Source organism: Ascaphus truei, chromosome 3 (genome assembly GCF_040206685.1).
Source record: "Ascaphus truei isolate aAscTru1 chromosome 3, aAscTru1.hap1, whole genome shotgun sequence".
Lineage (NCBI taxonomy): Eukaryota > Metazoa > Chordata > Amphibia > Anura > Ascaphidae > Ascaphus > Ascaphus truei.
In genome coordinates this window covers 264,458,772-264,530,860 of record NC_134485.1, presented here as the reverse complement: position 1 = coordinate 264,530,860, position 72,089 = coordinate 264,458,772, and positions in this window count along the sequence as shown.

The following is a 72,089-nucleotide window of genomic DNA, read 5'->3' as shown; positions in this document are numbered from 1 at the left end:
TGGCCCATGGTGACCACCTGGTGGGCCATGGCGCCTGGTAGGACCCACCAACAGGCCTCCAGAACCTGTATGAAACAAGTTGCTGGTAACCTGTAGGTCTGTGAGGTGACCTGTCAGGCCCACCGGGGACTCACGTGGTCCTGGGGTATGAACCCTGTATGTAAAAGAATAAATCATATTTATTCCCCCCTATTTATGGGGGAGCACAGGGGGTGGGTTATGTATTTAATAAATAGAAAGATGTTTATTGTGGGGCAGTGTATTGTTTTTATTGTGGGTACTGGGGGTTGGGGGAGGGGGTATTGGCCCCAAGGGTATGTGGGTAGGCCTCCCGGCAGAGTAGTAGGTGAGGGTGGTTAGTGGGGGAGGGCATGTAGGCCTCCCGAGTAGTGGGTGAGGGTGGGTTAACCCCTTAATGCCTGTAGCGGTTAATTATCGCTATATTGATTAAGGAGTTAGGGGACATTACATTGGATGTTTTTATTCTTGTGTATGTCTTTTAGCATCAGAGGGGGCATGGGCAGGATGAAGATGAGGATGAAGACGGCCTTCATCGTGGGTGCCTGTAAAAGGTAAGTGTAATATGTTTTTACGGTATTTATTGAAAGTTATATGTATTTAAAATGGGCAAATGCATTATTATCCATATGTGGATAATAGTAATTTTGACCATTATTGTATTGTATGTATTATGGGAGTGTGATTAGTTATAAATATTTTTTATTATTTTTGGAGGCGCAACATTGGTACTGCACGCCCGCGGGTACCCCGGGACTCCTACGGGGACCCCGGGATGGCTGTGGGGACCCCCGGACTCCCTCTGGGACTCCCCTGGGGACCCCCGCTTGGTGAGCTGGGGACCCCCACCCCCGGACCCTCACGGGGTCAGATGGGGACACCCGCACGACCCCCGGGCTCCCTTGGGGACCCCCGCGGGGTCAGCCGTGGACACCCGCCAGCCTGTTGCATGGGTTTTGCACATGCAAAAAGGTAAAGCAATACATTTTTCTAGGTCCAGCTTTTTTTGCGTCTACTCTGACCTGACGTATTCTGATCAACGCAACTTTCACGTACGCTAAGGTTGCGTTGCTTAGTGCATCCCGCTTAAGGGCAGAATTTAACGCAAACAGGGTCACGAACGAGCAAAGTTGGACTTAGAAAAAATTCCGGAAAAAAGTCAGTTTTAGAGCGCAAAGTGCCTGTTTGCGTTGCTTAGTGCATCGGGTTGAGAGCAAAATTACTTTCTAAGAGCACTTTGCACTCTAAAAGTGACTTATCGGAGCTTAGTGCATGACCCCTTAAGTTTGACAGCCGTGACTTTACACCATTACTTATCCTCGTAGACCACCTTATCCATGGATCCGTTTATTGGAGCCATGGTAACCCCAATATTACCATGATGCAAGGAGAAGGAATGATATGGAAGTGGAGTATTTCAAGATGGGAGATGCTCACAGAGATTTGTGTGGGTAACGTCTCTCAGGAGATGGTCCCAAGCCCAGAGGTCTCCCGTCAATGACCTCTGCTACCAGCAGATTCCTCCTCAGTCAAAACAAAATGGTGCAGGACTGTAATAATATACACAAAAGACTGTAATAAGGCATTGTCCCTGAAATTGCCAGCTGCTCCTGAGTCACTGAATGCTTGCGTACAAACGGCCCCTGGAAGGAATTACAATACAGAAGAGAAGACTGAAGAAAAGAAGAAATACCTTACCTGAAGCTAAGGATCATTGCGTCTTTGGTCGATAGCTTCCTTGGACCCCGGGAATCAGAGGGTGAAGACATCTAAAGGTAAGAAAAACATTGAATGTATGTAAATGGTATTTTCCAGGTTTTTTTTAATTGTATTTTTTAATTTTTATATTTTTGATTGCTGTTTGATTGCCAATGTATTTATCTATGCCCCTCTAGGTCTATAGATAAATACAATGACAAGTAATGTTTTTTTTTTTTTGCAAATACTTTTGTGTTTATTTTTTTTAATGTATTTTTGTTTATTACTTTGTATCAATCTTATGTTTATTTGTTGATTGTTTTTGTATGTATTGTTTATTTTTGGTGATTTCATTTTTAATTCTTGTATTTTTTTGGTGTTTTCATTTTGAATTATGGGATTTTTTTTGTTTTCTATTTTTTATTTCTTTTTTTTGGTGTTTGCTTTTTAATTGTGGTTTATTTTTGGTGTGTTTCTTTTGGTGATTGTTTTGTTTTTAGTTTGACCATTGACTGTTATAGTGGTAAATCCTGCCATATTATATGTTCATAATGTACCACTGTGCCAATTAAAGGGTAGCGGGGGTGGAGGGTGGTTGCTCCGGGGAAGGTGGTTAGGCCTCCTGGGTGGGTAGCGAGGGAGGGTGGATTAACCCCTTAATTACTATAGCGGTTACTAACCGCTAAAGTGATTAATGGGCTAGGGGCTATTAGATTGTATTTCTGATTGTTATGTGTCTGCAAATTGAGTACAAGGATGGGTGATGAGGATGATGACAGCCTTCATCCTGGCAGGGGTAAGTGCTAGTTTTATTTACTTTATGCTGGCTAGTTTATGTTTTTTTTTAAAGGGGCAAATGCACTATTATCCAAATCTGAATAATAGTAATTTTGCCCATTATAGTTCTGTATGTATTGGGGTTGGGGGGGTTGTAATTATTTTAATTTATTGCACTGCAATTTCTTTTTTTTTAGCAGGATTCATACCGGACGCCGGCGTTGACCCCGGACACCCCCAGTGATCACCTGGAGCCCCCGGACACCCATGGGGACAACGCAGAGGCCCACAGAAACCTCTGGACACCCACAGGGACCCCTGGAGAACCCTTCAGCCTCTGATATCAATCCTGTGCAGCAAAAAAATGATACTCTGCATCTTGCAATATTTTTTGCATCAGCATCTAGCTTGCACCAAAATATTGATAACACCCGTAGGCCCATAGACACCTGCGGGGATAACCTAGAGGCCACCAGAAACCCACAGGGATCACCCAGAGACCCCCAGACAATCACAGAGACCACCCGGAGGCCCCCAGACACCCGCAAGGACATCCCAGAGATCCCCAGACACCCACAGGCACCACCTAGAGGCTCCTGGACACCTGCGGGGAGCACCCAGAGGCCAACAGCTACCTCTGGACACCCGTAGGGACCCCCGCTGGCCTCTGGTGTCAATCTTGGGCAGAAAAAAATGCTTTTCTGCATCTTGCAATATTTTATGCATCAACTTTTTGATGGCGCCAACATTTTGAGAGATGTTAAAGTACTATATGCTTATAACTGCTTTGTGAATAGCTATTGCTGCCAAAAAAAAAATGTGGTCTTTTTTTTACCTGCTGGATTACTTTTTTGGCTCTGGCTGTTAATGGTCATTAAAAAAGCCATTATTGTGCGATACTGCAGTGTTATCACTGCTTTGTGAATCGCAAAGCAGGCAGCATCATGCAAGAAGGCATTTATCGACCATTACACCACTTATCACAGATTTATGAATCGGCCCCTCTGAATCAGTAAACAGTACTAGAGATGTAATCAAAAAGGATTTTACTTACAGTAGCTTCGGTTATGTTCTCAGTTACAGCTTGCATAGCTAAACAGCATACGACAGGAAACGCTCCATTTGGGTGGTGGGTATGTAACTAGACTTGGTTTAACATAATAATCCCTTCTCTGGAATGGAAATTAACTTTTACCAATGGGTAACATAGTAAAACGGCAAAGGGTTGTATATTGGAGACAAGATCCCAACAAGGACTTCCACAATCCACAAGCTCAAGATACTCAGGAATTATCAGAAAGTGATTCCTCAACAGGTGAGCCACATGTTTTAGAGCAAAGACTGCCCCAGAGTCACGCGGAGGACACGCAGGGTGGGGAGGAACACCGCTGCGCAAGGACCATCCCAAAGAGGGATGCAGACTCGATTGCAGGTTAATTGGTGATCAACATCTCTGATAAAACATTGACCACCGGCCAGGTAGAGGTACTGAATAAAGGGTTATCCTTTGTGCCCACCAATATTACAGATCCACTTGATTTAGATGTGGATATGGCACAGTTTTATAGAAACCTTAGGTTAAAGGGCGTCTTCCTTTAACATCCTGCGTCTCCTCAGTCATCGTTCCCCGAACTAGTCATTTATTAGTCTTGTTCAGAAGGGCATAAACTATCTTAAGAAATGTACCCCATCTAATAGACACATTAATTTTTCTATGAAAGAAAAATAATTAAATAGGGAACTTGAGGCATATCCTGACATTATTATTAAACTTGCCGATAAAGGCGGTGCGATTAGTAGTAGTGAACAAATTGGATTATAGGACTGAAATCCTAAAACTTCCTCATTAACAAGGACCCGATAATGCCAGTTCTGTATACGCAGCCAAAAATGAATACTTTATCTCCTTATGCCTCAGGCATCAAAAACATCGAGTGTAAGCTTCACGGGGCAAGGACCTGTGCCTGCAAAATGTCTCTGTAAAGCGCTACGTAAACTAGCAGCGCTACACAAGAACAAACTACTACTACAGTATTTAACATAAGCCCCACAGTTGGACTCATTCATAGGTGGCCTGTGTGCCTTTATGTCCAGCTGTTTTGTGAGCCCAATTGGCCAAATTAAATAGGACTGTGTCTAGCATCCGGGTCTTTGCCCCTTTGGCTAGTGCATCAGCATCCCTCGGGAAAATGGGTATCGATAATGTTCTACAGTATATGGATTGTTCATGTATTTCCTGCTGTCAAGAGTTCTTTCCAAATATTTGGACTGCCCCGAACTGGCATGCTGTGTGTCCTCCAACCTCTCTCCTTCCAACTTGCCAGCCATGTTGTAAGTCCTTCGTAACAGACCCAAATGTCGGTATAGAGAAACAGAGCCTCTGTGGTTTCTTGAATAACTATTAGTATTACTTGTAAGCCAGCAAATTGGCTGAAAACACTTGTCACTTGATCTTGGAGGACAACATTATGTTTGGGGTTATATGAAGTTGCTGCCCAACGCCGGTCTTTATATGTTATCTTGACCTATCCATCTGTGAACCATGCAATCTCCCATGCTCCATGTTTAAATCTTCATATGGTGACCTAATAACCCCTGATTGTAACAATGCATGCACTGTGTTCCCTATTGCTTTGTGTCCCCCTGGCAAATGATATTGTTTCAAACATACAGGCTGTCCTGGAGCAGGTATTCATATGGGGTCCATTTGGCATTTCCTCTTATCATTTCCTTGATCGCCCGTAAATGATCGCCTTATAATGGAACCCAAATGGAGAACACCCCCACTCTGTTTGTATGCTTTGGCCCAGTAACACATATATGCCCAGCATGTTTTCTGGGATTTCGGTTACCACTACACTGGTGGTGAATGAGGGACCTATATTGATTGCCAAGCGCACTGCAACCCAAATTGCCCTGGTGATGGCCCCGCATAGACACTCTATATGCACTACTTCTCCTTTTTACCAATCAGGGCTCCCATGTTCATTGTCACCTTGGCCCCTGTATCCAAAAGAGCCATAAACGATTGTCTCAGTAGTGGTTCATTAGTCATAGCCCCCATTGTAACTGCTTCCTTCCCTGAGAGCCTGACACTTTCCCCACCCATCACAAAGGCACATCACACACTTACCTCTCAGCACCTGCTGACCTCTTAGTACTCGCTGACCTCTCAGCATCTATTGACCTCTCATATACTCTTTAACTATAGACAATTGGTCCTGGACTGCCTGCAGTTCCAGGTCCCATGTCTCCCTTACCTGGGCTTCCTTCTGGAGCACCTGCAACATTATTCATCCCATTTCTGCTGCGACAATGTGCTCCCCTTTTGTATAGCCCGATAAATTTAACCTGGCGTCACGATGACACCAACTTTTATTAACACATTTATATTTCTGGGTACTTGTTTAAACAGAATAAGTTGCAAAATAAATTGTGATTTATTTCCTTAATAGACAAACACACAACATCTGCAGAATACACTTGAAAACAACACTTACTGGAATAAGGGAATGAAAGAAATTGTCCTTTGAAACAAAATAAATTGTCCTCTGCTTGCAAGCGCAAGAAATTGTAAGAAATCCACACCTCAGTTTACTGTTTGCCTTGCCTTACAGTTTGTGCAGCCCTGGAACACTGCTCCTGATATTTACTGCAGCTCCACCCTGGGTTCACTCATTAAAGCAATGCTGTCACACGCCCCTTCTGCTATTGGTTCACTGACCTTTAAAGACAGCTTTCCCACAATGCTACCTGCCGAGCATAGTCCTTCCTGGATGTCACCAAGTGTTCTGCCACAAGCCCCTGGCTTGTTATCTCGTTACTAACTTTGTATTGTCCTAGTTCTTGTTCCTGTGCTGAAGCATTGAATCCCCAGCGTAACTTCAGCTTCCTGTTTTCCTGAGGCCAGCTACTACTCTCTCGTAGAGGCCTGCTTTCCTGAGGCCTGCTGCTAGTTTCACGCAGAGGCCTGTTCTGTCTCCTGTGCTGAAGCGGAGGGCCCTCCCGTGTTTTCTTCAGCTCTCTTGTTCCTGGGGCCTGCTACTCATTCTCCATTGCAGAGGCCGTGTCCTGGTTCCTGTGCTGAAGCGGAGGATTCTCCAGCCCGCTCAGGACTCTTGCGCTGAAACACTGGTTTACCAGTGCTGCCAGGCGGTGTGCCCACTCCGGTCTGCCTATCCTTTCCTGAGACCAGTACCATGGGCCATGCTCGCCGCACGCGCAGAGGCCACTCCCGCGCTCACGCTCCTAAGCTGAAGCGGGGAACTCCTGACTACCTGTTGCCGAACTCCTGCTTGAACAATGTTTACCCTGATGTCTCCGATCCTGAACCTGGCTTGTCCACTGATGATGCTGCCTTCTCCAGTCCCGACCCTGCTATGTACGACTACGAACTGCGCAATCCGGATCAGCCTACGCGGTCTAAGGTCGGTGCTTTTACAACCCCACCTCAGCCACGCGGTCTGACCCTGGTTTGTGGCGAGCACAACAGTGACAGAAATGCAGTCTTGGTTTTAAAAGTCCTGTGGTTATGTGGTTATTAACCCCTTCACTCCTGGACTGGTTGCTGCTGTACTGTAACAAAGTCTTGCATCTTTACATCATGGATTAAAATTCAGGAATCACACTGGGGATACCTGGGGGGGCACAGTTATAGACTGCCCAAAGCTATCTTTAACATGTGGATCCAATCTCCTCGTGGGAACAAAAAAAAACCACGAATAGCCAAGTTACCCACAGTTCATAAGACCGGTCAAAAGGGCTGTCCGGTGGGCAGGGCGCATGGGTCAGGTTGACGCCCATGCCACTTAGCATACCTGGGCTACACCCATAACTTGGTGCCACTGTGTCTGGTTTCTGACTCAAAGGTGTCACTAGCCTGACATCTGCTGTGCATCAGTATGCCAGTATTGTATACATTATGGGTCTCTGGGTCTTCTCATAATTGACACTCTTTTAGACAGGGGGACTCTAAATCTGTGAGAGCCTTTTGAGGCTCCGTCATAAAAATAACTACAGCCTTTTGAGGCTTGGTCATAAAAATAGCCCCAGCTCATTCACCCATATCACAGCTGGATGTCCAAGTAATTCCTGCTTGGACTTACAAAAAAATACCTCCTGCCTTACATTTAAGATCTGCCATCATGTGTCGGTTAGAGGGTATGGCAAGCAATGCATCTTGTCTTTTACCCTCGCAGACAGGGAAAGACCTGCAAATGGGGAATAAAAATGTCGGGGACAGGGCAACACAGTAATGCATAGCAAATCAGGTATTAACCCTTTCCACCCTGTCACACCTCCCCCACTCAAGACGCAGGGACTGCCCTGACCACCCCGTCCGGTGGCTGGGCTGACCTGCTAGCTCTTGAAGTTAGTAAGTCCTGAGGGCTGTCCTGGCGGAAAGGCCATCAGCATTACCATACTCACTTCCCTTCTAGTGCTTGATGGTGAAGTTCCACTCCTGTAAGGCAAGACTCCAGCGCAAAAGTTTAGCATTTTCCACCGACACCCTCTGTAACCAACTCAAAGGATTGTGGTCAGTTATTACCGTGAAATGTCTGCCATACAAATTAGGCTGTAACTTCTTTAGAGCCCACACTATGGCCAGACACTCCTTCTCAATGGTCATATGCCACCTCTCTGGGCAGCAGTTTGCGGCTTAGATATACTACCGGGTGCTCATCGCCCTCCTCCCCCACTTGGCTGAGTACAGCCCCAATGCCAAAGTCTGAGGCATCAGTCTGCACCAGGAACCTTTTTGCATAGTCTGGAGCAGCAAGTATAGGAGCGCTGGCTAGTGCAGTCTTTAATTGCTGAAACGAGACCTCACAGGCAGGAGACCAGACTACCAGCACAGACTGTCGCTTCTGGGTCAAGTAAGTCAGGGGTTTGGCAATGGCGCTATACTGAGGGACAGACTTTCTGTAGTAGCCTGCGGTGCCTAGGAAAGCCATGACTTGCTTCTTGGTTTTGGGAATGGGCCACTGCACTATAGCTTCCACCTTAGCTGGTTCTGGCTTTAGATGCCGCCACCCACTCTGTGCCCTAGGTACAATACCTCTGCCGTCCCTACTAAGCACTTAGTGGGTTTCAACGTGAGTCCCGCTTCCCTAATCCTGGCTAGCACCGCAGCTACATGCACTAAGTGGGAGTCCCACGAATTACTAAAGACAGCAATGTCATCCAGGTATGCCCTTGCAAACCCTTGCATACCCTCCAGCAAGCGATTGACCAGGCGTTGAAAGGTAGCCGGTGCATTTTTCATCCCGAATGGCATCACTAGAAATTCATAGAGGCCACTTGGGGTAATAAATGCAGACTTCTCTCTAGCCTCCTGGGTCAAAGGGATCTGCCAGTACCCTTTACTGAGATCCATAGTTGTCAGATACCTTGCCCCCGCAAGTTCATCTAACAACTCATCCATGCAGGGCATGGGGTAGGCATCTGACACCATGCCCGCATTGAGTTGCCGGTAGTCCACACAGAACCGGGTGGTTCCGTCCTTCTTAGGCACCAGGACTTTGAAAGGTAGGCACCTGGATTTCTTAGGCACCAGGACTTTGAAACCAGGCGTTGAAAGGTAGCCGGTGCATTTTTCATCCCGAATGGCATCACTAGAAATTCATAGCGGCCACTTGGGGTAATAAATGCAGACTTCTCTCTAGCCTCCTGGGTCAAAGGGATCTGCCAGTACCCTTTACTGAGATCCATAGTTGTCAGATACCTTGCCCCCGCAAGTTCATCTAACAACTCATCCATGCAGGGCATGGGGTAGGCATCTGACACCATGCCCGCATTGAGTTGCCGGTAGTCCACACAGAACCGGGTGGTTCCGTCCTTCTTAGGCACCAGGACTTTGAAAGGTAGGCACCTGGATTTCTTAGGCACCAGGACTTTGAAACCAGGCGTTGAAAGGTAGCCGGTGCATTTTTCATCCCGAATGGCATCACTAGAAATTTATAGAGGCCACTTGTGGTAATAAATGCAGACTTCTCTCTAGCCTCCTGGGTCAAAGGGATTTGCCAGTACCCTTTACGGAGATCCATAGTCGTCAGATACATTGCCCCCATGAGTTCATCTAACAACTCATCCATGCAGGGCATGGGGTAGCCATCTGACACCATGCCCGCATTGAGCTGCCGGAAGTCCACACAGAACCGGGTGGTTCCGACCTTCTTAGACACCAGGACTACCGTTGAAAGGTAGCCGGTGCATTTTTCATCCCGAATGGCATCACTAGAAATTCATAGAGGCCACTTGGGGTAATAAATGCAGACTTCTCTCTAGCCTCCTGGGTCAAAGGGATCTGCCAGTACCCTTTACTGAGATCCATAGTCGTCAGATACCTTGCCCCCGCGGACTACCGGCAGCTCAATGCGGGCACGGTGTCCGATGCCTACCCCATGCCCTGCATGGATGAGTTGTTAGATGAACCCAAGGGCTCTGGGATGGTACAATTACCCCTAGGGCCAGCATCTCTTCTACCTCCCTCTCTATACTGCCCTTCACCTCTGCTGACACTCTATAAGCATGCTTATGCAGAGGTCTCAGATCCCCTGTCAGCACTGGGTGTTCTGCAATGTGTGTCTTCCCTGGCTTGTCTGAAAACAGAGCCCTATACTTCTCTAGCATAGCCCTGGCTTCTGCTCTCTGCCTGACACTCAGCTGAGCCCCTATCTCGACCTGCTCTATGGTACCTCCCTGCCTAGCCTCCCCCAGGAGATCAGGCCAAGCATTGCTCGCCGGATCCCCCATCGGTGGGCTGCAAATGGCCAGCACCGACACCACACTCGGTGCTATTTACTCCTTCAGCATGTTGATGTGATAAGTCTTATTTCTCCCTGTCTCAGCATCTACCTGTACAACATAGTTGCACTCGTTCATCTTTCGCAGTACCGGATACGGTCCCGACCAGGCAGCCATTAATTTGTTCTCCCGAATGGGCTTGAGAACAAGTACCTGCTGTCCTGGGATGAACTCTCTGCTACGAGCATTCTGATCATACCAAGTCTTCTGCTTGGTCTGAGCAGCCCTAAGGTTGTCCTGTGCAAACCCCATGAGCATCTCAAACCGGTCTTTGAGATCTATCACATACTGAAGCACAGAAGCATCAGTAGTGGTAGTCTCCCCTTCCCATCCCTCACGGAATAGCTCCAGAGGTCCCCGTACCCTGCGACCATATAGCAGCTCAAAGGGAGAGAAGCCTGTAGATTCTTGCGGCACCTCTCAGTACGCAAACAGCAAATGCTGCAGGTGAATCTCCCATTCTTTTCCCTCTGCCTCTATAAATGTTTGCAGCATCTGCTTCAGGGTACCATTGAACCTCTCACATAGTCCGTTGGCTTGGGGGTGGTAAGGGGTCGTGCGCTGGTGCTTCACCCCGCATGCATCCCAGAGACACTGGAGCAATTCACTCATGAACTGCGACCCCTGATCGAATAGGATCTCACTAGGGAAACCTACCCTAGAAAAAATGGCTAACAGAGATTTAGCTACTGCCCTAGCATCAATACTGGCAAGCGCTACCGCCTCAGGGTACCGGGTGGAAAAATCCACCACTGTGAGAATATAGCGCTTTCCTGACCAGCTGGGAACCATGAGGGGTCCCACGAGGTCCATAGCTACCCGCTGAAAGGGTTCCCCTATTACCGGTAACGGGTTCATGGGTGCCTTCACATGGTCACCCGCCTTACCTACTCGCTGTCAGGCATCACAGGATCGGCAGAACTCTGCTGCCTCACTGGATGCCCCCGGCAAGTAGTAATGCTGCAACAGCCGGGCTCGCGTCCTAGCGACCCCCTGATGCCCCGCTAGTGGAATGGAGTGGGCTACACGCAACAACTGCTGCCTATATTCCCACTAGCTGTCTCTTCCCCGTACATACATCATCTAACCCAGTGGTCCCTTGCTCTCTGTATAGGAGCCCGCGGTGCCACCAGAAATAATCAGACCCCTTGCTTGGCTTAGACTCGGACGCCCACAGTCTCATGCCCTCCAAGCTGGGATCAGATCGCATTGCATCCTAAACTGGGCACCTAACTCTGGCCACCCCCCGGTCACATCTGAGTCAGGGGGACAGGGAACAGGTACAGGGAATAGTAAGTCAGTGTCAGAAAGCGACTGAGTCTGGCTTACCTGTCTGGTCTCTGCAGAGACTACTGGAACTGTAGGTCCCAAATGCAGGGGGACAGGGGCTGGTTCTGTTGCGATCCTTGCTGACTGACTCCTGGTGATCGCTGCAACACATGCCAGCTCAGTAGTAAAAACACAGGTAACGTGTCCTAGGTCGTTACCCAGCAAGACCTCAGCATCTAACCCAGGCAAAACCCCCACCTCCCTCATGCCACATCCGGCACCCCAGTCCAAAAAGACCCGGGCAATCTGGAGTGACCGCGGTCCTCCGTCTGGCATGGTCACTTGCATCCCGGTGCCTAGGAGCAAATCCTCTGGCCGCACCATATCAGGGCGAACCAGAGTAACGGTGGCACGGAGTCTAGCAAGCCGTCGGCCTGCCGGTCTCCGATGTTCACCTTCCGCAGCTGGTGAGCGTTGCCCCTGATTGGGTCCCTTGGACCGGTCCCGGACAAGACAGTCTGGCCTTAGATGCCTGACCTTGTTGCAAGTGTAACACCGCCTCTCATGCTTGAACTCTGCAGCCTTGGGTGCGCTGTTTGCTGCCGCAGGCTGGTGTTTCCAAGGAGGGGTAGTCTTAGCGCCCTGAGCCACATGGCCCGCTCCTTTGGCTGCTACAGGGTCCTTCATTGCAACTCAGCTGGCCACATACTCATCTGCCATTCTCGCTGCATCCTCATAGGTCTGAGGTTTATGGTCATAGACCCATCCCCTCACATCTGTGGGAAGCTGCTGCAGCAGTTGCTCTTGGAAGAATAAGTCCAGCAGGGTATGGAATGTTGTAACCCCATTCCCCTCCACCCACTGAGTCCCGTGCAAAGCCATCCTACAGGCATATGTGCTATATGACTCTCCGGGGAGTACTACCCCCATCCAGAACTTGCCCCTGTAAGATTCTGGAGTCAGGGCATACTGGGTTAGCAGCTTGCTTTTCACATGACCGTAGTCATCTGCATCCACGCATGGAATAATCATCACAGTCCGTTTGGCTTTGCCAGATAACAGTGGTCGAAGTCTAACCACCCAGTCCCTTCTTGGAATTCGGAACCAGGATCACTGCATCTCGAAGTCATTCAGGAACGCATCGAGGTCATCTGTGCCATCCACGAACTTGCTGAAGCTGTGATGATCCGCCCGGGAAAGACCTTGTTTCCCTGGCGCCAAGCCACTCACGACCGGGGGGTCACTAGCACTCTCCTCATGTCCTTAGAGCCCCAGAGCTGGAGGGACCTCCTGCACTCCGGGCTGAATAGCGTCAGCCAACACAGCAGCTACGGGGACTTGCCCCTCTGGGTACTTGATTGAACAGAACAAGTTACAAAATAAATTGTGATTTATTTCCTTAATAGACAAACACACGACATCTGCAGAATACACTTGAAAACAACACTTACTGGAATAAGGGAATGAAAGAAATTGTCCTTTGAAACAAAAGAAATTGTCCTCTGCTTGCAAGCGCAAGAAATGCAGCCTTGGTTTTAAAAGTCCTGTGGTTATGTGGTTATTAACCCCTTCACTCCTGGACTGGTTGCTGCTGTACTGTAACAAAGTCTTGCATCTTTACATCATGGATTAAAATTCAGGAATCACACTGGGGATACCTGGGGGGCCAGAGTTATAGACTGCCCAAAGCTATCTTTAACATGTGGATCCAATCCCCTCGTGGGAACAAAAAAACCCACGAATAGTCAAGTTACCCACAGTTCATAAGACCGGTCAAAAGGGCTGTCTGGTGGGCAGGGCGCATGGGTCAGGTTGACGCCCATGCCACTTAGCATACCTGGGCTAAACCCATAACTTGGTGCCACTGTGTCTGGTTTCTGACTCAAAGGTTTCACTAGCCTGACATCTGCTGTGCATCAGTATGCCAGTATTGTATACATTATGGGTCTCTGGGTCTTCTCATAATTGACACTCTTTTAGACAGGGGGACTCTAAATCTGTGAGAGCCTTTTGAGGCTCGTCATAAAAATAACTTCAGCCTTTTGAGGCTTGGTCATAAAAATAGCCCCAGCTCATTCACCCATATCACAGCTGGATGTCCAAGTAATTCCTGCTTGGACTTACAAAAAAATACCTCCTGCCTTACATTTAAGATCTGCCATCATGTGTCGGTTAGAGGGTATGGCAAGCAATGCATCTTGTCTTTTACCCTTGCAGACAGGGAGTTGCCTGCAAATGGGGAATAAAAATGGCGGGGACAGGGTAACCACAGTAATGCATAGCAAATCAGGTATTAACCCTTTCCTCCCCATCACACCTGGTAAGTTGATATTCCAGATTTTCACCTACTTCTGGGTGTACCGGGGGGTATAGTTAATTATTTCCTAGGCCACGGTGACCAGGGTCCAGACCTAGCCCACCCGGTGATGAAGCTGTTTTTTCCCTTCCCTGTCCCCCATATCTCCAGTCTTCTTCTTGAACATAAACTGATGCAGACAGCTAAATATAATACCAACCAAATACTCATAATGAATAAACATGTCAGTGTCAGTTTTCCCCACTCATACAAAATCTCTGTTTCATAAGACATGTAAGTTTCTGTATGTACTGTAATATCTTAAAGTGTCACATCTAAAGTGTCTGGCAGAGTTAATTTTGGAGTTATCATCTCTGTGTGCTTTCTTTCTATATCTAAAATCGTGGATGCATTCTGAATATCTGGACTAACATTCAGATTTATTTCTTCAAGCAGGTATTTTCTGAGCTGAATTTCTTTTATCAATATGCTTCAGAATTTAAAATGTATGAATTGGTATGTTTCTGAGCTATATTTCTTCCATCAATTGCTACAGAATTTAAAATGTATTCATTGGTATTTTTCTGAGCTGAATTTCTTCCATCAATTGCTACCTAATTTAAAATATATTAATTGGTATGTTTCTGAGCTGAATTTCTTCCATCAATTGCTACAGAATTTAAAATGTATTTATTGGTATGTTTCTGAGCTGAATTTCTTCCATCATTTGCTACAGAATTTAAAATGTAATCAGTATGTCTGTGAGAGTTGATTAGGCAAACCCCTCCCTTAATTGTTAGTCAAGACACTGTGTGTTACAGTACTTAAGACCATCCAGCTAAGCTTTGAAACCATTTGGCTGTGTGTAACATCTTCAAGTGTCTGGCAGAGTTAATTTTGGAGTTGAATTTGAAGATGAAGATTTGAGGAAGATCTGGACTCTGCACAACTTTGTAACTGTGAGAAAGTAACTTTCCAAAAGCTGTGATTATTTGTACTCTTTCTACCCCCCAGTACCTGGGAAGTCTCTCCTCCTGCATCTCACTATGCCCTCCCAACAGCTTTTACTGTTTCCTCACTCCTTTGTGAACACCTCTGTTCTCTCCAACTTCCCCACTCCCCACGGCACCATTATTTATACACCTCTCTCCCAACAACTTCTTTACCCCTCAATAAAAAACACCCACACAAATCCTCTATTCACACCCTACTACTCCCTATACTCTGCGAGGTGTTTCCTATTTTTGTGATGTCTTGAAACAATAAAGTAACCATTTTTTAGTGACCCAGCAGCATCAGCCTCTTCACTCGGCGTCTCCACTCAGCAGTGCCTGGCATCCTGTCCCCAGCTGGGGATTCGCTGCTCTGCATCATTCATTTGAGCCAGTGCACGCCTATCCAGATGGCTTCAGTCAAGTGAGTTCCAACGGTGTATCTCCCTCATTGTTTTATTTGGGATCCAGCGCAAGGGCACTGTTATTCCTACAAGTTGGGGGTCAGGCTGATCCTCACGGGCAGTCCTGTCATACCCCATTTATATTGTTGGTCCGTGTCTGTATTAGGAGCATTCAATAGGATCTATCCCTGAATGGATATTGTGGATTTGAAATAGTTATATCTCAATTGCATTACTTATATGCTTTTTATGCCGTGACTTTCACTCTTATAGAGCTCTACATTGGGAGATTCATTTCCCTATCTGTCTGTTGTAACAAATGCATACTTAAACTGATGAGTCATACTTCCTTTGTAAACATCAAGCAACAGAGAAGCCCAATGCTACATTCAATATGACAAAAATACACAGTAAAATACTTATATATTCTCTTGAAAAAGGGTCATTTAGTTTAACCCTTTGGCCAAAGCATTGCAAGCCTGTGAGCCACGACAAGGCAGACCCAGTTCACAGGTCCTAACACTACCAGAAAATACTAATATACCGCTATTAGGATTAAATTATGTGTGTTGTTTTTACACTTCCTTTGTAGTAAACAATTCTATATACTGTAAACATGTGACAGAGAGAGAGAGATCTGCTCACCCAAAGCACGTGCCATGCCACACTTAAGCTGATGAGTGGTCAAACATGTGACAAGAGAGAGAGCTGTGCTTACTCAAAGAACCTGTTATGGCATACTTCTGCTAATAAGTGGTACTTTCCCATACAGTTGACTATACCTCACCTTTTAGACCAGGGGAGTGCAAACTTTTTCTGCTGCGCCCCCCTGTCTTCCTTGCCTCAATGTTCGCACCCCCTTTCCTACCTTAGAGCTGCATCAAATGACGCTGCTGGTCATGTGATGTCACGTCCTATAACCTGTGGCGTCATTTGACGCATGTGACATCCCATTTGACACTGTGTTGCCATGGCGACGTGTCACAGAGCATCTGAATCTTTGTAAGTAGAGAGTTGCAGAGGCCTCACGTGATCCCCCATCATTTAATTTAAATGCCTTGGGGAAGAGCACAGGGCTTGCAGCCACCCACGGCCCCCAGAAAAATATCCCCTCCCCCCAGTTTGCGCACCCTTGTTCTAGACCATTGAACTTCTCCTTATTATTATTGCAATGGTAATATTATTTATCCACTGCTGATATCAATCGATTATGTTTCAAGATAAAGTCCCTCTCTTATACAGTACATATACTTAGTTAACAATATTTTTAATATTTCAGTCATATTCAGAATATTTCTGTCACTGATAAAGTATTGAAGTGAAGAAGTTAAAGCGAAAATGTCACTTGTACATTAAGGTACTATTCAACCAACCCAGTGACATGTGAAGAAATTACTGTAATAAGAATAATATACAGTATGTCACAATAGAAAAATCATAGCAGATAGTGAAGCTCTGACGAAAAAAAAACTTTTTCCAATTGTCTTAGAATTGGTTGGTAGATAGCCCTTGAGGAAGTTCTACGGAATGAAATGCGTAGGGCAGTGGAGCGGGAACTGACTACCAAGCAAGCTCAAGCTGCAGGATGCCCAAACTATTCCTCCGTTTCCTGGTGATAGCGATGCTTCCTGAAGTGACGACATCCCCACAGATTACAGCAAGAAAGGGTTGTGGCTGGTGTGCGCTGGAGCTGAAGGAGCCTCCAATAGAAAAAGCCCTACGTCTCATTCGAAAAACACAGTACAAGTGCGCAACTATAATGAATAAACAGAGTGAATTGAAATAAAGTGCATTAACCACTTAATACCAAAGTGAGTATAAGTAACTAGGTTACCAATAAGGAGCGTCTGCTGCTGTGATAGGGTGGTCCAAGACCCTGAATATAGACAAAACAAAACACAAAACAGCGCACATGGTGAAGTAAGAATGAACAATTTATATTAAAAAGTAATTCAAGGTTCTGAGTACAACATATAAAGGTAAAACAGGCATGTAACTATGACAGTTGTTACCACTCAGGTATCAGAACACAGGAGAAAGCTGCAGCGGATCACCCAATGTCAGGAATCTGCAGTCATATCAGGCTGTGCTTTCATCTGCTGGGCTCTATTTAGAAGAGGAGGGTACCCTTTAGGCTTCCACGTAATCCAGGTAGATAAGTCCCAAGCTCCGTTTAGGAGTAGCTGGTAGAGGGACAGTCTCACTGATCAGGGTCAGCTCAACCAGCAAAGTGATAGAATATTAAGGGTACTAGTAGATCAATAAAAGTATAATTCCAACTAGTTTCGTAGCAACTATAAAGGCCACTTCATCAGGGAATGAAAGCAGTGAGCAAATGGTCACATTAAATACCTTCTAAAGATCTACAATAGGTTAATTGTTAATCACAAAGCAACCAATAAGCAGTAGGCACACTGCATTGGTAAACAGCTGTTGGGAGAATTAACCTAATGTTTAACAACATAACATACATAGTACAGAGTTATATAAACAAATAAAATACAATTTAATGCATAAAAATCTAAATAAAAAAAATATAAATATACTAAATGGCTGGCAATTGTCAAAGATTCAGCTCCAAGTTGGTACTAAAAGATAGAAACAAAGGATTAATTACATAATTCCCAGCCGCAGGTAATAACCTAAGGCAAAGAGGAAAACCAGTGAATTTAGTACAGAGACCAGATATCAACACCTTCATTTAACCCCTTAGGGGAAAGGGACTGTAATTGATAAATCCAATAAGTCTCTTGAACAGACAGATCCTTAACTCTATCACCTCCTCTCCTACCTTTAGGGACAATCTTAATTCCCTTAAATCTAAGAGTGGAGTGATCCTTATTGTGACACTTTAAAAAATGTCTGGAAAGACTATGTTTATCATACCCATGTTTTATATTTCTAATGTGCTCTTGAATTCACACTTTAAGACATTGCTTAAAACTGCAATAGGGTTTTGTGATGGCTGTTGGTTTTGCCGGCTCTTGCCTGTGAGTAACAAACGCCGGATGAGGCTTTCCCCAACGGCGTCACCGGACTTTCCTTGCACCTCAGCACCAACTCCTTTCCATCGGAGCATGACGGAGGACATTTAGATCTTGGAATTGGGAGTGAAGATTGCTATTATATCTCCTTGCTTAACTCTGGGACTCCAGCTCAGCAGCACACCCCACCTGTGATGAGGTTTTTCATAACTGCCATTTTACATATATGTTTGTGAGTGTGTATTTGTAAGGTTTCTTCAAACAGCCATTGTAATACATTGTAGGGGATGTCAGGACAGGCTTCAGGGGCATAACTGAATTGTACTCATGGTGACAGCTCCTCCATCTCTTGCAGCCCCCTGGGATGAGGGGAGAAATCCCTGCAAGAGAACTTCTTTAGCCTTCTCCCTGATAGATTTCAGTATCAGGCATGACGGTATGGTAAACAACTGGAACACTTTATTAGCACACTTCAATGATACAGCAACAGCAGAGCTTAGAGCCTTCACCCTCAGGATGTCCCTGGACCTTTACTCTCAGCCAAGGGCACCAGGAACAGTCCTTGCTCTTCCCCTACTCCCTGGTGGAGCAAGGGAAATAGTATCCCACTGCTCCCCTAAGGGTGGGCCACAGATTGGCAGAGCCCTGCACCATTGTTATGGGTAGACCAGCCTCACTCAAGGTAGAGGCAACTGACTAAATCAAGGAAATGCAGCTCATTAAGTACAGGCAAAGAAAGAACCACGCCGCACCCTTGATTGGACACAAGGCCTGGTTGCACCGCCTTCTCTGTGACTCACTGAGGCTGCATAGAAGTAGGGAAAACCAATGATTACTCCTGGAAAGCCTGCTTTTACTAGGGCTTACTGCCAGGAAGAGGGCAGACTGGTATCCCTAAACCAGCCAGGGCTACATATAGATTTTATTTTAAATAGTATTATTTATATTTTTATATCTTGATTTTTCATGTATATTTAACTATATTTATACATCCCTGTAACAGGGGACTTATCCCTGTTCACAAATGTGCCTCTAATCCAGCAGTGTGGTGGTTTACTGCTGGTAGGCAATTAACTAACACCACCTGGCTGATTACAGGTGGTAGAAAAAGCCTGCCTCTGAGACAGGAAGTGAGACTCCTTAGCTCACACCTGAGCTGAACTAGGAGACAGAGCAGATATTCCTTAGTCCACAACTGGGCTGAACCAAGGAAGGACAGATGTCTTGAGCGACAAGCTGACCACAAGACAAAGGGGACAAGATTCTAAACTTGGAGCCTGACATTGCCTGTGCACACAAGGGTGCGGTTCCAAGAGAGCAGAGAAGCTTCCGATACAGCAGCCCAGCTAACAGATAAGACTTTTCGTATAAGACTATTATCTATGTCTAGGTGTATTGATAAATGTCTCCATAATTTGGGGCTGATAAATAGCTTAGCTAACCAACCAAGTCAGAGAGGGCTGAGCTACATGTGTAGATAGGTTTTTTTTTGTTTGGCTTAGTCTCTTATGTTGATTTGTCTCTTATGTTGATTGTGTTTAAAGCGACAGGCACAATAAAGCCTTGTTTTAATTTCACCGTAAAACAGTCTCCATTGTGTACCTCTGCACATGTCCTCCTACATATGGTGTCAGAAGTTTGGGATGAGAGGTGGTCTTTGAAGTTGGAAGGGACCGGAGATTTCCTGTGAAATTTTTTTTTGTGCTTTTTGCTTACAAACAGCCTACACAAAAATATCTCATGCAGCCGAGACCAGAGTTAGAGACACACCCAGGCAGGAAATCTACACTGCACTGAAACTTACAAAACCATTGATGGACTCTTTTCCCCAATCCCAGGAGGAGAGAGAGAGACTGCTGAAGCAGGTAAACCTTATTTGCCTATCACAATAAAGTGTAATATGGTCATTGAAATAGGGATTTTGCCTTCCAGCCGTAGTCAGGGTTCAAGAAGTGAGTTAGCCTTTAAAAGGGATAGGCTTTTGTTGTTTTCAAATGTTTCGCTGAAGCAGTGAATACAGATGGTGACTCACGAGCGGTACTGATTCTGTAAATAAAGGTTGCCAAACCGCATAGGACTACCAGCTGTGAATGGAGTATATGCAGAAAAGTGTGATGCAAGACTGTGCTGAAGCAGGGGAATTTTCAGCAAACAAATGCTGAGTGTAAAATTGCCCTACTGGGGAAAAAGGGATTGCTGAACTGTGTAAAAGGTATTCCAAAGCCAATTGCTGAGTGTTGAGTCACCCTGCCGGGAGTGAAAGAAATATTCCACTGCAAAGAATGTTTTTTTTTTCTGCAAGTAAAAAAAAGTCTGCTATGTATCTTGGGAGTAAAACAGGCACCCAAAGTGTGAAGAGTGAATGCCATAATACCCAAAGATGAGACTGAAAATTACTGAACTTAAGCAGAAAACCAAATTCTGTTGCTGAAGCGGAGGGATTGCACATAAATAGTGTAAAGCAAATGCCTTTGCTGAAGCCAGAAAATGGGCAGCTAGCAAGCACTGTATTTAAAGAAATAGAACCCTGGGAATTTAAAATGGCCACCCAGCTGAAGTCAAATACAGACTCTGTAAAAATAGGGAAGAAAAAGTGTTCCTGGTGTAAAGAACCCCACCACACGGAGCAGTGTCCCTTCAGGCCTTATTCAGACGACAAGAGTGAATGCATGCACAGTAATGCTAATATTGTAAAACTTACCCAAGGGAAGAAAAAGTCTACAGAGAGGCCTGTGAGAGCTACGACCTCTACAAGCAAAATATGCCCACCTGTAGGACTACAACCATTTGTGTTTCAAGCAAATACAGTGGCAAGAGCTGCAATAGCGCCTCCTGAGGTCAGGAAGAAAAATACACCTGATAGCCTAAAAATGGAGGACAAGATGCAGCGTTCCTGTAATGAACCCTACCCCACGGAAGAGTGGCCCTTCCAGTCCGATGAGGAGGAAGACATCTCTTATGGGGAACCCAAACCGAGTCACACCCACAAAATACCCCAAGAATAGTGGGGGTGCTTGAACTCGGCATGAACCAAAAAGACCGCTCCCTATGATGACGAATATGATCGGCAGGAGAAAGAGCGGGAGCAGTGGATCACCGAATATTTCCGTCAGCTATTACAGTTGCAAGAAAAGCCAGGTGGATCCAGTGACGCTGCTAAAATTTCAAATGAAGATGGAGACCCCAGTATCCCTGAAGGGACGGTGTCATCCAAAACAAAAAGGCGAAAAAAGAAAAGCGTTTCTTCACTTACCGTGGAAGGAACAGATACGTCTGCAGATCTTGCGGAGGAAAAAGGGGTCCAAAATTCCCTGCAGCTTAGAGAAAATGGAGAAGTCGTCCCGCCGATGACCGAATATCCAGAGGGACCAAGGCAGAAGTCGTGTACCCCAAAGAAGTGTCTGTCCGGTGCCAATAGGGAAAAAACCTCAACCAACCATCCCAGGGAAGCGGAGCCGGAACCGCTTAGTGACGATCCCTTGACCAGCCCTGGGGATGCCCTGAAGGTTGCCAGGCGTGACTGTGATCGGCTCCGGTAAAATAACGGGAAGCTACAGAAAGATGTGCTCACAATGTACTCTTTGGCCAGGACAGAATTGGACGATCTCAAGACTGAGCTAGATACTGCAAACTCTACTATTACCGCCATGGATGAAAAGCAGAGCCAATCTGATAAAATGATGGCTAAGCTGAAGCGGAAGTATGAGGAGTCACTGGAGCAGATGACAGTCTTCCAGCAAGAGGTTCACACTCTTCTCATAGAGCTGAATGCCTCACAACAGGAGGTCAACAGTGTCCGGACAGACGTAGACGTATCTCAGAAGGAGGTTCATACACTCCGCAGAGCACTGGATGCCTCACATCATGAGATCAACAGCTGCCACACAGAAATGGAAGTCTCCAGAAAGGAGCTTCACAGTCTCACTGAGGAGCTGGACATTTCAAGGAAAACTATCTTACATCTTAACTTAGATCTCAAAGTCTCTCAGAAGGAGCTTCAGAACCTAAACCTGGAGATGGAAGTCTCATGCCCCGAGACAGCCCGCCTCCAAGCAGATGTGCAAAAATGGAAGGTGGATTGCAAGGAGGCCCTGAATAGTACAGAGACTGAAAAAAGAGAAAATTTAAGATTAAAAAAAGAAAATTCTGAGTTGACAAAACACGTCAAGGGAAAGAATGAAAAGCTGCACGAGCTTAAAGAAATAAATAAACTTTTGGAAGATGAAAAGTTTGAAGCAGAGCACCGACTGCAGAACCAACTGCAAGGTCTGCGTACGCACCTCCAGTATGCCAAGAAGCAGCAAACACTGCAGGAAGAAAAGCTGCAGGCTGCTAAAGAGGTACAAGCGCTGCAGGAACGTCTGAATACCCAGTATGTCCCCACAGAGCAGTATGAGGAGCTAAAGGCCACGCTGCATGTCTTCAGAGCATCATTGGAGGTGGAGCTTCGATACCAGGTGACTCTGTATGAGAGGGAGCGTGACAAGGCTCAGAAACTGGAGCAAGAGCTGGAGAGACAGAGACTGTTCCATTCCCTTGAGTCAGTACACCAAGGAGAAAACAGACGCAGCGGCAACCTTGACGACAAAAATTACAGAGCTCCAGAATATGAAGGAGACACTGATACAGACTAAAAGAAAGAAAAGTGCGCAGATAAATTCCCTAAGAAGAGACTTGCAAGGCACACTCAAACAGAGTGAGACTCTGCAGACCAGTAACTTACAGATTCCTCCAATACGGGAAAAGGTATTGGCTCTGCCCAAGCACCGGTATCCCACAGTAACTAATGCCCGTGAGGACAAGGGTACAGTGAGAGTTAGGGACTCCACGCACCTTCAAAACAAGATTACGAAGTTTGAGCCAGAAGAATCCTTAGCTGAGGAAGCTGAAAAGATAGGACGTTCTCTGGAAAAGGAGGTGGAGGTGCAACTCAGTCCCAAAGAAGCTGAACTGGTGACTCCATTGTGTGGAGGAGGTACAGAAAGACCGCTTCAAGAGCGGAAAACTCTAAGGGCTAGTCCTAACTGCTCTACAACTGTTGACATACAGTGTGTCTACAAAAAGAAGAGTGCCCGACGCAACGGAAATCTCATGACCGCGCACGCAGTAAAAAGACTTTACTTGGAAAAAGTCCTCCTCGAGCGACTGAGGAGTGCTGATCTCAAGCACCTTCAGGAGGAGACAAAAATAAACTGGAGAAAGGGCTCCAATCCCAGCGGGACAGATGGTTCTCTTCCTCCATCCACTCTCATTCAAGTCACAGAAAGATTTCGAATGAGAGTGGAAGGATGGGCTTTGGCCGTAGTAAGCCCGAGCTTCCACACAAATAGGGGAGGTATGTAACATGGGACTTATCCCTGTTCACAAATGTACCTCTAATCCAGCAGTGTGGTGGTTAACTGCTGGTAAGCAATTAACTAACACCACCTGGCTGCTTACAGGTGGTAGAAAAAGCCTACCTCTGATACAGGAAGTGAGACTCCTTAGCTCACACCTGAGCTGAACTAGGAGACAGAGCAGAGATTCCTTAGTCCACAACTGGGCTGAACCAAGGAAGGACAGATGTATTGAGCGACAAGCTGACCACAAGACAAAGGGGACAAGATTCTAAACTTGGAGCCTGACATTGCCTGTGCACACACGGGTGCGGTTCCAAGAGAGCAGAGAAGCTTCCCCTACAGCAGCCCAGCTAACAGATAAGACTTTTCGTATAAGACTATTATCTATGTCTATGTGTATTGATAAATGTCTCCATGATTTGGGGCTGGTAAATAGCTTAGCTAACCAACCCAGTCAGAGAGGGCTGAGCTACATGTGTAGATAGGTTTTTTTGTTTGGCTTATTCTCTTATGTTGATTTTTGCTGTGTTTAAAGCGACAGGCACAATAAAGCCTTGTTTTAATTTCACCGTAAAACAGTCTCCATTGTGTACCTTTGCACATGTCCTCCTACAATCCCCCTCAAAAAAAAGTTTCAATTATTTTTCATACATAATTGTTTGTATTAAGTTTATAAATATATATTTAAAAAACTGAATACAGAATGTTTTCATTAATTCTGAACCAATTGTATATTACCAACTAAGTGGTTCATCTACTAATTGCAACGACATATATCTTTTTATGGGAGAAACACCAATTCTTATGAACAACAGATATTTTTGTACTAAATATTTTTTTTTTAGTATAACTTTTTCAACAATTGTCATTTTTTATGTAACTATAATAAAGATTACTTTTAAATATATATAGATATAGATAAGGACATCCAGCTAGGTCAAATATTTATCTCTATACTGTACAGTAGGTCAAAATAAATGTTTTACCATTTTAAACAATTTTCATACACTATTAGTAATATTGCATTAAAATGGAAATTGTAAGAATCATTAAAACATAAATTCAACAACAAAGCTTTAATATACAATAAATTCTGGTTTGTGCAACAGTGTTAGTGTAGATGGAACAATTTTGAGTAAAACTACTGCACTTAGAATCCTTTTTCTATCTGTTTTTTTTTTCCTTTTGTTTTTCTTGCTGAGTAAGTACTGTACATCCATTCCAACTACACTACTCGTATGGATCCAAATGTAAAGAGCTAATAATATACAACAATGGCACCGTTTGCACATGTTGTTTAAGACAAATTCAAACTGAATTGATTTATTTTCATGCAAATTATCATTATATTATTGTCATTTATTTTACTTCTTATTTATTCATTTAGTGTATTTTTATATGCAAACAATTCTATGGATGCATTCTAACCTCTTCACCAATTTTTGCAACCACAAATACAGTTTCTTTGCTGTATCCAACCTTATAAAAATATGCTACTAAATCATGTAATATACAGGGTTAAATAGCCACATTTTCTTGGCCGCTGTAGATTTTAATCTAATTGTTTCAAAGCTGTTTTAATTTTTTAAATCAATATTTTTGTTAAGTTGCCCATCATTTTGTTTTCTACATAAAAAGCAAATGTGTTCTCACATCTGTTAAACATGGACTGCATTTATTATAGTTTTCTTGTAGCAGAAGCTAGAAGGATTAATTACCACAGCCTAGCTCTAGATGCACCCCTGTGTTCCTTAACACAGAAAATTAATTCAGAGTTGACAAAACTCTTTTAGACACAACCTGCTTCCTGCTGATGGCGCTTTATTAGCATATTCTTCCCAGAAAAAAAATGTCTTATAGACCCATTTTTACCTCTCCTCTGAGTTCAATTTGTAAAGCACTGAGTGACAAGCAGCAAAATGGCTTGAATATAACTGAGGCAAGTTGCCAAAATCCTCCTGATAGAAGCACTTTGGAGCCTTTGTTCTAAGTACATTAAAGTCACAGAAGGTCCATGTACTCTAGACAGTACAGGGGAGGCAGGATGTTCACAGTAAGACAAAACAGCAGGTGATAAATGACATTAAAAAACAGTGAGAATTTACCACAGATTAAATTAACCACTGAATTGAAAGGTTTTCAGCTTTAAGGATATATTAACAGTGCATTTATAATTAGGTGATTATCATTCTTTTTAATGTGTGAAGGAGTCTATATGTAAAATTGTGAAGACAGCTCTATTTGAGTCCTGAGACAAGCTACTGGAAGATGTTGTTAAAATGTGGTGGAATGATTTCTTACAGTACTTCACCTCTTAGAAAGTAATTCATAAAAATAAGCAATTATTAAGAAATGTGTTTGGCAGACACATGGCAGTGATTCATAAAATAAAATTAAAAAGTACATCTATGTTAGTTGCATTTTTTATATAAATAACATTTTCCCAGCTTCGTAGGCAATTGATTAGTATGTGAAAATGTGCATTCAATTTAACCATACAGTATACCTGTACATTTCCCGATTTGTAAGTTATTTTATTACCACAACTGTTAGTAACCAATGCTACTTTTACATCAAATTTCTAATATTAAATCATTGAATGATTAGTCTTTTATAAGAAATTAGTTATCAAGGGTTCAAAGACTTATATTGTACCTAATGATCAGCAAGTACATTAGAGTTTCTTAGATAGGAAATCTAAAATAAATGTGTAGCATTTACAACTGAAATAAAGAACGTCAGACGTTTTAGCAGTCTGTACACTACATGTAGACTGTCAGACAAAAATAGCCTGTTCTCTATGACAAAAAAATCACTGCAATAATTATGTTTTTCATTGTTAAAGCTAAAGTCCCACAAAGCAATAATGTATTAAATGTGCCATAAAGTAAATATAAACAAATATTTAAGAAAGAGATTGTGGGTAAAAAAAAAAGTGACAAAAACCCTTCACGGTACAGTGTACAAGCAAATAAAATACCACTTGTGGTGCATTATGCATTTCTCAGACAGGTCTGCCAGCCTGCCTTCCCCCATTATTACTTAGCAAACAATACTTCCACTGCAGCCATGGATTCTGGGTAATGACATGCAATGAGTACTCACAGTGAGTCATTCTTTCCTTATCCATTTGAAAATCGACCCCTATAAGTTTATGTCTGCCATATTACACAGCTTTTAAGCACTGCCAGAGTTAAAGAAGTGCAATAAAGTGAAAGAACTCAAGGCATGTGTATCCCTCTTTCCTCCGCCATGGGAGATGGTGTTGCTACTGGTGTATGCTGTGGCTGCTGGTTCACACCTGAGTGGTAAACAGGAGGCAGGAGATCTCCGCGATATTGTGAGGAGGACATCAGGACAGGCTCACGGTGGTTCTTTAGGTGACATCGCCTCCAGTCCAAGAGGATTCTGAGGCGTTCAGGATGAACCTCATGGACACTTCTTGTTGTGGTCAAGTCAATCATAAATCCAGATAGGGTATAACTGGGTTTATTGGTACATGCACGAGGTATAACAGGTCACAGTCCCTGATGCAGTACCCAGACATTTGGCCTTGACTACCTGTCTCTTTGTAGATACCTTACCCCCTCATGGGGCAAGGCCGCAGCATGCTCCCTCTGGCGAGAGGCTCTCTTCTATGTCTGCACACTCTGAAGTCTATCCCAGAACAATTACTCCCACTAACCCTTCTCTACACTATAGAGGAGAAACCCCCTCCTTCCCTGGGGAATGGTTAGTAAGCCGGCCTACACACTATGATAGACCCCCCCCCCCCCCCCTACCATAGCAGGCTAACCCTGAACTTTATTGAACATGCACACTGAATAATGTAACATACCCAGCATAGTCTACTGCTAACACTGCCCACTTACTAAATGGGCCTTACAGTGTTATAAGGGCAGGAAATCAGTAGTCCCAGAGGACAGGGCTACACATGTAACACCTTCATTATAATTTAAACAGTTTGCTTGCCATATGTTGATAAACATGTAATGGATATAGGTAGAAAATAGGGGTAACTACCCCCCGGTGATGCTCTCACTATACAAGGAAGTCCATAAACAATGAAAAACATATGTCCATAAAACGGTGTGCAATGCAAATAAATGATGCGTGGATTGTGGAGTCCAGTGGGTGAGCCGATGGTGTGTGTGTGCCTGAATACCCCCACCTCACCTGTATGCTGCCGTAGGAGAAGTCTCGCCACGCCGATGGATAACACTCGTCCCCACCGAATGCTGTTAAATGGGGTAAGTAAACCTCCTCAGCCGTGAATGTGGTAGCCCGGTGAATGGGGACTGGCTGATGGAAATGGAGATCCGTATACAAGATCTCCCGCCGTCTCCCCCGGTTACCGGATCGATGTTCCCCGAGTTGCCGGGTCGTGGCTGTCGGTGGGGTTAGTGATGGCTGCTGGCAGTGAAGACAGGACAGGACACTCCACTCCTCCGTAGGATGTCCGTCCGCGGTGTTGCTTCCCGGAACAGGTGAGGGGAATGGTTATCGGCTACACACTGGCAGAAACCCCGGATCTCCGCAGCTAGGAGAGGAAATCCTCTTGATGTAAACAGCTGCTCCGTGATGCAGATACCGGCGTGCTACAATACTTGGGTAAAAAATCAGGAACAGAGAGAAAAAAGTAGAGCACTGCTAATAAAATAAGAAAAAGGGCCAGTGGCAAAATGATTATTTATTGGGCATATAAGCCAAAAAAGGGGGCAAACACACTAACGTTTAAAAACTCTGACGCGTTTCCCGCCGTGGAGGCGCTTTATCAAAGAGTCTTTGATAAAGCGCCTCCACGGCGGGAAACGCGTCAGAGTTTTTAAACGTTAGTGTGTTTGCCCCCTTTTTTGGCTTATATGCCCAATAAATAATCATTTTGCCACTGGCCCTTTTTCTTATTTTATTAGCAGTGCTCTACTTTTTTCTCTCTGTTCCTGATGTAATGGATATAGCTTACAAAACCTTACAGGTGTCTTCTTCATAAGTTGAACTTGTGTACTAGGGAAATCTAAATTTCTCTGGGATAAATCAGAATGACCATTATATGGTGATTAGGCAAGACTTATCAAAATGTAAGTAAGGGTGGCATTTAGGCCTGACCAGTGGTAAAACTAGATTTTTATTCTTACAGGTACTCGACCAGACATTTAAAACATTGGAGTTTCCACATCTCTCTATCCCCCCCCCCATTGTCTGCAGCCTCTCTCCCATGTATTTCTCCCCCCTCTGTCTCTTATTCTTCCTCCCTCTCTTCCTCACTCCCACTGCCCCTTCACTCTTCCTCTCCACCACCCTTTCTCACTCCCCACCTGCTTCTTTCCCCATCTGTCCCCTCCTAGACCCCACCCCCTCCGCTATCACTCAATGATCCCTCTTTCACTCAATCCCACTGCCTCAATCCCCCCAACCCCTGGCCACACAAACACACACTCACACACACAGTTTCACACAAACCCTCCCGATACCTAAACAATTCCCCCCCACAATAATTATGCCCCAACAATTATTATGCCCCCCACAATAATAACGCCTAACAATATTCACAATACTACACCACAATATAATACCACAACACAATACATACAATATAACACCCCTCCACAATACACATAATATAATACCCCAATATAATACCCCCCACAATACACAATATAATACTCCCAATATAATACCCCCCACAATACACAAAATACCCCAACACAATTCAAACAATATCCCACTCACAATAATACCACCACCCCCCCCCACACACACACACAAAATACAAACTATAATACACATACACTTACCTTAGGGAAGTTGAGTCCAGCTTATGGAGCACACCTGCAAGAGAGGGAGGCAGGAGAGAGAGGCCTAGAGCAGCTGGGGAGAACTGGGGCCTGGAAGCAGAGGCCCAGAAGCTAGAAGTAGAATGTGGGTCGGTCCCAAATTCCAGCTCCAACCAGCCGGGCACGCCAAAGCCGATAGGCCCAGGACAAGCTCTTGTCCCCTGTCTGTAGCCCTGCTTCTGAGACACCTCTCTCTCACCCTGCTCTCTTCGTCTCTGTGCCTCCTGTGCCTCTCTCTGTTTCCCAGCTGTCTCCCTGCCTCTGCGTATCTCCCCACAGAGCCGGCTCCCGTCAGTGACATAGAATGCAGAATATGGACAAATCCATGTATGGGCATACTCATGAATGCACCCATGTCACTGACCAAGCCGGTTTCTGTTGGGGTGATAGGCGGAGACGCAGGGAGATGGAAAGAGAGAAGCAGGGAGGCACAGAGATTGCAGAGATTAGCATGGAGAAAGATAAGTTTTTTTTTTTTTTAGTTTTAGATCCCCAATAATTCTTATTTTTATACCGGTACTGCGTTCTGGACCGTACTGGCCTACTTTCTCCACTGGGCCTGACATATGTTACCCCGGCACACTTTGGCCTGTATTTATGTTTGTCTAGTTTTTACAATAATAATAATAATAGCATGTTCTTGTATAGCGCTGCAAATTGTACGCAGTGCTTTACAGAGACATTTTGCAGGCACTGGTCCCTGCCCCGTAGAGCTTACAATCTATGTTTTTGGTGCTATGTTTTAACCAGCCTATACTCCATTCTGTTCATCATGTAAACTGTTCTTTAAATTGATGAAAGTAGAGTTTATAGCTAGCTTTAAAGCTACCATACACCTTTGTTTAATTAATGCAAGGATCAGTAGAAAATAAACAATATGGATGAATCAACATGTAAAACATATCCCATTTCCCCCCTCAGCCATATCCCATAAATGGAAAATCAGCAAGGCTGTGAAAAAACGATAACCATTAGTTATGAAGTGCTTTAACACATAGGGTACCCCTTTAATTTGTGTCTGTAATAATTTCCTGCCACACTTCCACAATGGCTAAAACAACATTTATTGAATAATACCTCTGTAAATATGCAATACTTTTTCTCTGACTTAGAAAAAGTTCTGTTAGTGATACAAGTAGGTGTCCAGGACGAATCCACAGGCAGATATACTGTAGCAATAAAAGGCCCTAATATATCTAACTATACTAGAAAAACATGCTCCCACAGTTCAGGCATTGTTGTTGCACTGAATAAACTACAGTAGTTCATAATGAGATCTGAAATCTGCTGGTGCTTGGAAAACGGCAGGCAAAGATCTAGAGTTTTACAGCTCTAACTCTAAACTTCAAGAAGACAGTCTCTGTGGTCTCTGTAAATGCCGACAGAAATTTAACAGTTAGCAGCTCCACAGCTATCTGCAGCTCAGCAGATAACATATACAGTATTTGATCTCTCACATCTCATAGGTTGGGCAGGGCTAAAAATACTGTACTAAGGGTTACTCTCTTTTTTTCCCCTCTCCATTTGGTATTGTAACATGCACTTTCATTATTTTCAGCAGGACAAAAGTCTCAAACAGGTGATTTTTTTTCATGCTACCCATCTGACTTGTGAACAATGAATCCAATTCAAGCATGGACAGACGTTTGTGATCATGCTCACATATGACAACGAGTTTCAAGGGAGAATACTTTTAAAAAGAACCCCATCCTGGGTCCACTAAGGGAAACAAGTTTTCCACGAACATGAAAATTTTTGTAATGATTTTTTCGATAAGGAATATATGTTTTATATATATATGTATATATATATATATATATATATATATATATATATATATATATGAAATGTTATAACACTGATATGAGTAAACCGCTGAATGAAAATATCTGAGTGCCTCTAACCTACACATGTTAAAGCTGCAGTCCCTTTCTGGGATGAAAATAAAGCAGGCAGAAGCCTGAGTTAAGCAATGTAATACTTTGCATGATCTTGTTTTTTGTATAAATAACCCTAGAAGACTGTGTCGGGAAGAACCCAGACAGACGTCAGCGCTACAAAAGAGGGGCGTTTGTCACAATATATATAGCAAATATATATATATATACATGTATTTACATGTATATATGTATAACGGTGGCTAGCATATAGAATGCACAGCAGCACCCCAGTCTTTTAAAGGCTCCACTTTAGAAGGGAAAAAAACAATTTTAGTGCGCTCAATAATCAAAAGTGGAGTGAAAGAAAAATTAGTGATTTTTTTAAAGTGCTTTGAAAAAATACATTGCATTTAATAAAAATTATTAACAAAGGTGTATAAAGGGTTAAACCAGTGATTTTGAAATAACACAAAAATCTTCCCTTGTGAGTTGAGAGCCACTGCTGTTCAAATGAATGGCTCAAACATCCCATATCAACAAGAATTAAAAAAGGGAGAAAAGCACAAACTCTTATGGTGGAATATGTACATATTATTTATTGGTATAAAACAGTGATAAATGCCCATAAAGCATAAATAATCAAATAAGCTTTGCCATACAAAACCGTAAGAACGTGGTCTCTAAAGCAGATGAACCCTCGCACCACCACCTAGTCAAGATGAATGTTGATGGGGAACGGGTAGTGATTTGCTCACTACAGCAGTGTAGACATCTAATTCGGCAAACGTAATCCCCAATCCAGATCCCAAGGTACACACCACCTTACTCCGCTCAGCCGGACGATTGCAGGTATATTCGTCCTCAGGGTCAGGACCCGTCACACCGGAATGCTCACAGATGATGTCACCACACAAGTTCATCCAGAGCAGAGAGGCAACTGTAATCTGCTACATTACTGTGCCTTAACCCCTTCATTACCTAAGCGGGCATTGCATGGCCGCTAAGGTAATGAAGCTGCTTACATTTTTATTTATTGTTTGTGTGAGCAAGTGGTCTCCTGAGCTGAACAAAGTTTATTTCAGCCTCGGGGACCCCCTACTTTCCAACATACAGGCCCTGGTATGGGGTGACGGTATACCTCTGCTTTGTTAACATCCCACGTGGATTTTAACATGGAGGAGATACCGGCACCCCATACCGGGGCCTGTAACTTGGGAAGTAGGGAGTCCCTGAGGCTGAAATCAACTTTGTTCAGCTCAGGAGACACCCTGCTCACGCACACTGTGAATAAAAATAAAATGTAAGCAGCTTCATTACCTTAGCAGCTATCCGCTAAGGTAATGATTTTTATTGGGGGGGAGGGGGATACTAGTGTGAGGGAGCAGGGGGTCTCCTGAGTTGAACAAAGTTGATTTCAGCCTCGATGACCCCCTTCTTCCCGAGATACAGGCCCCAGTATGGGGTGCCAGTATCCCCTCTGCTTTGTTTAGATCCCACGGTCACGTGACCCACAGGATTTTAACATGGGGATACCGGCACCCCATACCTGTATCTCGGGAAGTAGGGGTCCCTGGTCCTGAAATCAATGCGGTTCAGCTCCGGAGACCCCCTGCTACATTATTGTAATGATGGAATTTTAATAAAACCCCTACGATCGCCTGTGAGAGGCGTGCAGTTGGACTGACTGATTCATCCTCTTACTGCACGTCTATTATATAAAGGCAGACCCCGGTAGGACTCACATAGCAGGGAACCCTGCTGTGTCACTCCGGCGGGCTATTAGTGGCCATTAGTCTGTCATGGCGCAACTCGGATGGATCTCGGGCATATCCCGAAATTCCATTTCGAGATTCCTTAAAATAACGGCCGCTGCATCTGTACCTCTTGGTCATCCCTATATATTGGAGGCCACAGGGGCACTAGAGAAGGTAGACAACATGAGTGGTAGTGCAGGAAGTACATTCCTTAATATCACATTTTTCCTTTGAAACAAAAGAAATTATATTTTTCCTATCTACATAAAGGAATTTACAGAAAAGACACTTGTCGCACAAAAAATTACCAGGGGATCTAGTAGGTAGCCAGGTGGCTAGTGAAGAGCCAGAGTCTATATCATTTGGAGTCAGTGTGTTTTTGATAGTACAAGGTTTCCTAAAGTTTGTGGTTGGATCCTAAATATAGAATATAGGAGGAAAAAATAAACCACAAGGGATAGAAAAAGTACATGGAAGATGAGAGGGGCAACATTTTGGGATAAGACCCCTTTTCTGGCTCATTCCCAAAGTCCAATATTGGCCTATGGTGTTTCCCTACACCCTCACAGCACCGTCCTCCCACTAGTGGACTAAAAACAATACACCAAAGTAAAGTGACAGGCCACTATAACCAAGTCTTCAGTAAAATGGATTCAATCAATGTGAACAATCAATATTGACCTACATGTCCCACAACATTCTTCCCCTTGTGGTTTATTTTTTCCTCCATACTTACCTTGTCTGTTATATCACTTTCCCCTTCCCCACTCCCCTTCCTCCCCCTCAAGCTGTGCCTGCACCAAGTTCTTATCCCATATCTGTTCATTGCATACGGTTGCGTTGTAGCCTTTTTTTTTTTTTTAATACAAATACTCCTTTGTTTCAAACATTCACGTCTCATAGTATTTCTTTGGAATGCCAGGAACACCAGTTGTGTTATATTGTTTATTTAGGAAGGATTGGGAGTCCTTCCAATGTTCCCTTGCACCCATCTCTCATATTGTCACAATATTCTCATCTACTGTAGTGCTGCCTATACCCCATACTTTTTGTCTTTTTTCAATCAATTTTACAAGGCATATTAGTAGCAATCTTTCTCTGAAATGAAGGGTGACTACAGTACTACAATGCCACTTAGATTGTAAGTTCTTCAGGGCAGGCACTCCTTTTCCTATTGTTACTTATATGTCTGAAGCGTTTATTCCCACTATGTGTTATATTATTATGTCACATATACAGTATTTCTCCTATGAAGCGCTATGCACATGGATGGCACTATATAAATAAAGATATACATGTAATAGTTTTATAATTTTGGAAATTTGTTATAGTTTTTCAGCAAACAATATAACTTTACTAGAGGCAATAAAGGAATCATACATAAATTAGGTTGTTTTGTAGTTACAGTATTCACAATGGCTATTCTTTAGAGTTAACAAAATATTTTACATCAACCTTTGTCTCAATTTGAAGATTTATAAAGTATTTGGCAGTGCATTTTCTAAAAGGAAAAGAATATAGATAAAAATTAAAGCAGAACTCTGTATGTGGTTACTGCGTGTGTATGGTGGGGTGACTTCTAAAACAAGTTCAAGTATCTTGTAATTTGTACTTCAATTTAATGTCTGGTACTGAACAGTATGTGAGGAAAAATCAACTGATAATGAACTCCTCAAATGGCTAAATTAGAGTCGTTTCAGGTTCTAGGATGTCTTGGACTTACTAACAGAGTTAAAAATTGATGGGTGGGATTATGGCAGTTCATCAACACGTACTATAGGTTCAATTTAATTTAAGCACACAAAGTACCTCACATTTAAAATAACATTTGCAAAAAGCTACAGTTAAGTCTAATAACAATGGAACCATTAAGTTGCATCTTTTGATCAAAACATATTCAGACCTGCTAACCCTGTCACGGCAAAGTCCAAATATAGAAGGTACCTGCTGTATACTAAATGAATACAACTTGTTGAAATTTTATTAATTGAGTATACATAGGTATTTGCTATATTTGGAGATTAACTTGTTGGGATAGCAGGCTTGATCCACTTTTTGACTGAAAAATGCAACTAAATGGATCCTTTCTTATTAAACTTAGGTTAAAAATGTAGAAATGTCACTAAAAATTGCTAATATTGTACTGTATACTGTACTGCTGCGGCCAAGCTTAATTTAAAGCTTGACCGCATTTGTCCCGGCCATTTCAATTTTGGCGCCGTAATTGGCCGCGCGCCAGCCGCAGCTTGCGGCCGCGCGCGGCCCTGTTTCTCCATTCAGCGCTAATGCGCTGAACAATGGAGGCGCCTGCGGCGCCAAAAAAAAAAAAGCCCGCGTCTGAACGGGCAGCGTTTTACTTGCGCTGAGGCAGCCGCGTTAGATTTAGATTAGCCGCCACTGTATGTGTTTTTCCTAAATGTAAGGCCAATCTTTTTACCAGCTGCATACTCCATACAGAAAGGAGTATAGGTTCAATGTTTTCATTTTCCAAAAAGCTAACTTTTTTAATTCAGTAAATCAGCTTCATAAGAAGTTAGCTTTTCTAATCTGCCCTTTATTTTACATCCACTGCAGAAAAACAGGGTTACTATTTGGGCATCCATCAATATTGATGGATTCTTTTTTATAAATACCTCTCTTTACACAATTTTTTAACTATCTTAAATGAACTTCACTATTTAGATGTGTTTATTTGTTTAGTTGGCACCATTAAACCACTGGGTCATTTAAACCGAAAAACTTGACCAGGTACTCATAGTGCTGTCTTGCATTTGTAACCCTCATGTACGTATATGAATCAGGTTATAGGCTCCACGGAGATCGAGCTTTGTGAACAGCGTAGTTCCTCTAAGTTGGTCAAACAATTCGGAATCAGTTGATGGGGATGTCATGGGAGACCAGCACTTTTAACACCTTAAAAGGCATACCCCTGACGAAGTGACTGACGTCACGAAATGCGTAGGGTGGACTTTTATTGGCAGAGACTTTTGGCGTTCTCCCCTGATAGCCCGTGTGTCCTTCTGTACCCAGCCCCAGCTCTCTGAGCCCCTCGGTACGTGTCCGGGACTTCCCCTGCTATTGAGCTTAGTGGTGACATCACCGGGTTATCGCGAGACCTCCTGGTCTGCGAGTATCGCATCGGTGTGTCCCCCGGCAGCACTGGGTTCAGGCTGTTGTCTGCTCTACCCCCTACACTCCTGGTGATTCGTGGGCGTGTGGCCAGCGGCGGTTTCCGGCTTCGTGGAGCTCTAAGAGGCAGAGTTATATCATCCCTCTACCAGGCTCTGGCTCCGGATTGTGACATTGTGCTACGGGCTTACTTTGATCAGCTTTGCTGTAAGTAGGGTTTCAATTTTATCCCTACCGGATGCCATCGCTTCATAAGTGTATTTTGCCCAACAATCAAGTGTTTGTTGTTTTTATAATCATTTTATTCATCGTATTAAATTTGCAATCATTCCTTGTAAACCTTATCAGTGATTTTTTGTTTTTAGTTGCACTATGATCTTTTTCTCTTTTTTTTCTTCATGTTGTTGTCTTATTTGTTTGTCTGTCGTTCTATGTGACTTCATTGAAGATACTGCCTTGGATCCCATCCCAGCTGCATTGGACTATATTCGGTCAGGCTATATATCTTTATTTTCTTTCGGAGGTGCCGGTTTATGTGTTTTATTGTCTTCATTGGTTTGTGTACCCTTTTTTACCTGGCAGCCTCCACTTTAATAGTAAAGTGTGTATTTATATTATGTTATTCACTTAATTGTCACTATTTTGTATATTTTGCATTAGCGCTGTTCCCACTGCCCTTCCCTTTTATCTACTTTTAACACCTTAATACACGGATCCTTTGATTGAGCAAAGCTAAGAGGTTAAATTAATTGTGATTTATTTACAGAATGAACACACACACATTGGTTTACAATTACACTCAAAAATTCACTAAATTTAGGACTGGGATACAAAACTAATCTTTCCTAGTTGCTAAACAAACAGCAAAATAATCCAGGCAGCTTTTCCTTCAAGTAGCCTCTTCCTGCTAGAGTCTTGTAACTGGACACTTAGGGCCTCATGCAGTAAAGGTTCATAAAAAATATTGCCAGGGCATTTAAATCGCCGTTTTTGTGGAGCGTTGCTATCACGGTATTCAGAAAGCCTTCCTTACCTGTCATAGCAAAATTCCCAAAATGAGCGAGTTGCTCCCAGCGATAGGATCGAGCCTCTGAAAAAGCCTAACCCGGCGATTCATTTCTGCTGCAGAGAGAGCTGCTCAGAGAGAGCCGCCTCTCACAGCGAAAATCTCGTTCGAAAATTATGTTTTTTAATATGCATTTTAATCCTAGTGTAGATGTGCAGGGGGTCTCCGGAGCCGAACCGCATTGGTTTGAGTGCCGGGGACCCCCTGCTTCCCGAGACACTTTATGGGGTGCCGGTATCTCCTATGCATGAAGATATCCCGATCAGGTGACGCCGGGTTAGTACCCTAGGTCTGCAGGGACCTATAAAGACCACCTGTGGACCCCCGGATGCCCACGGGTACAACCTACAGACCCACGGGGGACACCTACGAGGAAGAACTGGGGGATCCACAGCTGTGGGTGCCCCGCAGACCCACAGAGAACACCTGATGGCCCCCAGACCGCTGTGGGAACCACCCGAGGGCCTCAAACACCTGTAGGGGTGACCCGGGGACCAACAGACACTCGCGGGCCCACCCGTGGACTCCATTGTTGCCCACGGTGACCCACAGGGACTACCTGGAAGCCCACGGCACCTAGCGGGGATCACCTGGAGATCCCCAGACCCTGTGGGCACCCCCCTCTGGTGCAGTGTGGGGCCTGTGGACACCCGTCAGGACCACCGGGGACTGTTAAAAAATAAATAATAATACGGGAAGGCGGTGTGTTTTGATGTTTAATAAATATTGCTATGTTTATTGTGGCCTAGGAGGGGGGTTTTGGGGCTATTGTGTGTGTATTGTTTTAATTGTTGGTAGCGGGGGTGGGTGAAGGGGGCATTTGTCCCAAGTATGGGTGTTTAGGCCTTGCGGGTGGTTAACCCCTTCATTGCCTTAACGGTTAGCCGCTAAAGTAATGAAGTGGCTGTAAAAACATTTTTCCATCATTGGAATCATGCCCGGGGGCTCTGGTGCGGGTATTAATTGGTATCAGCTCCGGAGACCCCCAGCATTAATCCGAGGCAGGAAAAAGGCAAAAAAATGTATAATTACCGTCTCGCTGCTTATCAACGCTTCTCCCCACCAATCTACCAATGTTTTCTTTCGTTTGGACTTGGAGAGAAAATCGCCATTTTAGGGCCGCGATAGGCGGCGATCGCCCACTCACGGCTACTAGACTCACACATGTTTATGAACATTCCAAAAAGTGTCAATAAGTGACTTATCACCGCTCAGTCGGCGATTTGATTTTGCTATCACCCACTTATCGAGGCTTACTGAATCTGAGAGGCATTTTGGTCGATAAGTGCTTTATCGACGCTTACTGCATAGACACCTTAGCCTCTGAGAAACTTAGATGACTTACTCAGAACTTGGAATTCTTGGATCACACTTTGAACAGTAGTTGAATCTGTCACATGATGACTCTCCTCCCCGATGTGCTGCATGGGTTCTTATAGGGTTCACATTTCTATTCCTTCCCCCTACCAATACTTTGCAAACCTGGCAGAGGGGGCTTCTCATTCTGCTCTGGGCACGTGTGATCTTTGCCCCTTTGCAGCTTAGTATATGAGTCCCCGACCCTCTTACCTGATGCCGCTCAGTCTGGGCAGGGTGACATCTTGCCAGGATGGCTTATTGGAGTTCTTGTCCTCTACTAAGCAAGCTAACAAATGGTTTAACACTTCCATATCCTGGATTGCCTTTAAGCACTCTGTCTCCCATGCAAATAGATTTTTACCCATACTGAACATTTTTTGAACTTAAAAACATATAACTCTCGCCACGTTATGCCTGGTGGGAAATACACTGAATCCCAACTTGGGTCCTGGGGTTTGTGGGCATATACCGGGGTACCGTGAATGTGATTCATTCCCCTGCCTGGTCTTACTATTCGGCCTGTGCTAAAGCAGGGAGATTTGGCGGTGAGCTGCAAACTGCTTTCTAGGGAGGATTTTATCCGGTGGTCAGAGTAACATCTACTAAGAAATGGTCCTGAGTCCAGAGGTCTCCTGTTGATGGACCTGCAGTGGATCCATCCTCTTTGTTAACATACCACCTACAGTATTCGCTCTCCCACTTTTTAACTACATGGAAGAAAGGACTAACACAGCAATCCACCCATTTTGATTGCATTTAGATTAAAGACACACTAGCACAGTAGCTCTGCCTATCATAATAACAGCATTTTGCGCCAGATATAGCCATGTGTAAAAAAAATGCGTTAACCAATGTGTTATTTTCCATGTTATCAACAATATATTTCTGTTGACAACATGATGTGTATACTTTGAGAAAGCGCTTTTTGTCGCGAAACGCGTTGGTGGAGCAATACCATTCCTCAATTTTTGTCATGACCAATAAATAATAATTTTATGGAAAACGCACTTTTCCTCTTACAAATTCTTTGTTCAATTTTGGATACGCCTTATAGTGCTCTGTTACTTTCTCCAATACTTTCATCTTGCATTTTAAAGTACGATGGAGGCACACTCTGAATATCTGGATCCTTGGAAGACTGGGACATTGCAGCAGAACAGTGAGTGTTTTGCTTGCTACTTATTCTTCTCGCCTTATCTATGGACATCGGGTACTTATTTTGGTGATTCTATTGCTATGGTTCCTGGACATATGGTGTACCACATTTTCATTGCATTATCATTTGTTGGTTAACCAACCAGGAGGCCACAATTAGTACATGTCCTCATTTGAGCATTATATTATCCAGGATTCGTCTTTGGAGTATCCCCTCATACATATTGCATTATTTTGCTTATTCTGTATGGACCTTAGCACCACGCATCTAATTTTGTCTGTCATTATTTTAACATGGCACTAAATGCATCATTAATATTAGCACTTAATGATATGTTAACCCAATTTAGCAGATCTTTAAGTATTTAAAGGCCGTCTGTGGATCTATCAATAAGTTACTGACTTGCAAGTTTGTAAATATATTGATAATATTTATAGGGTACTTTGTTTTGTACCATTTGGTTTATATGCAAACTTTCAATTCTGCTTTCCTTCTACAGAAAGTGAAGTTCAGTGTTGTCTAATCATTAGACTGAATACATTCTTTAAATTAAGTTATAAACCATACAGCTCCACTTCACCACTTATCCCCCTTTCCATTCTATGTGCTGCAAAGTGAGTTGTGAACTTGTTTAGGTTCTGAAATGCACTGCAGACAATTTTGTTCCTGAAAGTTAAGAAATATTTTAATTTGTTGCAAATAAAGAATGATTCATTGTACAGTAGTAGGTGATATTTGTGACATGTATTCATTGTATGCCCTTCTGTATTTCAGTATTGAAAGTATAGTGAACTATTTCTTTTTTAATTAAAATGAACGTAAACTTATTTCTATGATCTTAGACGTCCTAAATTTGTTGATTAAATAAGTGTATTAAACCATGTTATGGAAATCCAAGGGGGGGGAGGAAGGGAGCAGAATCGTCAGGAACACAAAAAGTAAGATCAAAACCAGCGTTTGTATGGTTAAAGGTGGAGATGTAATCTCTTATTCTTGGGTTCGTTGGCTGCAGCAATTATTGCTGAAGTGCACAAGATGGTGTGTCTGCCGGGGCTTTATCCCTCACAGTTCATCAGCCGCATTCATACAGAGAGAAGAGGAGAGCATAGTGTTTTACCAGGTAACAACACAGACTTTATCGTTGTATCATAAAGATATGTACTCACAATAAAACATGTGAACGCAGTCACATAACGGTTTCTTTAGGGCAACAGCAGAACGGCTCGGCAGATGGAAAAAGTCCTCCACTTCACGATAAATTCCCCTTCTCGAGGGTGCCCCCTTGTCCGGTGCCGGTGGATGGCGTCTGACGTCACTTCCTGGCCTGGAGGTGACGACTTCCGGTAGAGAAGGGAAGATCGAGGGAATTGGAGGAGTCGCCGGACCGCAGCAGTGCCTCTAGGATAGGAGCAGGTTCTCAAGCAGTCAGAGTGATCTGCTTCCTTCCAGCTGGCTCAACGCGTTTCACTGCATCCGCAGCTTCCTCAGGAGGCCAGGAAATGACGTCAGACGGCATCCACCGGCACCGGACAAGGGGGCACCCTCGAGAAGGGGAATTTATCGTGAAGTGGAGGACTTTTTCCATCTGCCGAGCCGTTCTGCTGTTGCCCTAAAGAAACCGTTATGTGACTGCGTTCACATGTTTTATTGTGAGTACATATCTTTATGATACAACGATAAAGTCTGTGTTGTTACCTGGTAAAACACTATGCTCTCCTCTTCTCTCTGTATGAATGCGGCTGATGAACTGTGAGGGATAAAGTCCCGGCAGACACACCATCTTGTGCACTTCAGCAATAATTGCTGCAGCCAACGAACCCAAGAATAAGAGATTACATCTCCACCTTTAACCATACAAACGCTGGTTTTGATCTTACTTTTTGTGTTCCTGATGATTCTGCTCCCTTCCTCCCCCCCCTTGGATTTCTACGCTTTGTGAGGGAATCAGTGTATATTCCCTGGAAGGTTGAGAGTTTTTTCAGTTTCACCACTTATATTATTTATGGTTATAGATCACTATCACTGTGTTATAGCGCCATTCTGAATCACTGGGTCTCACATCGTTAAACCATGTTATATCATATTATGAGCTTGTTAATATAACAAATTATTTGCACACAATTTAAACAATTAGGTTTAATGATATGGTAATAGGAATGTGTACACAAATGTTATTGGATTTATATCTAACCTTTTAATGTTTATTTCCTTTGCATTATGTTAACTTTTTGTTTTCTTGCTATGGAATTTCCATGACATCTTATAAATAAGTTTTTTTTCCTTAAGTTAAATAATTTGTTAACCTAATAAATTACTATAAAATGTGAACCAACACAGGACCAACACAGCTACAGTGTCCACCCATCTTTGATTGCATTTAGATTAAAGACACACCAGCACACTAGCGCAGCCTATCATAATTGCAAAGTACTACAACCAACGCTAAAACTCAATTTTTTCCAGTTGCGGCGTACTCGTGGTCAAGCGTAGTTACCGCATCGAACCCTCAAAAAGTAAATAATTGCCGGGGATTTAGACCTAGGTTCTCGCGGTCACAGGATGTGTAGGGTAAGTCTGGCTACATCTGTATTAGTATATTGACCAATTACAATTCAACAGGGGTTTTACTCAATGGACATACCCTCTTGCTCTGAATTGTTAGTAGAGATGTGGCAAACTATCCAAAATAGTATCATGAAAATATTAGTTTTTTCATTATTATTATTTGATTCCCTTATAAACGTTTTTGCCAATACTCACAGGGCTCACATGGAGCAAAATCAGTAAGCTTACATGGTGTGTGTGATCTATCTTGCTAGTCTCAGCATTAAGCAAATCTAGCAATTTTACAAAATTGCGCCAGCAAATCTACTGATTTGAAAGAATGCTGCAAATTAGCATATTAAATAACATTAAACATTGACTTAATACTTGGTGAATCAGTTTCAAACTCCGACTCAGTCATGGCTTTTTTGTTTGTGACTCAAAAAGGGTATATTATACATGGTTTGCAACTGCATGCAAAAGGTTTTCATATCTAATTGTGAGGGACATTGCCTTTCCTGTTTTCCTAGCAAATATATACTGGAACCGTGTCACATGTCCGGATCACAATCAAGTACTGTGTAGGCTAGATCTGGGAGTAATTCACCTGGTTTAACAGTTTAGATATCTCGTGTTTTGGGAGAAAAATGCTGGCAGTTCTCTGCTAGAGGTGATCAATCTTTCATTAATCTTACAAAATGCAGCCATTAAAAAAGCAGTATGTTCAAACCACATAATTTATCTATCCATGGGTGTAACAGATGACATGATTGATTTTTTATTTATTCATTCTCTTATTCCATTATTATTTGCATTTAATCCATTGTATGTACTGTAAGTCATGCAGAGCAACATAGTACACCATTGGTCAACAGTAACACATTTTGCACATTTATTTTTTGTGTGCACCCAGGCTTGGATACATTTTTGATATTGTACATACAACAATAATACTTTAATAGAATATGCAAGCTCAGCAAACAGCAACTCTAAATTGGTTGTGTCTAGAATTCATTTCTCCCAATACATAAAACACAACAAAGAATATATTGTGCACATCACGTCCATAGCACGAATAAGGGATTGTTTTCTGAATGTATTTAAATCTATCAAGTGACTAAAAGAAACAGAAAACAAGCTCCTCCACTGAGTATAATAACAATGAGAGAACATATATTAGCAACAAGGAACATACAATTAACTCTTAATTTTATATTAGCTGTATTAAACAGTTATATGAAACAGTACCCTAAATACGTAAAAATGTGTTTTAGAATCACCCAAATTAGCAAGACATGTCTTCCAAATGTTTTTCTGAGTGTTTGGCAGTACATCTTTTTATTACATTTCATTTTGTTTTCACTTCAAATAGTTTATTTTTTTGCTGTCCATTTCTGAATAATTAAATTCTATGTGGAACTGGTGTTTATTACTTAACCAAGCTAATGTGATAAGTATTATGTCAGTCACTGACTAAAAGTGGTCATGATTATCTAGTACTTTGGCCCACACCAAAAAAAATTAAATTATTTTGTTTACTAATACTTGTAGTGTTTACGTTTTGTGTTTATTCCAATTCATATTAGGAAAGGGATGCTTAAGAGAACATGAAATAACATTACGATACACTGCTTCAGTTTTTAATTTAAAAGCTGAATAAGAATTATTGTAATTGATTTCCATTGTTTCATCTAATATCTATCAAATTAAAACAGGAATTTTTGTGATTTAGGTTAATGGCATAGGTATCTTATGGCATAGCACTGCTATAATTGTTTCTGTGGATTTTGTGGTATTTCTTTTGACGATATAGGTATCAACCAACAAAATTCAAACAAATTAGAAAAAAAAATAACTATTTTAAGCAGCAGTACAACATAGCTGATTGATACAACATCATTTAATAAATTACTTCTGTTTCTAGTTTCATAGAAGAGACTCAAAAGGTCACAACAGCTGCATGTGAGTAGCTTTTACAGGCTACGCACTCCTTTAACCAAGGCTGTGCGGAAAAGCTGTGTAATGTGGCAGGCATATGCCTATCAGGGTCAATGTTAAAATGGACATGAGGTAAACGGTGAGATTGTGTGCTCATTTGCATGTCATTTCCTAGAATCCCTGGAAGCACTGTATGCTAGGAGATGGTGGTTAAAATCAGGCTTGCAGACCTGTCTGAGACGTGAATGTGCTCACAAGTGATATTTTTATTTGATAGATAAAATTCAAATGAGTTACAGTAAACATGACAAATATGAAACTTTTAGTTTAAACCTTTTTTATGGTTACCTTAGCAAAAGCTATAGCAATCATCTTATACTTTGAACCTGTCAAAATCTGATTATTTGAGTTTAGGCACTGATTTTACCAAAATTTGATCCACATACTACAATCCGAAGGCACTATAAAAAAATATATCAGATTGTATCTGTTCCTGTTTGATTTTGTGGAATCCACCACAGGATTTAATTTAAATCCGAATCACATACTTACCAATCGAGGTGAGAGGGAAGGGGGAATGAGGGCGAGGGGAAGGGGGAGAAAGAGAGAGAACACCTGAGGTATCTGGTAGATATGTTAATGAGCTATGCAAAGTATATTTAAAAAACATCCATTCCACAATTCCTAAAAGGATTTTGAGAAGAACTACAGGTGTATTGAGATGATGTCTAAAGAAACTTGTGAGGAATGGGGTACTGGCCCAATGGTATTAAAACACAACCTCTGCTATTTTTGGAGGCTGATCTATCAGTGTGAGCTAAATTAGCTGCTGGATAGCATCACTGTGACAAAATAATTTTGAGCTGCACCCTGCTCAAACCCTCCCCCTTTCTTCCTTTAAAAACTTAAAAGACTACTTCCACTACCGGAATGTGATTGCCAGTTCAATGTTTCTTGTGCACAAAAAGGAGCACACCAGAGATATCTGTGAGATATGCTAATAGCAATTCCTTGGCATTTCATTGCATGTGGCAGCCCATGACCGCAGCTCAGCCACAACTGCCAAAACTGTGGTGTTTTGTGGCTTTGAAGTTCTTTGAATTTAAGAAAGTTGATGCAAGTTAGAAGTGGGTGAAATGTTCACCATAATTCTAGACTACCGTGGATTGTCCAGTTCCTTTCAGGTACGGAAACCGGCACATCAGTCTCCAAAATGCAGATTTTTTTTTGTGTTATCACTCGTAATCCGCCCAACGGAAGTGCAAAAACAGCACCGAGAGTATATCAATATCACTCACTATTAAAAAATCTATTTTTTCTCTCTAGCTCGTTATATTTCACTCTATCTATCTATCTATCTATCTATCTATCTATCTATCTATCTATCTATCTATCTATCTATCTATCTATCTATCTTATGTGTGTAAACATATGAAATAAAGTATCAGCACTAGTGTTGACCTATTTTGATGGATCAATATGATACATAAATAACTAAACTCTTGAAATTCAAGCAATTCTGCAAAAGTAGAATATACAATATGCAAAAGAAATATATGGGGACAATAAAAAATATTATATTAAATATGAATGAATTACTACAATAAATGTGCTAATAACAGTGAATGTGTATAGTTAATCTAAATGGCTAAATGGTATAATAGCTTATGAAAAATGTCAAAAACGAACTCGTGGAGGGGGGGGTTGGGATGAACCCTCACAACAGCTCTTAGAAACAATTTAAATTGAGATTTGTGCTACAATCTGGGATGAGGTACGGACAATGAACTAAGGGGAAAAGAACCCCAATGTACGAGAGCACTCAATCAAATATCAATAGCGCAGAGACAGCCCTGATAAATGGACTGGGTGGGAAAGTGGATCCCTCAGGAGAGACCGATGTGATGCCCAATATGATATGATGTATAGTATAAAATCACTTTTTATTGTGAGCTATGCTCAAAACTAAAATAAATGGTGGATACAAAATAAACTTTGTGAGTCTTAGTTATTCTTGTGTGATACTTATTGACTGACAAAAGCCTAGATAAATTAGCAAATTAAAAAATTGGACATAGCAGAGAGAGTATATATATAATACTTAACAATTGTCAGAAAAGCTATGTGTGGTAGGTCGTATGGGTCGGTATCCAAACCTACAATAAGGTAAGTGGGGTCCTAATGAATATCCAGGTAAGCCTCAGGAGCAATAAGGATATAGTGCCTAATTAACCATTGTTAATTGCCCCAGGCTACCATAGCGAGGATCTGATACCCATGATAGCCTAATATGCCGGGGGTGACACGGTTAGTGGTTTAGTTGGTACAATGATCTATATCAGTTAGGTACTAAATCTGGATCTAATAATAGTCGGTATTGTATACACAGTATCCCAGCGTGTGACCCGCAGTTGACGGATGAAGGGCATGCTGAAAAAATGCTTGAATTAAGCTTAAACGCTGTTTGTATTCAGTCTCTTGGTAAGACAGCAATAACAAACTAACATATTAGTCAGTTGAGCTTGATGTCATAATATTATATTATTATATTTTATGTTATATTATATATATAATACAGTATATACACTATATAATTTATGCGTGTGCTGCGTATTTTATTGTCTGCATAAAATATTTTGTGTATTTTAGCATTAAAAATGCCTTCTGGAACGGAACCTTTCATTTAAACAGTGTTCCTGGGGTTACATACTATTTAGGGCTAATCAACACATTGTTTTATAAGGAACCGAAAAGAGGGAAGCTATGACAGTAGCCGTTTAAAGGGAGTTATCTCAATGCATTTTATATATTTATATTTTTAACTGCAATATATTTATAGTCTCCAAGTAAAGATTCTGTGCTCATTGTAAGGAGTCATCAGAATGTATGCATACATAATGAACATGATAGATCAACAACCAGGTAGATTTGAATAAAGGGGAGGAGCACACAATTAAACCACTATAAAGAACACTGCATTAACCCACGATGACATCACTGATGAAGCAAAACCAGGCGAAACTAGTTTGATGTGGACATCCCCTTTTTGGTCTTTTGGAGCCACCACACCCGTGGAGTCTGTGGATCAGCTAACCAACACTGACAAACAGCAGGGAGCTCTGCACACGGAGAGGCACAACAGACTGTGCACGAATCTGAGAAAGCCTCCCATCCCCGTGGACCCAGACAGACAAGTCAGGAGTTGAGAAAAAGTGACTGTATTGTATTGTATTGTATTGTATGTCTTTATTTATATAGCGCCATTAGTGTACATAGCGCTTCACAGTAGTAATACATGTGGTAATCAAATAAATAACAGATAATATAAATAACAGATCATGGGAATAAGTGCTTTAGACATAAAAGTAACATTTCGGAAGAGGAGTCCCTGCCCCGAGGAGCTTACAGTCTAATTGGTAGGTAGGGAGAACGTACAGAGACAGGAGGAGGGAGTTCTGGTAAGTGCGTCTGCAGGGGGCCAAGCATTATGTATCGTGTTTAGAATATCCACAGTGCTATTCATATGCTTCTTTAAGCAAGTGTGTCTTAAGGTGGTTCTTAAAGGTGGATAGAGAGGGTGCTAGTCGGGTACTGAGGGGAAGGGCATTCCAGAGGTGTGGGGCAGTCAGTGAAAAAGGTTTAAGGCGGGAGAGGGCTTTAGACTGAAAAGCAGCTCCAGCAAGGAAGTTTTTAAAGGACACTTGCAGCAATAGAAACCACCACAATCCATGTGGTTGGTCGTTTGTAAGTGTATTTTTATCTCACCTCCCTTATTTTTGTAATAAACAGTATTATGCTATGCCTCTCTCCACTTTTTAAGGTAACAGCAGAAGGAAAATAGAGGAGTATGCACTACGGGAACAAATACACAGGCAAGTGTCAAGTTCTCTACTTCTCTATAGATTAAGATACTGAGTGTCGACGCCTATTATACCACTTGTGTGTGGTGTTTTTTGTTGTTGTCTTTTTTCTACATAAGGAAGAAAAGAGTAATAAGACCACGCGCTGGAGGACAACTTTATTTTCTACCTATGGGAAAACGTGTTTCGTTTCAAGACGTTTCGCTATCCAACGCCATTTTGAGTAACGCATTGTGTCGGATAACCGAGGACTGCCTGTATTATATATATATAGGTATCTGTACCGTGTTAGCTGAGCTTAATAATCAAAAACGAATACAGTAGATAATACCATTCCATCACTAACGAAATGCTTTTATTTGTGCTAGTTTTAGACATACACTAATCTCTTCTTCTGCCTATGGTACATTGAATAAAGAAAGCAATGGTTTAACTTAAAAACAGTGCACATAGGAATGTTATCTGTGACTGAAACCTAACACCCCCCTGTGTAGTATGCGATTATGACTTGAGGTGTTAAATAGTCGCTGAAAGTTAGTGATGTAACTGTGTGTGTGTATGTATGTATTAATGTAAATAAAAATGTATAAAGAGCCCACAGTGTATACAGCTCTTTACAAAAGGTGTGTGGAGTGGGAGTGTATATTAATATATATATATATATATATATATATATATATATATATATAAATATATATAGAAACACACAGCGCAAATCTAAACAGTTTGTTCCTGTGGAATGTAGAATTTACACCACTTGTAGAGCCAATATTTTTAAATGAGGTACATACCCTGGTGTACACCTATCCCTACACACTGCAGCCAAATTAGGTATGCGGCTCCACAGTCGCCGCCTTGAAGATATGTAGAAGATTGACCTAGGCGCAAATATGACAGGGAAGAGAAAAAACACAAAAAAAGATCATAGGGCAGTATATCTAATAATGCATAGACTTTAAGATGGTAAGAGATGCGCTTACACAGATTGGATAGGTAAGAGCCTGTAATCCTCTCTGGGACTCGCCAACGTAGTTTTAACTCTGTGACTGCTGGATCTCCAAATATCCTCTCCACGGGAACACAGCTGCAGCTGCTGCATGCACTTCTTGTTTCTGGCACTCACGTTTCTCTATGGATGGATCTCATAAGAGGGGGGGAGGGGGGGATGGGGAGGAAATAATGGAAGGAAACAAAATAGTGTAAAATCGTTTAATCTAAAAAGACTTTATAAAATATAGCTAATCAACTCACATTTGGTGAGATAATAACAGGCAGTAGAGAGTCTCTCACACTCGTGTAGAAGCGCCGGTTACCAGTCCTCTCCGCAATCTCTGCTACTTCCGTTTCACGTGTTCGGACGTAGCGTGTGACGCGGTGTGTGACGCGGTGTGTGACGCGGCCCAGCTCTCGCGGGCTTCACTGTCTGCCAATGAAGGTATATATATATATCCACACACGGGGGAGGGACAAGCACAGATAACATTCCAAGAGACACTGTTTTAAAGTATACCCTTTGCTTGCTTCATTCATTGTAACATCGCCGGAAGAAGAGATCAGTATCTCGAAAGCTCGCACAAATAAAAGCATTTTGTTAGCCACAGAATGGTATCATCTATTTTTTTTGATGATATATATATATATATATATATATATATATATATATATATATATATATATATATATACACAGGTAAACCCCGTTATAACGCGCCTCGTTATACCGCGATTCGGTTATAACGCGTTTTTTTTTTGCACACTGCACACACTCTCACTGCACACACTGCACACACTGCACACACACTGCACACACACTGTTCACACTGACACACTGCACACTGCACACACACTGCTCATTGCTCACACTGCACACTGCACACACACTGCTCATTGCTCACACTGCACACACTGCACACTGCACACACTGCACACACTCACTGCACACACTCACTGCACACCGCTCTCACAATACACTCACATGTCAGCAGCCCACCCCCCACTCACATGTCAGCAGCCCACCAGCCCGTTTTTCACATGTCAGCAGCCCGTTTTTCACACACACACACACACACACACACACACACACACACACACACACACACACACACACACACACACACACACACACACACACACACACACACACACACACACACACACCTCTTGCAGCAGCAGATCTGGCTGGGAGGACACAGACACACGTTGCCGCGCACCGCAAAACCAGGGGGCTGGGAGGGAGAGGGAGGGGGCTGGGAGGGGGCTGGGAGGGAGAGGGAGGGGGCTGGGAGGGGGCTGGGAGGGAGAGGGAGGGGGCTGGGAGGGAGGGGGCAGGTCTCTGTATGGGGGGAGGGGGACAGGTCTCTGTATGGGGGGAGGGGGGCAGGAGAGGGCAAATGCCAGGCTTCTGATTTAATATGATAATTGGTAACAAAGTCTCCAATCCGTTGTCTGCCCTGATACTGTGTCCTGCCCTGGCTGGGAGTGAGGGGGACACACAGATTCTCTGTATGGGGGTCATCCCTGTGCCCTGGCTGGGAGTGAGGGGGGCAGGTCTCTAAGGGGGATCCCCCCTCCGTGTGAGGGGCAGATGAGGCTGGACAGAGGCAGCTCCGACCACTCCCAGAATGCTTTGCTTCTAGCAGCATCTGGTTCTTTGGCTCCGGTCCCAGCTTTCCTCCTGGGGGCTCCGTCTCCATTTTGCAGCCTCTCTGCAGCTCGGATTTGAGACCGTGAGTACACCGTGCGGCTCACATGTAACCCACCCTCCTGCACCCAGAGAGGGGCACTGCCCTGCGGGGGGGGGGGAGGGAGAGGGAGAGGGAGGGGGCTGGGAGGGAGAGGGAGGGAGGGGGCTGGGAGGGAGAGGGAGGAGGGATGAATCGCCGCCATTTTTTTAAAACTTTTTTTTAAAATTTATTTAATTAACTTCCTTCCCTCCTCACTCCCTCCCGATCAGGCGTGTGGCGGCCATTTAAAAAAAAAAATTAGCACGACCCCATTACTAACGCGGTGGACTCGGGGTGGACCCCGAGGACCGCGTTATAACGGGGTTTACCTGTATATATATATGCAAATGTAAATACAACTGTATGCTCATCTGCATGTCTTAGGCAGGTCTGCAACCCCGCCTTTCCCCATTATCACCCAGCACACAGCAGGTCCACTGCAGCAAGGGTTCTGGGAGATGACATGCAAATGAGCACACAGTGCCACTTTTTGCTTTAAAAACCATTTTTAACATGGTTCCCTATAGGCTTAAGCTTGCTGCATGGTCACAGCTTTGAGCACAGCCAGGGTTAAGGTGCATACCCAGAAAACCACCCACAGACAGCTGTTTCGACCTTAATGGGTCTCATCTGTGTGGGGTTGATTAACTGGGTATGCAAAGAAGCTAAAGGATGGGCCAACCATAATACTGAGTTAAGTTATGGTGAGTAAAAAAAGTGACAAAAACCTTCCACAGCAAAGCAAATATGCAAATGTAAATACAACTGTATGCTCATCTGCATGTCTTAGGCAGGTCTGCAACCCCGCCTTTCCCCATTATCACCCAGCACACAGCACTTCCACTGCAGCAAGGGATTCTGGGAAATGACATGCAAATGAGCACACAGTGCCACTTTTTGCATATATATATATATATATATATATATATATATATATATATATATATATATATATATACACACACTAGCTGAGAGACCCGGCGTTGCCCGGGATGTAATTTGGCCGCAGTGACTGGTTGACTGGGAGGGAAGCAGTGACTTTGGGAAGTGGAGGGTGGGTGAAGCAGTGACTTTGGGAAATGGTGGATGGGTGGGTGAAGCAGTGTCTTTGGGAAACGGTGGATGGGTGGGTGAAGCAGTGACTTTGGGAAGCGGTGGGTGGGTGGGTGGGTGGGTGAAGCAGTAATTTTGGGAAGCGGTGGGTGGGTGAAGCAGTGACTTTGGGAAGCAGTGGGTGGGTGGGTGAAGCAGTGACTTTTGGAAGCGGTGAGTAGGTGGGTGAAGCAGTGACTTTGGGAAGCGGTGGGTGGGTGGGTTTAAGCAGTCACTGGGTGGGTGGGTGAAGCAGTGACACTTGTGTGAAGCAGTGACTGGGTGGGTGAAGCAGTGACTAGGTGGGTGGGGGAGTTCAGCAGTGACTGGGTGGGTGGGGGGGGGTCAGCAGTGACTTCAGCAGTGACATGGGTGTCAGCAGTGACTGGGTGGGTGGGGGAGGGGTCAGCAGTGACTGGGTGGGTAGGGGGCAGCAGTGACTGGGGGTGTGGTGGGGGGGGAAAGCAGTGAGTGGGTGGTGGGGGGGAAGCAGTGAGTGGGTCGTGGTGGGGGGGGGGGTGTAAGTTGGGTATGTGCACTTTTCCCACCGTAGTTCTGCTGGGAAGAGATGCTGCTGTAAGATGTATGCAATGTTGCGCAGCGTCCAGGAGTTCCACGTGGGGGAGCTCCCCGGAGGATCTCCCCCCCTCTGTTTGCAGCTCTGCTAGGGACTGCAGCTCTGGGGCTGGCGTGAGGATCACTGGCGCGTGGTTCTATTGATCTCCGGCCTAGCTGGGGGCGGGCCACCAGGCGGATTGATCCGAAAAGGGATGCGAGGTGGATCAACTCAACCCGTTGCCTGTGCTCCGGTGAGTGGGGACCTGTGGGGGGTGGGTGATCTGGGAGATGGGGACACGCCAAAAGTGGTGGAGTGGAGCGGGGAGCTGGCGGCCATGAACAGCGGAGACGAGTCCAAGGAAGCGGGGTGTCACTGGGGTCAGGAGGCGGGTGGGGGGTGGGAGCGAGAGTGCCGGTGTGTGCGGGCTGTGGCAGGAGGCGCGTTGGTGCTTCCCCTCTGTCCCATGTTGGGAGGGGGGGTGAGAGAAGGCTGCAGGCCAATGAGAGGTGTGCGGGGGGCGGGCGGTGCGAGGGACCAATCAGATTGGCCTGAGGCGGAGTGACGGGCCAAAGGACCAATCAGATTGCCCATAGGGACACCAACATACAACGTTTTCAAAAAAAAAAATATATATATATATATATAAACTCTCTGCTATGTGTCCTGTTTCTTAATTTGCTACTTTATCAAGGCTTTTGTCAGTCAATTAGTATCACACAAGAATAACTAGGACTCACAGAGTTTATTTTGTGTGCACTATTTATTTTAGTTTTGAACATACTGTAGCTCACAATAAAAGTGATTTTATTCTATACATCATATCATATTGGGCAACACATCAGTCTCCCCTGAGGGATCCACTTACCCACCCGATCTGTTTATGAAAAATATCCCAAGAAAAATAAAATCCATAATAGACACAGAAATAATAGAATTAAAAATAAATGGTTCGTTGGGTAATTGTAAAATTAGGAATATATCCAACATGAATGATTGAAAAAAGGATATGGAATGGAGTCGTAGCAGCTTCCGGTGATATCAACCAGTTCCAATTAGACTAGAAAATATGAAAAGGTATAACTATGAAGACAGATTGGGGAAATAAATGGTGGCATTTATTTAGCCTGTACTGTAGATTCAAAACAATACAGCTTCATGTCAGCAAAAACAAATCAGGCCTATTCCTTTTTAAGGGCTGACTCACATTTCCCATACCCTATCTACAGGGCTGGGAGGCTAGACTAACCTCTGACCCCAAAGTCCAAACAGGTACCTGACGAGACGTGCACCACGAGACTGAGTGATTGTGCGGTCAGCCATCAGACGCAAGGAGGTCGAACGCCGTCCGGATACAGCCTGGGAGGTCCAACAGAGGGATCTGATCCTGCCTGCAGTTCCTTTCGTGCTGTGTGGTAACCTTTGTGTAATAACCATAACCATACAATGTGTTTATTCTTTCAATTTGATGTACCCAGAAGACTTACATTACCTTTTTAATCAATAATATTTTGATATACTTCACGATTTGCATCTTTGCGCTGTTTATTGTCTTCGTTTCCTGTAAACAGGGGCTCTTTATATCAGTCTGGTTGGTATCCGTGGTGGGGCACCCTATGGCAGGTTCCAGGGTTCGCTTCATCCTGAAATAGAAGGTCTGGTTCCCTGGGAACTCTCTGGCAGCCCAGTCCTTCTGGGCTAGAGAATCACAGGCAGTTTGTGCAGCACACTTTTAAAACTGCTTAATGGGCCATGTGGAGACTGTTAATTGATTCTGGCATCAATTAAACAGCTCCTTTCTGAACTCATCAGCAAAAGACAGGCTCTAGGTGAGCTGCCTTCTTTTTAAAATGAGGAAAGGCCCTGTCACATACCTCCCCCATTTGTGGGTAGATTGAGCTATCCATGGCTGAAGCCCATCCTTCCACTCCCTCTTAATATGTGACTGCGTCTCTAAACAATGAAATTTGATGTGGAGACTGTGGCTCCAAACAAGAATGGTTGGAGGAAGAGAACATGCAGTTACGCTGGAAAGGAGCTCTTTTCCCAGGTGACCTTCCCTCCTTCCAGTATTTTTGGGGTTCACCTTTGGGCTACCATCTGACACACCTGATATGAACGAGCGAGGGTTGCCAACTTTCTAGCTGTTTGTGTTCCTGCTATGTGGCTGTGGTTGAAGAGGACACTGCAGTCCTAACCACAGTCCTAATGTCCTGTGCAGATATCCAGTGTCTCTTCCCATATGTGCTTATATTCAGCATGCTTTACTCATGTAAGACATTTGCCAAGCACAGTCTTTCCATTGTGTGCATAGCTTCCTCCTTTCTACAGAGAATTCTTGGCTCGTGCTTCTTTCCCACTTTACACAGTCTTCTTTTAATCGCTTATCAACGAGTTATCGTGTGCTTCATGGTATTTTTTTCTTTCCTGAGACTAGTGTGACCACCTGTGTCTAGTTCAGTATCAATGATTGCGGGTGCTTCAACCTGGACATAGTTTTTATTGACTCTGATTTATCCCCATGGTATCTCTGTTTGGTAGTCGGTAGGCTTATCGTCTTGATGTATTACTTTTTCTACGCTGACTGATTCTTCAATGTCTGGGGAAATACCAAGTGATGTATGGCGGGGAATCTCTGCTACAGTAGAACCATTTTCAAGCTCCTTCAGTACCACAGGACAACGGTCTACAGCTTTTTCATCCATCACAGGCTTATCCGTAACAATCACAACCCCCTTATCAGCAGAGAAGTAATTTGCATTTGGTTCAGGATACATAAATTCCAGTACATCAATTTGGTTTTACTGTAGTTCTCCTCACACCTAACTTTTTACGTGTGGTCTCTCTTTATTGTATTTGACAAACCTGTAGTCATGTGCCTTTTTCCCTTGCAAATACTAGTACACAACTAGTGCTGCATTTTTGGGCATGATCACAGATACAGTTATGTCTCATTCTAGTCAAAGGCTGAATCCTTATAGGGGATATTTTCATCGTGAAGAATCATGATTGGGCCATGTGGGCATGGTTGCATGGCTAAATTTGTATTGTGCTTCTAAGTGTTAAATGGGTTCTTCTTGCCTAAATCTTGTGGAAAGCCAATTGTAGTACTGAGACAGCATTGTGGGTGCACTTACAGGAATGTACAGCTTGCTTGGTTGTGGTGTAGGACCTATATCTATATTGAATTAACACAATATAGGAAAAACACTCCAACGCACAGCCAAAAATAGAGTGGGTCCCACACCAGAATACTGATAAAAATGTAGTCTTTATTGATCCATGTTTAAAAAAAAATGGTAAGTACCCTCCTACGCATTTCGAAATGCGTAGGAGGGTACTTACCTCCATTTTTTTTAAAAACATGGACCAATAAAGACTAAATTTTTATCAGTATTCTGGTGTGGGACCCACTCTATTTTTGGCTGTGCGTTGGAGTGTTTTTCCTTCATGCAGGAAAGCTACACTTCACCGAAGAAAGCCATAACACCACAGTTGGACTGGCAGGACTGTGACAAACGGTGACCCATGCAAGGTACTGACTGTGACCAAAGTCTGCCCCACCACATGTGCAAAGAAAAAAAACACATGGATTTTTAAAATAACCACTCAGAAAAATAAAAATACCTCTCATCCAAACTTCTTACACAATATGTAGGAGACGAGTGTAGAGGTAAAACCAGGGAGACATACAGTAGATTGGGGAAATAAACTTGGGCAGGTAAATGACAGATGAGGTTTAATACAGATAAATGTAAGGTTATGCACTTGGGAAATAAGAATAAACAGGCAACTTACAAATTAAATAGGGATACATTAGGAGAATCATTGTTGGAGAAGGATTTAGGAGTGCTTGTTGATCGCATGCTTAGCAATATTGCCCAATGTCATGTAGTATATGCAAAGGTAAACAAGATCTTATTTGTATTAAATTCATCTGCTCTGTTCCTAATTGTATGTGTTAGGGCTAAGCTGGGCTTGAACTTGGCAGCAAGGGAATTCTGCTCAACTGCAATGCCTAGCTAATTGCATACATTGTTAAAAGTGAGAACTGTTATCTCACCAATAAACCAGCCTTTTGTTAACCAACAATCAAATCTGATGAACATGTGCATACCCTATCAGTGGTTGATACTTGTCAGGTGCTCCCAAAATTTGTATCTGAAAGAGTAAAAAAAAGATATGTCAAAATAAAAATTGTTTCGTTTTAAAAAAACACTAATTTGTATGACTATATTTACATTCCTATTGCCATTCTGAAAAGTTCAATAACCACGGCAAGACATTATGTATATGATTCATGTAATTATTTCACATTTCAACAGTTAGACACACATCCCAGTAATCAAGAATCGCCTTTTCAAGCTCTTCTTTATTTGTCAACATCGGATATTATATCAGATAATGTTTCATTGCATGCCACACTAATTGTATGGAGTTAAAATCAGAGGATCATCAAATATAGAGAAAAAGACAACTACGCTTATTTGCCAAGAATAAAACAAGCACACACAACAGCACAGTAGAGCACAGTTACTTGTATACTACTGCTCAAAACAGTTACAGTACTCACTCTGGCGGTGTTCTGAACCAGTTGATTCCACTGTCCTTAATAAAAGTAGCAGATGAACTGTGTTTTGGGTTATCTTGAAAGAACCGGTGATCCGATGGGAAGAATTCTAAAATGTATGGTACTACCTGGGAGATAATGGCCTCCTGGAAGAACACTTTATCCATGATTCCTGAAGAAAAAACAAATGTAACACTGTTATACAATTACAGGGACAGGGTTAGGGTTACATTCAGATACAGTTATATTACTACTGCTCACTGGAATTGGAACTTATCATCAAATACAACTAAGAGTCCTTTTCAAAGTCTTGAGATTTCCCACAACATAAGTATGAAGCGTGAGTGGATGCTTCAGCCTAGGTTTAAGGGCTAATTATTTTTTTCCCAGGATGCCATAGTGGAAAATCTTTCCAAGGCGACTGATGTCTCATTAGAAAAAAAGAACATCCCCCACTCAATCTCCACTCTCAATTCATGCATGCACTAAACTCTTTTAATCTTTTTAACATCCCTTATGATGGCAAACACTGCAAAATAAGAAAAAATGGGGTAAATAAATTATTATTCTTTTCTATTATTGGGTTTATTTAAATGTATTGAGTGCTGGCTTTAGTGATTTGGGATATGGCTACTATAGACAAAGGCAGCATACCTGGAATGTGATTATAATGAAACATTCCTTTGCAAAAATCCTCCCACCCCCTCTCTCCTTCTTCAAAATATATGTTGCAGTACAGTAATTCACAGAATAATACATACAGTACTGTATGTCAGTGTAATATTGAAACTTTCAAAATAATAAACCTGCTACCAGTTAGAGCAAAAGAGAATTTAAACTTGATGTACTTTATTTGACTTTATGTACAGTACACCACGTTACCTCAAATTTTCAAAGGTCCAGCCTAGATCGCATTACATTAGTCTGATGCTTGACTCAGACACTGGAATATCATACTTCTGCTTCAGAATATCCCAAGCTCTGCAGCAGACTACTCATTTTATATTAGGCTGATCTCATCCACAAGGCAAATTGTTTGACTGTGAATAACAAAATTAGGAAGATAAAAAGAGTGCAGATGCATATACATACTTTGTGGCTGTGGGAGAAAAAACATTAGAGGCAAAAGTATATACAGTAGTGTACATACTCGGTTCTGACCCTGTCGACCATCCTACCTGTTCAAAATGTTGTCTTCCCTGAGGCATGATGCTGAACACAACTTAGTGCCACATGCAGGTCCTTTTGCCGTAGTCCCCGTTGGATGTCTCTTGATGGGAATCCCTTTTTGTACATCTGCATTATTGCAATGCTAGTTTCTTTGTTAATTATTTTGGTCATTGGTGCTATTTAGAAAGTACTGCACTATTAATGAATGTGTATGAATGTGTGAATTGCATCTTCGTGGTACTGTTTTATACAAGTAAAGGCACAAGTACAGGTATACTTCAACTTTTGACACCTTGCAACAGTAGACAACCAATCACCAACATTAACACATTGTGCCACATGTTGTCCCTGTGACGAAAGCAGTACTGTATATAAATTCTCACAGAAATTATATTGCCATACTCACTGATCTTGATCTGAACTTTTGTGCTTCAACAATGGATCAATCCTTCTTCTTTGGAACCAAGCAGGTCCTTTCTACTGTACCAGTAGGGAGCCTAAGAAAGCAAAGGTTGGCTGCTGTCTAAAGTCTACCTGAGCCTCCCAAAAAAACAAAAAGACTAAAGTGGGGAAATAAAACAAGGAAGCACCAAAAACTTCAAAGGTGAAGAATCTATGGACCTATCTGGAGAAAAAAAGATGATGGCCAAAACCCTTTCCATTCGTGCACCCAGAAAAGCTGATTCTGAACAAGGTACCTATACCCCAATCCCCATCGCACCCAGATCATCTCACTTTGAACTCTGGGCATCCCATTCCAAACCCTTCTCACCTCACCTCAGACACTGCACATCTGACTGCAGAAAGAGCTAAAAAAAAAAAACTCAGACAAACCCCACAGAGTACAGAGCTCCAACCTAGCTGTAACTGGTGACTTGTTTAAGACGCAGCTTGCCAATGGCAAGTTACTTTGTCATTTTCAATTATGATCTCCCTGTACAAGACGCATGTTCACCTGTGGCCATCAACAGTTATGCAAAGAAGTCAACAATCCTCAGTTCTTTGCAGAGGAGTGCCGGGTGAGTAGTTATTCTTTCCTTTCTTCTAATCTTCATGATTTCTTCTTTTTCTCACACAGGTCCAGGAGATATTTATCCGCTGGCTTCTTTGGGTCAAATGAGACATAACAGACCTTATATAAGGCCTGTGATGTTACATTTGACTGAAAAATGGTATATCGACCAATCTGATTGTGGATGTACCATGTGATGGCTTCCACTTATTTTAAAGATGTGATGTTATCTTAAAGGGAGGGAAGCCAGCCATGGGTAATGTTTCAATTTTAATAGGCATGTGTGCTAGTATCCAGATCTGGATAATAGTGCTTTTCCTATTAGTGTACTGTTTGTGTTGGGGGTGGGGGGGGGGTATTGTTAGGGGTAGAGAGGGGTAGAGAGGTTGGGTAGTAGGGTTCCAATTCATTGTCATTGGGTGTATCTGTGCTCCCATTGAGAGCATACTGTAGGTAGCCACACTGGCAATCAATGGGTGTACTAGCTAGTATTTTTGTTGTATTATATTTTAATGTTTTTGGGTGTAGAGGGGGTGGGCCAAGGTCTGTAGTTGCCCAAGGGTGTGTGGTTAAGTCTCTTGGGTGGATAGTGGGAGGGGTTAACCCTTCAATACCGTAGTGGTAGTAACTGCTAAGGTAATGAAGGGGTTAGCCCTCCTGCAAACTTGCCAGTAGGCCTAACCACCCACCCTGGGGCAAGTACCTCATTCACCCACCCCCCCTCTTCTGCTTACAAACCAGGTTCTTTGGTTTAACCCTGTGACTAAACTGCTTTTATTTTAATGCCATAGTATTGAAGTGGGGGATCAACGATGCTGAACCACATTAATTTTAGCCCTGGGGACCCCCTGCTTTCCGAGTTACATGCCCTGGCATGGGGTGCCGATATCTCCCTGAATTGTTTAATTATCCTGCGTTATGTGACCGGACATTTAAATGCACAGGCGATACAAGCACCCCATACCGGGGCCTGTAACTCAGGAAGAGGGGGTTCCCGGGGCTAAAATTAATGCAGTACAACTCTGGAGACTCCCTGCTTCAATCCTATGTTATTAAAATAAAATAAAATCCATGTGATCACCGTTTGGAGGTACGCAGAGAGAGGGATTTATTCTATCTACTCTCTCTGAGCGTCTCTTAAAGACGGATGCAGCCCGGTAGAATTCACACAGCTAGAGTCACATTCAGAAGCAGGGACACCCTCTATGTTAATCCTGATTGGCCATTAGTCTGGTCGCCGACATTCTGTGAGCATGTTGATGCCAGGAATGTACCTTTGGCGGATTCCGGGCCGACTGCATGACCATCCATCATGCTACATCTGTAGTAGTCTCTTAAGACAAAATAATAACCTTTACACTTTAAGCCCCCCCTTGTTCATATCACCAACGTTGTTCGGCACTACACCTCACCCCCGCCCCCTACCACCAATTATGCTTTGGAGCACCAAGATGCGACTGTAGCTTAATGCAAACAAAGAAAAATGCAGTTTGGGTTTTAAGTAAACAGAGCACTGACCTGAGTCTTTGCTTGCGAACAACTGTAGCTGCATTAACCATAACTCCCTTGGCCCTCTCCCTGAGTGTCAGTGCCACAGCTCTGTGTGATGTGTCCTCTATAACAAAATGTTGCAATGCATTCTTGTAATACATGCATTGTACAAAGCCATTATAGCTCCATTATTAATCTGTGTGTGGGTTGGGAGATTAGAAACACTGCTAAATAAAATTTACAGTACTGTTCTATTTCCTTTAGCTGGTCTTTTGTTACCAAAAGTGAAAATCTGAATAAGCCATTCACTGTTCATTAACACTAAAAAAATTGATTAATATTCAACTCGATTTTTGACACATTCACTTTATTATAAAGTCCCACACCGGGTAGATAGTAGCTCCACCTGGTAATACACAGTCACATTAGTTTTTTCTCATAATTTTAGAACACTTTAAAACAATTCTGAGCCACAGCACTCACTCTTGGCCCCATTGCCTACAAACTCTGTTTGTACACAATGCTTGGTGCAAAGTCAACCTGTTTTTTTATCTTCTGGAGGTGTTACATGTATTAAAATGTTGTTTAATTGTGAGTATATATACTGCACATGTTTGGTACCTGCAGTACTGTATCTTGACATTGGTCCACGATAGGACTTAAACATCGATCCTTCATTGAAATCTTTACTAAACTTTTTTTGCAAAACTCACTGGAGCACTGGTTTAATTTTTTCCTGGGTCCTTAGAGCGGTCATAAATTATGCCAAGGCTGGTATGGTGCTGAGCAAGAGATCCCAGTGCTATTGATAGATGCTGGTATAGCATCAACAAGGCCATGGGTACATTTGTAAAACACTTGGGCGGGTTTTCATTGAGACACTACAATCTGCAAGGTCATGCCTGGCTTCTTTCGGAATGATCGGGTTAATTTGTCTGAGATTAGTACCAACATTTTTAATATCGAATTGCAAGAGGGTATTGAACAAGTGTTTGTCATTGCAGAGCCTAGGATAATTTAAGGGTTTAAATGTAATTGCGGTACTGGGGTTGGCCTCCTTGACTGAAGGAGTCCAATATATTTTTAGATGTGTTTGGTAAGATTACACCCTCTGCTAGGTCTGGTGGAGTAATTGGTCTACTTGTTCATGGTCGCAGAGGGAGTCACACATCATGGCAATGCTGTTTGGGCTCTAAACTATGGACATGCAGCCTTGCAGGGGAGATATAAATTTGAGAATGTTTAAGACTATATTCTTCCAAAGTTAAATGTCTATTGTCTCAATGGTGCGGAGGGATGGTGGGGGGCAGAAGTTAGCACACCATGTAATTCCTTCCTAACATCATTTTGACAGTCACACAGCTGATGAACACAGGACTACATTTTGAGGAAATACTTTGTTTTATGAACACCAAATGAAGCAAAATTGTGATACATTTTTGTAAAATTTGCTCCCAAATTGTCTTGTCTTACTGTTATTAAAAAAAATCAATTTTGTTTCACATTGAGTTAAATAGCTGAAAATGTATTAATACACTCATACTACTACAATCTGTTTCAGTTCAAGCTTGATCAGGTCAATATATAAACAGAGTTTACACCAGAGACCCACAGGAACTACAGTAGATCGTTAGAAGCCATTTGACCACTAAATATATATAGGTCTCCTATCTACTCAATTGTTTGTAAGCAGCATCTATGTTCTCTTATTTGGTTAATATTGGATAAAATTATCTCTTACACTGCTGTGTCCAGCATTTCTCTCTGCCTGTCTTCTTTGGCCCATACTGGAGTAATTACACTATCCAATGTACATACTGTATGTAGCAAACATTATGGTACACTCCATGGGTCAAATAGTGTGTTTTGCTGATTCAGACAATGGCAGCTTCTCCAGCTGTGGAGTTTTGTATGTCCCGCAGCAACGTGCCAGCGAATACAAGTATGTATGAACAAAGATAAAAACTTAATATGTAGGTTTGTATTGCATCTTTTTTATTTTAGTTATACAGTTATTTGTTCATTTAAAAGCTGGAATTTTTCATATTTACTTGACCTGCTCTTTAATATTATTTAGGCTCAGATGTATTCAATGGCCCAAAGCCTAAGTACTAATTTGGACTCATCCAAGTGAAAACTTCTTTATACATGCCTTTAATGCTTTAAAGTGGAGGTCTGGAATTTGTGCTTTCTTGGATAAGTAAATTCCTCCGATGTGAACCAAAACAACCTACAAAACAAACAATGATACTGTCTACTGATAAAGATTTTCTGTCTGGCCAGGAAAAAGTCTGGAGATAATAATAATAATAAGGAAAAAACCTTCTGATAAGCGAACAGCTGACAGTTAAAGAGGAGAAAATGTAGAAAGTTGATGCTTATAGTGTTCAAACAAATGTGCAAGAAGTTTTCAACATTTTTTTTATTTCAACATTTTATATTGATTTCACTGTCATTTGTTTGTGTGTTTCAAAATGGATACAATTGAAAACTAAACATTTTGGGTGCTGGAGGATCAAGAAAGTATTTGCCTTTGAAAACGGCAATTTCATGACCACAAGGCTATACCTGAAATTGATTTACATGTTCAAAACCTATAGGGAAAAATCTGGAATCAATGTGTAAAATGTTATGTATTTCAATAAAATTAAAAATTAAACTAAAAAAACTATGTTATACACGAATAAATATTAGCATGCATAACCATTTTGAAACATTTCTAACTCCTAACAATGGATTCACTCAAACATTTGTACAGTTCATGTCAAATACAGTATAATAAAATAATTTATTTTTACACTAGTAATGAGTTTTTTTAAATCAGATCTTAGGGAGCATTGTATAGAACTCCCCTGTCTGTAAAACAGGTGCAAAATATTGCATGTGATTTATCAAAGAAAATAATTCCATTGCTCAAAGGGAATTTACTTCTGATAAATCTTGTGCTACAGTACCGTTTACCTCATTTTTGTAGCCAGGAGCATTTGATATATATAATCCTGTACATACATTTACCTTAAAGAGCATTTTAATGAGCCATCTTAAATTAGAAGCAAACTTTAGTAAATTTAACTTAAAAGAACATACAGAACATGAATACTGTAAAGTTGCATTAGTCAAATTTAAAAATTGACTGCTAAATGACACAGATGATTCATCATGTTGAAAATATTAACTCTGGCAAAAATATAAAATTATACAGCCGCGGCAGCTTTTATTTGAAACCTTCTTGGTTATTTTGCGGTGGCTTTTTCAGAATGCCACGTGCTTCACAGCGTTCATGCCACATTCATGCCGTATTCATGCCGGCTGTCAGTCGCGGTTGATTTGTTTAATGATAATGGTTCGGATTCAATTGGGTGCAGTTTTTCGTGTATTTGCCATGTGGCAGATATTCATGCATTGTAATGAATTCTAATGTGTACACTACAGTACTGTACATGTGCTTCAGTAATGTGTTGACTTGCAGGTGTTTAAAAAAGACCACAGTGGTCCATTGTAAATTGACCTTGGTACTGAAGAAGTTACAATACTGTATCAATATAGGCGTTTCATATTAAAAACTCAATGCACAGTGTCTGGTGTTCTACAGTATTGTTCAGAGAGTTCCGAGATGAGTACACCACCGAGATGTTCAAAAAGCCTGACATAACGTACGCTTATTTAATAAGATGGCCACAGTTGGTCAAATTGATCAATATTTTATCGAAAAATATGACTTTTACAAATTTTCACCAGATGCTCGTGTGTGGAAGCGTGCAATAAGGAAAAAGTTATGTATCAATGCGTGTTTTTTTCATATTGATCCTGCACCCGGAGTTAGAGGAGGGTATTGGTGTGTTGCGCCAGATTTTTCCAGTGTCTTTGATCATGGAGATTTCAAAAGGTGAAAGGTCATGGTAAAACCAACTAAGAATCGTCAGTCCATGGCAAGCAATGCGCCAGCGCCAGCGCCAGCGCCAGCATCGGCTTCCAATAACGGTCCGACCGTCAGTGAAAACCTGCTGACCGGCAACTCTTGCAATCTGTCCCCATCTGGATACCTGCAGCCTGAGCAGGATTTCACGTACAGATTCCAGCAAGTTTGCATGTACCAAAAAGATTTCCAGCTTCATCAGCTCTCAACTACAGGTGTAGCAGGCCCGCTGTCACCTGTCAACTACGTGTATAATCAAGAATACGGGACTGGTGGCAGTGGCTCTGCGCAAACCGATTGGCAAAGTCTATGGTGAGTACAGCTAGCTGCTGTATTTTATTCTTTTAAAAAAATATCAATACCAATGCACAGTCAAGCGATTAGTTACTGCACATCGGTCCGTTTTCCTGTAATCAATCACTTTGCTTATGGTTATTCAGTTCTATTATTTTAGTCACAATTCGAGAAAATGTAGTCCAGCAATATCATTGGCTGAGCAGCTTCTACAGTACAAACTGAACTATTGGTGGACAGCTAGGCGCATGCGCCTACTGTACAGTATGTCTCATTGGACCCTTGTTGAAACGCATACGCGTGTCATCACATTTAGGCGCATGCGTGTATGTGAACAAGAGATGCTCCCCGAGAAAATTATTGTGGGGACTGACTGAGGGGTCTGTGGGAACTTCTTTCGGGACTGACTACTTTTAACCAACAATTTCAGTATGTGAAATGTTATACAGCACTTACTGTATGTTTTAGAAAACACTGAAATTTTTATAAAATATTGCACAATGAAACAATGAAACTATTTAAATAATATTCAACTTTTTTAATTTTTTTTTGGAGTTAAAACATTATGGTATATGGTACATTATGGTATAAATTTTGAACAATAGAACAATCTTATCAGCAGCAATAATGGAAAAATATAACATACTGTACAGTACGGTACCAGTAATACTTTTATTTTTCCTCAGAAAATAAATTTTGTCATCAGGTGGAGAACGGCAAAGGGGGTGATTTCGATGGATACTACAGTATCGCTTTTTGTAACGATGCTTGCACATTGCTGAATTTAGTGGCAGTGACATTTTTTTAAATAAATGAATATTGTTACTTTATTGAACACCAAGAAAGATATTGTTTATTAATATTTAAAATCCTTATGCAAGATGCAGTTCCCTCAAGGTTTTTGTTTTCACGCTTTTCACCCACTTTTTTTTATATGGATGAGAAGCAGGGGATAGGTGAAATACACTAATGCAATCCCTGATTCCTCAAATACCGCTGAAGGAAGAGCTTGTACTCTCCTCTAGAGGGAACAGGGTGGTGGTTTAAATCTCCCATGTAACGCTGGCCAATAGGAAACATCTTAGATAAAAGAGGGGTTGGGGTGGCTATAGTGCTATAAATTAATTTCATGCACAGAATTGTGAAATAAAAGACTGAAAACTACAGGTCAATAGGAAAGATAACCATGAAAAAAATGCAGTCTTACAGTATTTAGCTCAAGAAATACACATAAGTATTTTTCGTGCAGACCAACAATTTAAATGCAATCAGCCTTCCATAAAGCAAAAAAAAAAAAAATCACTTTTTTATTTTCTCAGTAAAATGTGTTGTTTTCAGCTGGCACACTTAAAAAGTAAAGTCCTTGTTAGTCATCGATTTCCTCTTTCACTGGCCAATTATAGAAGGTACAGTAAGCTACTTTTTGTGCACAGATAATTCTCAATACTGTGACACCTCTCCTAAATGTTCACTTATCTTTATTGCAAAAAAAATGGAAATATAGTTAATATAATTATTTGAATGTTATTTGGAAAATACATTTTAAAAAGCAGACTTGGCTTCTCAAACATCTCACTGACATGTTGATTATAGAAGGAAATTAACTTTTAAAGGAGCGGTTCCTTGACACCCCTCCCCCCCTTCCCCCGGTCACCATCACCACCGCCGGATGCAGTGGGTCTCAGGAGCTGAACTGCATTAATTTCAACTGCTAGGATCCCCTGCTTCCCTGGACTTACTGGAGAAGGTGCTGCCGGTGCCTATGGTAAGGTGCGATGCGGGTCCAAAGGTAGCCATGACAGATGATGTTGCAGCTTTATGTTGCCCCGCAGGACATGGGAGACCTAAACCTCCCTTTTGTTTCCTCTAGAGGGGACAGAACCAGTGGCATCTCTGGTAGGTATCAAGGGTTCCACTGAGCTGAAATGAATGAGGTTGAAGTCCAGAAATCCCCTGCTTCTCATATATATATATATATATATATATATATATATATATATATATATATATATATATGTATGTATATATGTATATATATATATATATATATATATATATATACATATATATATATATATATATATATATAAAATGGAGGGGGGAGGCAGGCAAAAATTGGTGTAGTAGCGCATAAAGAGAGGTATTGAATACACACTGTGAAACAAATCATAGGGTACTTATCAGGCGGTGCTCCATATCAAAACGATATCCTGATGTCCCAGAGAAATCAACAGTAGAGATTTGGAGTGAAACAGGCATAAGGACTTGCTATTCAGAATGGATTTATTGTGCCAAAAGAAACCAATATTTCAGCTGTATTTATCAGCCTTTGTCAAAGTTAGTGGATTTGAACGGGAAGGAATGACATTTAGGCTAAGGTAGGACAGGATATGTCATATTTTGAGTAAAAAGTATCCATCCGGTTTATCTGGAGAGACAGCTGACTTTATCTAAATGAAATGCCAGGAGGACAAAAGAGTCAGATTCACACATGATGTGTGATGAGAATATTAGTTAAGAAAAATAATTAATCAGGGGCTTGGTTGATTCCCAAGGCTCCCAATTGAAGGTTAAGTAATATACTGTAGGTCAGGTTTGCTGGAGGGAGAGTTCAATTAGATTGCTTTTGGAGATCTGTGAGGTGGGTGGCTCTTCTACTTTCCATGCAACATACTGTATACATTAATTTCTCAGGAATTAAACAGGAAGTCTGAAGTAAGCAAAAGCAGAGGAGCATGGTTTCTCTCATTTGTGAGAAACGAGAAAATACTTTTGATAGAGGGAGAGAAATTCCCAGAGGGCAACTATTAATGTCCTAAAGGTAGATTTTTAAGTGTTAGGGTTCTATTCTATTAGGTTTTATGAGTTTGCTGATACATCGCACGGTTTGGCATGTCTCCTCAAAACGGTTTGTCAGTTCAGTTATCACGGTATTCAGAAAGAATTTGAACCCATCACAAACCATGTGGCGAGAAGATTCCAAAACGTACGGCTTAGCAGCAAAGTAATCTGAGATTTTTTCTAAATTCTCCCATCTGCGATTTTATCGCAATCTGAGTTGCACAGGGAGGGCCGCTTCTCCCTGCCCAGCTCTCGCAGGTAATCACAGTGTTTGTATTAAAATGTTAATACTAGTGTGCGTGAGCACGGGGTCCAATGATTTGGGGCGTTGATTTCAGGTCCGGGGTCCAATTGGTTCCCGAGATACAAGCCCTGTTATGGGGTGCTGGTATCTCCTATCCATTTAAGTGTCCCGGTCACGTGATGCGGGACATTTAAACATTGCGGACCTGAAATCAACGCGGTTCTGCTCCAGGAACCCCTGCTCACGTACACTAGTCATAAAATTTGAATTAAAAGAGCTTAATTACCTTAGCGGCTAGCCGCTAAGGCAATGAAGGGGTTAAACTTGAATGGCATATTTATTGGGGGAAGAGGGTGTGGAAGAAGAGGGTCGTTGCCCCAGGGTGGGTGGTTAGGTCTGCTGGAAAGGTTGCGGGAGTGGTTAATCCCTTCACTACCATAGTGGTGGGAATCCTCTGCTCACCCAGTAGCCCTAACCCCTCACCCTTGGGGCAACTACCCCCTTCACCCAATCCCTCTACCCCCAATAAACATTAAAAAAAAAAAAAACAACCCTAATACCCACCTCCTCTAGTGCATTTGCAAATTCAAAATAAAACATTTTCCAGCCAGCATAAAGTAAATAAAACTTCTACTTACCCTTGCCAGGATGAAGGTCATCCTTATCACCAATCTCCATGCCCATGTCCTCTGTTAGCAGGAACACAACAATAATAAATACAATCTAATGGCCCCCAACCCCTTAAACTCCTTAGCGGTTAGTGAACACTAAAATAATTAAAGGGTTAACCCCCCTCCCCCGCTACCCACCAAGGCGGCCTAACCACCCAACCCGAGGAAACACCAAGGCGGCCTAACCACCCAACCCGAGGAAACTATCCCCACCTTCTACCCATTGATTGGCACCATGGTACAGCATGCCCATATAATATGGGCATGATAAACCACTTTAGCAGTATATGGGCAACTTAAAATAAAACAGCACCAAAAAATAAACAACAATAAAAGAAATACCCAACCACCTAAACACCAGAAGAATAAATGAACTAAAAAGCCTAAACACATCAATAAAAGAATCAATTACCAAAACACCAGAAAAATAAAATTAATCTAATACCAAAACACCAGAATAATTAAATAAATCAAACACCTAACAACTAGAACAATAAAAGAAATCTAACCCGCAACCAACAGAACAATTAAATAAATTAAACACCTAAACAATCCTAAAATGTAATAAAAACAAGCCCTACAAATACATAACAATTTACTCAAAACAATCAACAGAAATAGAAAACATAACAATTAATTCAAAACAACCATTTGCAAAAAAATGCATTGCCTGTCACTGTATTTATCTATACCCTAAAGGTATAAAAACACTAAAAACATAAAAATGTAAAAATACAATAAAAAAAACAGAAAATTAAATTACATACTTTCAATATTTTTCTTACCTTTAGAAGCCTGCACCTTCTGAATCCCAGCATATCTGGAAGCTCTTGATCTGCAATGCCATCCTCCATATCAGATTAAAAAAAAATATTTTTTCTTTAATCTTCTTCTTTTCTTCAATCTTGAATATTCTTTCCTTGTAAACCATTGTAATCCTTCAACCGATGTTATCTCGTCAGCTTTTTAAGCTAAAATCAGACGGAACAGGCCTTATATGGTATAAGGCCTGTGATGTCACATTTTAGGATCAGATGGTACAGCTCCAATTCGATTGGACGTTGTATCATGTGACAGGTTTTTTTAAATGGATGTGACATCATCTCCAAGGGAGGTATGTCACATCGTTAAAACCACATGGCTCCCATCAGTGGCATAGTTATACATGAGTGGGCCCCCGGGCAAATATTTTTCAGGGCACCTGTAAGAGATGTGTGCAGAGGTATGCAATGGAGACCGTTTTTAAGGTGAAATTAAAATAAGGCTTTATTGTGCCTGTCCCTTTTAACACAAAAAAACATATGAAAACAACAAACGCCTATCCCTGTTTAAGGGCTCATGTACTTCCCCAGTCCCTTTATCCAGGGCTGGAGGGATAATCCCATTACCAACCTATTCCCCAAAGTCTCAAGAGATACCTTAAAGCAGGTGGCCCTTCATGTCAGTCTCTGGTAGGTTCCTGGGTCCCCTGTGTTCAGGAATAAAGGTCTTTGGGTGTCCTGATCTCAGCAGATTCTTTCTGCTTAAGACCTCTTTCCTCTTTTCAGCACCCTTGTGTACTGAGGAAAATATCCCTTCCTGTCTCTGAGGCAAGCTTTTTTGACACCTGTAATCAGCCAGGTGGTGTTGGTTAATTGTCTACCAGCAGTTAACCACCACACTGCTGGATTAGAGGCACATTTCTGAACAGGGATAAGTCCCCTGTTACATACCTCCCTGTTTGTGGGAAGCTCGGGCTTGCCACAGCCAAAGCCCATCCTTCCACTCTCATTCAAGATATCTCAGTGACTTGAATGAGAGTGGGTGGAGGAGGAGAACTCTCAGTCCCGCTGGGATTGGAGCCCTTCCTCCAGTTTAGTAGTGTCTCCTCCAGAAGGTGCTTGAGATCAGCAGTCCTCAGTTGCTCAAGGAGAACTTTTTCCAAATCCAGTCTTTCTACTGACCACGTGGTCATGAGTTTACCCCGGTGTCGGGCGCTCCTCTTTATGTAGGCAGACTGTATGGCGACAGTCGCAGAGCGTTTATGCAAATCGCTTTCTCTCGCCATCTTTCCCATGTACTCCACTTTAGCACCAAATGTCAATTTCATGGTATCACAAGAGAACTCAAGAACAGCCACCTGAGCCCTCAGTTCTTGAAGCTGTCTTCCTGCACTTTTCCCATTCAATGTATTCACCAGTTCAGCTTCTTTGGGATTGAGTTGCGATTCCAGCTCCATTTCCAGAGAATGTCCTATCTTTTCAACTTCCTCAGCTAAGGATTCTCCTGGCTTTGATTCTGCACTCCTACCTCTGTTTTTGCCTGTTCGGTGGTTGCAGGTTTGGTTAGTGCTTTCTTAGGTGGCTCATACTTCGTAATCTTGTTTTAAAGGTGAGTGGTTTCCCCAGCTCTCACTGTACCCTTGTCCTCATGGGCATTAGTTACTGTGGAATACCGATGCTTGGGCAGAGCCAGTACCTTTTCCCGTATTGGAGGCATCTGTAAGTTACTGGTCTGCAGAGTCTCACTCTGTTTCTTGAGTGTTTCCTGCCATTCTCCTTTCAGGGTCTTTATTTCTTACCTGTGCTTTCTCTGAGCTTGCTTCCACCTATCATTCATTATTTTGTGGAGCACTGTGAACTTCTTCACTTGGGCCGCAGATACTCGTCTCAGTTTCTGGACCTTTTTGCGCTCCCTCTTGTTCCGAGTCACCTGGCCTCTAAGCTTAGCCTCTAGTGATGCTTTGTGATGGTCAGGGTAGCCTTCAGTTTATCATGTTGCTTTGCGAGCACACACTGGGTAATCAGACGTTCCTGCAGCACTTGTATTTCCTTAGCAGCCTGCAGATTTTCTTCCTACAGAGTTCGCTGCTTCTCCTTGGCATTCTGGAGGTGTGTATGCAGACCTTGCAGTTGGTTCTGCAGTCGGTGCTCTGCTTCAAACTTTTCATCCTCTAAAAGTTTCTTTATTTTTTCAAGCTTGTGCAGCTTTTCATTCTTTTCATTGACGTGGTCTGTCAAATTCGAATTTTCTTCTTTTAGTGTTAAATTGTCTCTTTTTGCAGTCTCTGTAATATTCAGGGCTTCCTTGTAGTCCCCTTTCCATTTACGCACTTTGGCTTTGAGACTCCTGGTCTCCTGACGTGAGACTTCCATCTCTAGGTTGAGGGTATGAAGCTCTTTCTGAGAGACTTTAAGATCCGTATTAAGACTGAGGATAGTTTTTTGAGAGATGTACAGTTCCTTGGTGAGACTGAGAAGTTCCTTTTTAGAGACTTCCAGTTCTGTGCGGCAACTGCTGATCTATTGGTGTGAGGCATCCAGTGCTGTGGAGAGAGTGTGAACCTTTTTCTGGGGTATGTCCACCTCTCTCCGGACACTGTTGACCTCCTGGTGTGTGGCATTCAGTTCTATGCGGAGAGTGTGAAC